This window comes from Anopheles cruzii, chromosome 3 (assembly GCF_943734635.1).
Source record: "Anopheles cruzii chromosome 3, idAnoCruzAS_RS32_06, whole genome shotgun sequence".
Taxonomy (NCBI): domain Eukaryota; kingdom Metazoa; phylum Arthropoda; class Insecta; order Diptera; family Culicidae; genus Anopheles; species Anopheles cruzii.
In genome coordinates, this window is record NC_069145.1 from 68,469,844 (window position 1) to 68,538,655 (window position 68,812).

Sequence of the window (68,812 nt, forward strand, 5' to 3'; positions counted from 1 at the left end):
CCCGGCCGGCCGTTCCGTTGAGTGGGAACCACTAGTGGCTGCGGCGTCACAAAGATGCAACAACGGGCTGCGGCGGGGTCGAACTAAATGGGATCCGACCGTGTAAAATTATGACCGCTTCATTTTAACCAACTCCACCGTTTGCAGACAAATAGTCGCGTCGTTGTACTGGGCCTGAGATTGCCATAAAACTCACACAATCATTTTGCTGTCGTAAACAAAATGATTGTTGCTGTGGGACCAATTGGGCCTTTTTGTAAAAAGACGAATGCAAAGTACATGATGCAGCAATTACTTTTACTACGATCATATTGAACGATCGTAGTACAATGAGTACAATGTTGCTGTGTGCTCTTTTTGAAACAGAAGAACGTCACTTTCGCAAACCAAGGAGGAGAAATTTCGTCTAACGGTAACCGGTGGCCCGAAATCGGGGCCACGTACATCCACGATTCCTGTCACTGGCGACCGGCGGCCGAAAGCAAAAACACGTTGGGGTTTCTCTCTAAACGCCACATCCTTCACTTCTTAATGAAAGGGTACCAGCAGTGCTCCAAGGGATCAAATTAAAACAGGTCGTTTCGCGCAACACCACGCCTCACGATGCCCAACGGCGATCGCAACCGAACCAACGGAAGGGAAAAACAAAACCATTATCAAAGACTGTCTCACGAAACCTGTCCACCTTTTAAGCGCATTCTTTGCGAGGCGAAGTGGCGAATAAAATCCGAAGTCCGTACCGGTTCTTAGACCTCCGGTTCCAACCTGAGCACTTTTGAAGATCGGGAACAATATTGAGGGAAACTGAAAGAAATTAAAAAAACATTGGGGAGAAGAACACCGCACACATCTTTCTCTCTCTTTCTCGTTTTCTTCGACAGGAAGTACCGCTATGTCGTGTACCGATCTTTTTGATCCTCGTTCCACACGCACTTCTCACCGGTGTGTCTTAAGAATTGCACGCACACACGTGGCGATCGCCGGAGAAGTGAATTATGTAGTCGCAGCAGCTGAGAATTCTCTGTACCACGCGATCTACGCCGGGAGGGGGAGCAGCATAATGGTCCGATCGTCCGTGTGAGTGTGTTGCGGTGGATATAGTGTGCGTATGGCGTGTGAAGGTTCCAGAGAAGATTTTTTTCGGTTCCCTTTGACACAGCAGAACCTTCGCCCAGTCAATGGAATGATGTTGGGAAAATGGTGAGCGAAGCAAGTGAAGGCGAGAGAAAGAGCACCGGAGCCGCGTAAGCTGATGTTAGTGATGTGCGATCGCGATCGTGATGACGTTGATCGTTTTCCCCGCTCGCCGGTGGCCGGTGGTCGGTCGGTCAAGTCCAACCACCCGAAAACCGGTATTGGAGAGCCTGGCTGTAGGATGGGAAGATCCAGTTTTTCAGATCCAGGCTGACCAGCACGATGGTGGTGCCCGTGGGAGATGTGGAACGGGTGCTCCTCCGGGTGCTCCTGATCGGCAAAGACAAACACTGCACATGACGGTCGCCTAGCGTGACATGAGAAAGCGGTGCAAAAAGCGGTCAACTCCTTGCCCACCCTGACATAAGGAAGAACGGCTCTTACGGCGGCGAATACGGGACGGTCTACTTGTGACTTGGCGGCGACGATCGAGCAGAAGCGATGCTCAAGACGATCAACTAATGGATCTAATTAGCACTTAAAAACTACGGCTAAACAGCGTGTAGTGTTAGTTAACAGCAATAGTAGTGTTTGTCGCTTGGAAGTTTGCTTCACTTTTGTAGCTCTCTACAACTCAAAGGAAACTAGATATTATCTGTTGTGACTTTGGCCCATTCGCCACACAAAAATAGTCACTTCGAGTCGATTTTTAGAAAGATGTAAGTTAAGTTAAGTTAATTTAACGACTTAAAAATATATCCATATTTTTAAAATTAAAAATATATCCATCCATACGCGGAAAATGTTTAACAACAAAAGGGAAAACCACAAAAGTTCTTCACGAAACTTTTATAACTTTTTGGTTGAATATGGAAAATATTATAAATTGCTCAAGATATCAATGTGTCTTAGGCTTGCTGTATTCCAATATGTCCATTTAATATGTTTTTACATAATTTTCAAGCCGATAAAGCGCCAACAGATCATAAAAAGAGAGTGTCAGGCTAAACAAAGATAATTCGTAACGTATTCTGTAAATGATTCAAACTACAAAATGGATATACTGTCCAAAGATCCACCGATACAAGTGTTTTGTTTGATAAGAGAATAACGCAACACAGTAACGTTGTGGTTCATTTTTTGCCGAGTGCCAAGGCTCACGTCGCCAACTCGAAACCAAACAAACAGAAAAAGTGGCCAGATTGGTTTACAGTTTCTCATTATCTTTGATAGCAGGAACCTCAGTGCCGACTCTCTGCCCTGCCGTTCGTTGCAAGATGCAACGAATGACAAAAAACCGGTAGCGAACGAGTGCGTACATGTGTTTCCGTATGAAGTAACATTTTCCACTTACTCGGGAGGGTCTGCTGGTACCAGGGTTTACGCCTCACAGTAATCGGATTTTCGTGACCAACCCGCACACCACTACCACCAGAACTGGTTGGGCTAGAGGCGGTGATAATTAGCAATGTACTGCTATCTTCTCCTCGCACCGACCGACCTGGTGGAGATAACACACCGGCGGGCTGGGGGGCTGGCGGGCCATTTTTAGATTTTTCATTTCAATCTTCAGACGACAGCTGAATGCGTCTTGTTTCTCTGGCGGAGTAGCTCCCCTCGGCGGTTGGTTCCCGGGCCACCGCGTGTAAAACAATCCGCTTCCTGCTGATGTTTGCTTACAATGACACTCACGCAAGGTGTGTATGTATGGCGATCATTTTCATTGTTGCTGTTGCTGCACACACACACAACACGGTAGCAATTGGCCTAGGGGTCGTTCGTTGTTTTCTGTCGACTTTTTAACAGCACGAGAGTAAAGTATAGTTTTGGATTTTATTTATGTTATTGCAACAAAATTGTCTATTGTTTTTTTTTGTCCATATTGACTTATTTGGATACAGTTGGATCCTTCTTCCTAATTGTAGAAGTTCCTAATCCTTCTTACGTGATTTTTCAAACATATAATTAGGCAAATGAATTAATATTCGGATTCGCCAGTAGTCCATTTTCAACTCAGCATCAGCATCAGCTTATCAGCTCAGCAATTCGATATGCGCATACGATGGCGATAAACTTTCCCGAGATAAATCGCTAACAACTAGCGGGCCCCACACCACCGATCCAGTTCTAATCACTGCGCATTACGACATTATTGGCGACCATCGACGTTGTCTCGAAACCGCGGCGAGATTTATGAGGATGACAAACTGCCGACGGTGGAATCTATTCCAAAAAGATTTACGGGTGGTAGTGTTTTATGATTCAAATTAGACAAAGAGATTGTAAAAAGGAAAGAGAGAAATACAAAACTGCGGTTTTGGACTATTGTACGAAGAAACATAACTGCACGGAGCACGGTCGCAATGCTAAGCGTTGCCATTTAATTACACTGAATTAAATTCTTATCAGTGAAAACATGTGTCTGGCTAAAAAAAATCAGAGACACCGGAGAGTCGCCAGCTACACACATTCGACCAAGGCCACACAGCGTAAGACCGCCGGAGATAAGACAGCTATTTTTATTCGGATAGAGAGAGAGAGAGAGAGAGGGAGAGCAAGATAGACAGAGAGATAAAGGGAAGAATTTCGTCCCGTGTGTGTGCGTTACCTTGCGCAAGGTCGTCACGATCCGCGCTCCGGACTCCGGAGCTGACGTTGGCCGCCAGACGCTGGCCACAACATACAGGCAACAACGCCTCCGTTATCGGTGACGTTCCGCTTATCAGTGCGCGGGCGACGACTGCTTCAACCAATCCCCCCGCGGGTTAATTACACGAGGCGCGGGCAGCAAACATAGCACCTGTCCCGCTGGCTCAGAGAGCAGAGATCATCGAGGGACCCCTAGTACCGTGGTGTCAAAGTTATCGCTGTCGACTGTCGCTTGGCGAATGAAAAGTAATTGCTGGAGCTCGCCATCGCCGCGAACATTACATCGTGCAAAATGAAGGATGTACCGCCGCTCTGGGGTAATTGCATAAATTACTTATCTCGTCCATCATCTGGGGTGCGACAGCTACGGGCCCGTTGTCGTGTAGTCGTCTGCCGGCGGACCACTTACGCAATGCCACGACAAAAGTCTGCGCTGTCGTGTCGTTCCGTGTCACGCACCAAAATGATGCCACGTGGTGTAGCGTTATGATGGCGATAACATAACTAGCGAGCCGCAAAGAGAGTGGATCCACTTTTTTCCACTGTTCACTGCAAAATGAGCCTCTTACGATCCCGCTCCATTGCCCCGTCGGTTTTGCTTTCCTTTTATTTTCCACCCACAACTCGTGGAGGGAAAACAATGAAGAAATCAGGCTGGAAACTCAGGCTAGCGTTAGCGTTCCCCTTTTTTCCAACCCAAACGAACCCGGTTCGACAGAATATAGTTCTCACCTTTCAACCCCTAGACAGGGGCAATTTTCTCACACACACACAGCCAGAGATGGACGGCGGGCGACACACAATGGCGAGCGGGTTGCCGATGAGTTTTCCCGGCGTGCCGCGCGAAAGTGAAACCACCGTCGTGCCGCGTCACTTGCGGTGCGTGGAAATTTCGAGCTGCGTACGCGCGTGAAAGCGAAAGCGAACGAAACGACGCTGGAAAGGGGTTGCGGGGGGGTGGGGGATCATTTTCAATCGTGGCGATCATCGCGGCCATTCCCACGCGATCCCTATCCCTCCGAGTCGCCGTCCGAGATTCCGGCGAGGAACTATTAATCCGTTTCCGTTCGTCAACGACCCGGGCGGGATAAATGATGGCCCACCCGCCGGTGGGATGGGGATCGGCGGGCACAGATTGTCCATTAAACTCCAACATGTCGCGGGTTGATGGACGACTTGAACGATCAACGGCGATTAGTGGCCGCGAAGTGGAAGCGCGCTCTGTCTGGTGTCCGGCATTGGAGTGTAGGTTACGTCTAAGGCTTAAAACATGAATTTAACGAAAAGCTTTAAAACGTTACTGGTTCCTCTTCGATTACGAGAGAAAATTGAATTTAATATCCAAAAAACACACAGAAACACACGGAGTAAGCACAAATAATGATCCTTAACCGGTTGGGTGTACGATATTAAAAAACAGCACAACAAATGTTGCTGCTCTCGAAAACCTCCACCGGCCAGTGGTGTGTAAAGTTTAATTGGTTCACACTCTCCGCTCGGCTTCGCTGTTTGGCAGTTTTCGTTGTTATTTTCCAACTCTACCACACGGGCACCAGTTGCTCTCGGGGGCAGCACAGTTTAGCGCAAATTGGCGCTCCTCTAAACGCACATGTAACGCGATGATGCCTAATGAGCGATGGAGAACGGACCAGATGGACAGGAAAGTTAATGACGGTCGACGTTCGTCGATGCTTCGGCTGGCGATCAATCGTCGTGAGGTGACTAGGTCAATGTTTTATTGCAATCCTGAGCTATCGTCCACGTTTTCCTGAGGAAAGTTTCCGTCAACATGATCACCTACCGAAAGCAATCGGAGTAAAACTATTTCTAAGGATCAGCAAACTGTCACGTTCTGTGACGAAGATTAATTTCTCTCCCACCAACACACCGGAGCCTCTGGACAGATTAGCTTTCAGTCACATCCTGGCCTAGTATTTCGATTTTATGCTAATTTCGATCATCGCCGAGCGCGGCGTCACGAAAATCGATTCACAGTTCAATCACAAGCTCACGGAATGCGCGGGTTAGTAAAATCGGGTTTTGCTCGTTGGCTCGTTGACTTTCTCGCCAAAACTTTCGCTCCATTGCACCAGAAGCGTGTGCCGAAGGGGTCACGTTTTTTTTTTGAAAAAAAAAGAAAGGAGACGGCTTATTGAAGGATTTTGATTGGTTGGATTCGGTTGTTGGCATCGGTCGCACAATAATTGGTCCATTTGGATGCGTCGAGTGCGGTGAAAAAGCGACCCCGGTGGGAGCCGTTACTTGCACAGTATTCCCCGCTTTGTCATGAAGGGTGGAAGCTAGATGAAGAGCTCCGTCTTAACAGACAGCTTGAGACGGATCATCTCATTCTCATTAAGTCATTGCTTTTTTGGATTAAATTAATAAACAAAAAGCTGCTTGAAATTCTAAAAGTAAATATAGAAATAACTGCCACACCATTAGCGGTCGGTTCTGGAACACATAAACGATATGTAAACTCCATTGCCAGTTTAAGAAATTGTCTTTTATCGCGCCTTATTCCGTCGCTTTGCCTAACAAGGAAGGCTCAGATGGCATATATCCTCGAGAAACCCTGGTCTCTGGGTGTTTGGCTTCTAGGCCCTTCAAGGAAGCAGAGTGTACAGTTCATGACCCACGACACTCTACATCGCGCCAGCCCAGTGCGCTAATTCACTTTTGTTTATTGTATGATAATGCCCTTCTCGGCGGCGCGTGGGAAGGTTGTGGAAGAGGCGACCTATTGTTTCCATTCCGTCCATCACCGTTCCGTCATCTTCCGCGTTGCTTTCTTTCCGTAGCAGCAGCCGGCACTTTTGACAGTTCTTCCGATCTCCGGAATGGGTGGTGGGCAACAAAAAAAATACAGCGAAGGCAAACAACATAATTTGAAGAAAAGTGAGAATATCCTCGCTGGGAAGTGGAAGAAAAGTGTGAAGTAAGACTCCGAGGCCGATCATTTCCCTTTTCCAACCCCCGGATTGGGGGCTGTATTTAGTGTTTCAATAAAATTAGGTAAACAAACAGCTGGTGAGCGAAAGCTTTTCTCAGGCTGCCGTGTATCTTCGCTGCCGGTCCGGGACGACGATGCTGGCTGGTGCTGGTGGCTGCCGTATACGGGCCCCACAATAGGATAATTTACCGCGACGCGGACGTAGGGTGCGATAAGGTACGAAAAAAACGGTGCCTCTTTAGGAGGATTATCAAATATATTGAGTAACTGATGTACGCCTTGCGTAATGGCAAATTATGGTTGATGCAAGGGGAAATTAAAATCACCCGTGAATTGCGCGTTGCGGTCCCGGTTTATTGGGTCGCACACTATGATGGGAATACAACACCTCTCAAACAATGTCATAGGAGAGCAACTCTTTCTAAAGGTATCATAAACCTACCCTACATTGCAGAACATCAACGCAAACAGTGCGGCACCGTTGGAGCTTAAATTGAGCGTATAAACATCGTAACGTAGCTGCAATGACCACCAAATTAATTATCCCACTTCCAGCAAACAGTGACAGTACACTGTAAAAGTGACGCCTCGATGTGAGCCCGCTAATCGGCCAAACATTGTTCGAGCTTTCTCGTACGATCGTGCCACAAATGACAACATCGGTTCCGACGATGGTAAACATTTAAAGTAGGCTGAAGAAACAGCCCGAACAGAACAGCCTGAACTATTTGCAGCCCGCGAAGGCATCGTTCAAAAAACGGTGCGCTCCGCTCCGAGGTTTCGAAAACCGGCTCCAGCAAATGGGAGGTCGTCGCGGCCGGCAAGTTTTAAATGTCGGTCCCCTAACGGTTTGCCGGATTCCTCGGACGCTCCTCGGTGTGCGGCGTGCTAAGAATAGAGGACCCCTCTGGTATTCGGTGTGTGTTTTCATCGATGCATTCATACGGAAGACGTAATCGACGAACGTACGCCATTATCGGTTGGACAAGGTGTTTTCACCAAGAAGCTACCATGTCTGTGCTTTCCTGTGCGTTGATTGGATGGTTGGGTCAGGTTGATTGGTCGAAAAAAATCGTCCAAAAAGTTGAAGCACGCAAGATGAACGAAAGACTTCAACGGGTGTTTAAGAATGGAACCCGATTAAACATTTGGGGTCAACAAACAAACACAGAAACACATTCCACACATCATTCCGGAGTGTTAAATAATCCTTTTCATTAGCATTCCTTCCGACAACCCTTGGGTCCGGTTTTTTGGAGTTTTCGTTGGACCGTGAGATCGTAGCTTTCACCTGTGCCCAGGGTGTGGTCTTCTCTGATCGATTGACGCTAAAAGGGGTTCATTGAGTTTGTTTTTTTCAACAATTATTGTAGACATAATCATTTCATACATATTTTCCATCCATTTTTTTGTAAGGCAGACACACTCGGTTTCGATCAATTACCCTTGGCTGCGGCTGGAATGTCGTTCAAATGAGTCACACTTTGTTGGGCTCCATACAATCGGTGGCTAGTCATAATCAATCATAGGTCCGTTTTGCGCTGTTATCGGTAGTTTCGCAACAAACTTGCATTGAGCTAAGAGCGATGTGCCATTGAACCGGGGAGTCCAGAGGATTGCGGTCTTGTGATTGATTGCAATACAAAACAAAGTTGAACTTTAATCAACAAACTCTTGCCTCAAGAGTGACTTTACCACAGAACGACACACGAACTTGATCCGATGCCATGGCAAGCATACAACATTAACAAAGTGGCACACTTTCATAATCCCTGAATATGGCGGATTATGTGTCCATTCATCTATGTCCATCCAAAATACAATCAATAAAATATGAAGTATGCCGAAGCACGTCGCCTAAAGCGGTGATATCACATATCAGATAACGTATACCGGACAGAGTGACGAAGAGAAACCTGACAACTCGGCAACATAACTAGAATGGAGCCCCGAGGAATGTTGATCCGGGGTGTGTAGGCAGCCCAAGCTAAGCCCTATCAGTCCCCAGTCATAGACCACACCAGATGGCCAACAGTAATCGTAAACACACATACAAACGCCGTTGGAACCCTTTACCGATCGTATCGCTTTACACTCTCTCCTCCACGCGAAACGGAGCGCTAGAACCGAACCCAAAACTAAAACGAGGAAAACCATCAATTTGTGTGGCTTAAAAAATGCTAATCATTTCCCGGGCCTCTGCCGCTCGTTTCCTACATTCCGCTATGTGTTGGGGGTTGCGGGTTTGAATGTACGTGTGCTCAGTGTGTGGTCAGTGTGCGCGAGGGTTGTAAAAACGAATTCTGGGTAAAAATAATAGAACGTTGCCCACAAAAAGACCGCGAGTGTACGGGTTCGCGTTCGGCGCGGTCAATTTGACTCGACAATTTTGTGGAACATTCAACATGCTCTCCACTCTAGCGTAGCGGGAAGTAAATCGCTATCCGAAATGCTGCTGCTTCCCGAAGCCCGGTGACTCATTCTACGATGCAGTGCGAAATACTCCATCTTGTTTTCACTCCCCATCACGGCCACACAGTTTTCGCTAACTGCGCCCTACGATTATCTTCATCCGTTTGGTGGTTTCCCGGTTTTATCGAACCATTTTTCTTTGCCAAACGAAACAGAATCGGCCATGCTCCGTCAACGCACGGAGTCAGCACTTTTCAAAAATGGGGCTCAGATCCAGTTTTTTCGGGTTTTTGTGGACATTTTCACTACACACCACACACCGGAGTGGCGCGTTTTGTTCATCGCCAAATATCGGTGTATTTGTTTTGATTTTTGTGATCGTTTTACTTTCCGTCGATCGAGGGCGAGGGCTGCACCATCATCGCCATCGGTTCGGATCGGTTTTCCATGTTCCATGTTGTTTTTGCCACACGGACGAGGCTTGGCTTTTCGCCACCATTTTTCCCCTCGGCAGCAGCAGCAGCAGCAGCAGAACCAGAGCTGTGGAGTGCGACCTCACCTGGGGGCCTTAGTTTTATGCTGTGCCCGCGCGCCGTATGGGGGGCCCCACCGGGTGCCGTATTGTTGTTTTATTCATGAACCCTCTCTAGCGTGACCGTCCGCGGCCGTGTCCACGGAATTTGGGGTTCGGGCTTGTGCGTGGTGTGGCGCGGCGTGCTGGAACCGATCGCCCGGTCGTCCACTTCCGTTCGACGCAGGTTGTGTTGGCATTCGCTCCCTATTGCCAAAGCCAGAAAAACTGGCCGGGCCAGAATTTCGGAGCGAAGACCGAAACAACGGGTGACAAACGGGTGGCCGTTGCGTGCGTGCGGGATTTCAAAATTGTTATTCCCTTTGAGGACATTTCGTTTCTGTTTCTTTTTTTTACGGCAACGAAAATAACGATCGACTACGCATTTCTACGTGCTTGGCGGTGTATCTCTAACGTCGAAAAAAAAAAACAGTTTAATTATTTCAACCGGTGCTGGTGACGCACACTTGTCCCGAGCTTCGGTTGAGTGTCACGAATTTGTGATCGCGAAACAATCGCACGTTTTTGTTTGCTTCTGGTGCCACGAAGCAGGCAGGGTGCGATCGGTTTTTGTCGGCTGTCGCAGTTGAAATGATTCGCGAAAAGTGTAGCCGCGGTGCGAAAATGTTACCGAGTTAACCCCTGTCTCGGTGGGAAGTGAAACGAAAGGAGCTTTCGTGAAACATTGTCCACTGAAAAGGAACGCGCGAGTTGAAGAAGAATTGGAGAGGATTCGCGGGTTTCAAAACGGTGGCCATCTCCGTTGCTTTCTTCGTTCGCCTTACTTCATTGCTGGATTGCTGATAATGAAACACAGAGCGGAATGATTTATTGGCAAGGAGCTATAAAGCGCTAGCTTTTGAAAAAGAAAACGGCAAACGATAACAATCGTAGTTTATCGTTTTTTTTTATCTGGTAGAGAAACGGCACGGTTGAGGGTCATCCGTTTGCAAACTTGTGGGCAAAAGTATAAAATGTTGCATCTGTGGAACCCCCGGAGGTTTCGTAGCCCATCGTTTCCAGCACAGTTGGAATTTTCTTACGAAACGAGACAAAACTACGAAGCTGCACAGTGACTGTTACACCATCGAAGTGCATATGCCCCCGCCGTCAGGCACGTCGGAAGTCGGCCGTGAGGGAAAAAGTAAATACGCTTAGCATCGTCGCGTCCATCACGTTTCGCGTGCTGATTTTCTCCTATTACCAGCCGCATTGTTCGCGTTGCAGTTGGGAAGTTGCGCTCCAGCCCGTGCAGCAGCACCAGAGTTCGTTAGAACGGGAGTTGAGGAGCCAGCCAGAGAAAAGGGCTTACCTGCAGCGCGAATCGAGTCCAGCGAGACGATGAGATGTGGCGCTATTGCAATCTTTGTTTTCCTCCCTGGTCCGGTTGTGCGCTTCCTGCCACTGATCCACACCCAGCGCTGATGTTGGGATCTTTTTAGTACTGGTATTGGCTGCGCGTACTCTACCAACGGTGCACCATTTGAGAGTGAAGACGAAGCACTTGCCCTTTGCTGGGATCACTGAAAGGCGATCGATGCTGATCGATCGAAGCGCGGCGCTAGAGAAGCATTCTCCTGCGACGGTACTGCTTTGAGGTTTGTTTTGTAGTATTACTTTAAAAAATCACTTCTTAAACATCAGAACACATCGGTGATCGGTCAGTGGATCGATCGTGGAGCGAGCGGCCTGGTGGAGCATTGGATTCCACCAAGGAGGTTGATTTTGCTGCTGTTGCTATTTATTATTCCACCTTTTTCCGGCTCAACCGCACACACATTCACAACTCTTGAACAAACACTCACTCGCAGCTCTGGTGAATGGAAGAAACGACAATGAAGCGAATCACACACACATCACAGAATCGGATCGAAGATTCTTCTTCTGGGGCCGCTGGGGCTTTTCTAGGTCTGCGCACAGCATAGATCGGGAGAGCATGTGGGGCGTAGCGCTAGCTGAAAGAACGCACACTGGAGGTTTCTGTTTTCTCGCGATGTGGCCGTGATGTGGCCTGGGATCGCGTTCGATTCCCTCCGCCTTTTCCCGGTGCCCGTACGAGATAAAACTGCCGTTAATTACCCTTTCCGAGAGAGAGAGAGAGTGAACGAGAGAGAGGCAGGTGGCACAGGAGGTCTCTGCCACGGGCTTCTACCGGAACCGGTTGGTGTCCCGATCTTCTGCCTCTTCTGCGTCGTCTCCTGTGCAGTGAAATGTGAAGACGTCAAGAGACGATACCAGAGAAAGAACCACGAACCAAGAAAGGAAGTGGACGGAGAGCAAAAGCGCTTTGTGGACACGGCGTCTTCAAGAGTTCGTTGTTGCTGCTGTGGGTTATCCGCCGCGTATCTGCGAGTTCTCGCGACACATCCCCAACTCGGAACCCATCCGTGGCAGGGAACTAGTACGACGGACAGAGGCAATCTCGTGGAAGATGGTGTGAGGAAAAACCGGTGGAAGAAACGCACGCCAAGAGATACTTCTCTGACCCGTTTTCCATTCCCGTCCCGGTGTGTGTGTGTGTGCGTGATTGCCTAATTTGAATAAAATACTTCATTCCATTCCATTTGCATGTATTTCTATTTTTTCCCTCGATCATTCCGAGCAGCGGTGCGCGGGCTGCGGTGCTAAATTATGTTTCGCTATGCTGGATGAAGGTGACAGCGAGAGGTGCCAACTGATAAAGTGGGGATCGCAGGAATGTCGGGACACACTTCTTCGGAGAGTGCTTCTGGGGCGGAATAGTTTTGGGGAAGATGCACAGGAACGCGCGCACACGTACACAGTAAGCCCTCCGGTAACACACCGCCACATGTACGGGAGTGTAAACGGAACGGTAGGGAACACTGGGCAGAATGACGCAAGGAAGCAGACGATCATCGCCCGATGATCATCATGCCTTTTTTCCTCTCCTTCGCTCGTCTCGCACTGTGCAAACAACGGAAAGCCAGCACCACTAGACGATCACGCAAGAATGAATCTGACGAGGAGCACACGCGATCACACACACACACGAGCGCTAGTGTGCACAATTAGCACATCGAAATGATTAAACGCGGCGCTGATCATTCATTCGCAGCAAAAGATGATTAATTATTAATTTTCCTAACCCATCGCTCGCAACAAACAATGGTAACTCGTTTCATTCGGTGCAAACAGAAACCACAGGTGCGGCTGCTAGGGAGGAAAATGTACGGATCACGAATCGTGGCACAGGAAACGGATGGCGAGAAAGCACGGAGAAGGTTCGTCTCTTGCCGATCGTCACGATCACTGTCACTGTGCGCGATCTGCTGGCGATCACTGGTTGCTTCGCCGCGTACCTCAGTGCGTCACAAAATGGAGGACAGCGCCCAGCAGAACAGCGTTTTCCGTTTGACTAATTGTTTTCCCCGAGGTTTAGCTCGAACTGGGCACCGTTTGCCAGTTTCCAGCCGCTCCAATACAGGCTCAATCGTACACTGAACTCTCTCTCACGATCGCGTGAGTTTGCCGCGCCGCTCGCCTTTCACGTTCCTTTCTCGCGCACGCACATTTGACAGCTCGCGGCCATGGCATGGCTGTGTTGGTGCCGTGGAGCCGGTTGTTTTGTTGGCATCATCACGAGCCAGCGAGAGAGCTGCTCGCGCTTTGCGTTTCTTTGCGAGGGTTCACGTTCGCGCGAGGATTGAATTGCTGCGAGGATTTCTCTCAGAAACCACCCTTTGGAAAACTCTCTCTCTCACGGTGGAAAACCAAACCGTTCGCACAAGAATGCCGCACGAGTAATGTACCGTAGAGACCCTCTTTTTCACGTCGATCAACCTGTCGTTTTTCACGCTTGACACACTGCGCACACTGTCTGACACTGCACTGAGAACTGCACACACCCCAAACAAAAAAGCTACTCTTTTTCTCCATACTGAGTCGAAATATCTCACGGGGAACTCGACAAAGGACAGAAAGAGAGCGAGCAATGTACACGTTGCGACGCTTCGCACCAACACATCCCTAGATGCGTTTAGGGGTGTGCGAGGGATCAATAAAAGCTTAATTACATAAAAGCTCGGGCGCGCATGTTGCCAACACCCCCTGGCGGAGAGCTTTAGGAGGCTTCACACACAAAAATCAGTTTAAATAATGATTTCGAGTAACGGCAAATCAACATTATCAAATACGAGGATTATTGTAAGTTTTAGCTTGGATGGCAATAGCGTCGACCCAGGTTTCTGATTTTACGCTCTTTTATTCTTGTTTTAAGTTCGTTTTCTCCTTTGGCCAACACTTTTTATTCGTATTCCTTCTCTGGCTCTCAATTCGCTACTAAATCGGTCTTCCTTCCCGGTAAGTGAATCCTTCTCTCTCCTGCTTTCTCACGGCCTATTCCGTTTATACCTGTCTAATCGGGTTTATACCTGTCTAATCGTTAAGTTAAGTTAATTACAGTACACCTGCTCCACCGTCGATTTCTTGGTGTTCGGAATGTTTCCCGTGCAATTTTTGAATTGGTGAGTATCTACTTCTTTGGCCCTCTGCGCCGTGATTAATGATTCTTCTTCTTATCCGGTGATTACAAACGCCGATCGGTCTTGTCCTACAACAGAGACAATGTTAATCTATCTTCCTTACTGTAACGTTGTGATTTTACAGGCGAGGTTGTTGGTCATGCGCCAACCCATGCTGTCACGCTGGTCTAGGGAATCGAACCTGGCAACAACGACGACACCCGATTTAATTTGAAAGAGAGTTGTCGAGTTCTTCGACACTGTGCCAAAAGAATTGAGGCTCAAATGAAAATAAAACAAATGTAGATAAACAATTAACTTTTTCTGGTTTTAAATAATACACGTCTTTTGCTAATCTTCGTTAGAATGGACTTGCTTTTATGTTGGACATTGAACATTGCGTTTAGACTTTGGTCACACATTTCATATCTTCTATAAGCCTTTGTTCACGGGAGTTCACTCGAAACTGTACTGTATGTGTATTACGTTTCATTTTAAATGCCACACACCGATTTTTGTTTTTGTTTTTAATTCATATTCAAATGGTTAAGCTACCATCACGAAATTTGCAGCAAGTACTGCTTTTTACTTAGTAATTGGTTATAATACCGACGGTGTTTTATCAAATCTTGTTGATGAGTCACACCCATCGTCAAAAGGCCCTTCTTAGTCAGCACAAATAGCGATGGCGACCATGGCGGTATTTCAATGATAAGTTATTAATTTTTTTACCACAAAAGATCATCTTTCACACAGTTTTGATCGGTTTACTGCAACCGGACTTAAACATAATTCCAAGATGATCTCACCACGCTGGCCCAACTGGTGAGAAGGAACGTTGAACTCTCTTCCACCGATATCGTACGTCCATCGCCCGGGTGTTAAAACAAAGCTTTATTCAGTCATCCTAGTGGCTGATACTTTTTATGCTGAGTGGCCATTTACATAATGTCCTAGACACGCACGCCCTAAAAGCCGGTAGCAATTGACGCAAAACCAGACATGCAGTAGCCTCTTCTGGTTTTGCCGCAAGCCATTTACATAGTCGTTAAACTGTCCGCCAGAAAATCGTTGCTCATCCGTTACGATATCGCGTGGTAATCGATACGGTTGATGCCGAAAATGCGAGCTCGAATGGATTTTTTGTCTACTTTCTGATCTTTCTAAAAGTAAGCCGAAAAAAGAACTAAAACACGCATGGTAGAAGACGAGATGATTCAGCTTCATATTAGCCCAACACCTAGAAGGGCCAAAATGATCAGAAATGACACAGAAGCGTCAAGACACGAAGTTAGAAGTGTGAAACGGAAAAGTGAAGAATATTAATTATGCAAAATAATCCTCCAACCATTTACGAATACATGGCTGCACGGCTTGCAGCGAGACTTAGGAATGGTCAGGTTTCCAGTGACCCGAAGCCGGTGCGCCTCAAAGATCTACACGCAGTGCTAATGCCGATTAGCCAGGAGTGAAGACGATGGTGTTTTGTTGCGATTTCGCACCACGAAAACAAGATAAACCGGAATTTGGCGCGACGGGGCCGTTCAAAACCAACCCAACTCCAACCCATTGAAAACAAGCGCGTCAATGGAGGCGCATGATCGGTTTCAGACGGAGAGCCAGAAGCCAACACGTAAGGACAGAGACTACGCGACGCCTCGTGCTCCGTTTCCGACGGCTTTAGCTTGTTCTTGGTTCTGTCCGCCATCTCCATGGCGGTCTTTTATTTTTGGGTTTTTGCAGACAAGCACCATGAGTTTGCGGATCAGTTCAAGCGTATTAGGTTTCAGCCGTTGGGCTGGCAACAAACAATCCACCACGAGGGGCGATATTAGTGAGTGTTAGTTTGAATTTTCGGATAAAACCACCACGGATACTCGTGATCTTAAAAAAACTTATGACTTATAATGTATCAACAATAATTTTTCAGATGAATTTCAGAAATTAGAAAGGTATTTAAAAATCTTATGAAAAATATGAGGTAATGGTTTCATAAAAATGTAATGTCATTCGCGCCGATTTCAAAGCTTATCTGAAGCCTTCAGTGCCTCAATGATTTCCGCCGACGAAGCTCACAGCCAATAAAAACCATAAATTGAACGCGAAACAAGAGAACATCCTGAAGTTGTGCAAATTAGTATACCCCCCGCGGAGAGGCCACGCTTCGGCCATCACTAACTTTCTCATGCGTGGCTGTGACTGCCTCCTTCAGCGGAGCCTGTACGGAGCCACTCGACAATCCGGCGGAGACATGGTGTCTTCCAAAACAGGTTGCAGGTCCGTCTCCGTCATCTCTGCCCCATGCAAAAACCACCCCATTCTGCCCGCGCAACATCATCACCCCCAAGAACATTCTCATCGATCTCTCTCTCTCTCTCGTCCTGTGTTCAGCTAGTTCTCTATCATTATTTGATCTTTTCGCTCAGATTTTCCACTCCGTATAAATGAGAGACTCGCTGACGACTCGGGCTCCATTCATCGGTGGCCGGCTGATCGGACGTCGTCGTCGTTGCCTTGGCCGTAACCTTTTTCTCTACACGATCAAACACGATGCTACGGCTAATCGTGCTGCGTTCATGTCGTGCCTAAGCTTTGTGCCAACATCATCGTGCGTCCTTCGTCGAACAGCTGTTTAGTTGGACCCGCCAAAAGTGTCCTGCGTTCGATGGTGCTGAGTGTTTCGTTTGTTTAACAAGAAAGACACGAGCAGCCTTCTGAGGGGTTTACCACCCAATAAGCTGAGCATTAAGCAAACGGATTCGCTCGTAAGAAGAACCGCCTCCAAAGTAGTACGTGCGTCCGAAAATACCGATCTAATGACAGACCACAGAAACGCGCATCAAGCGGAAATCTCCAATCAACAGTGAGGCGTGTGTTAGTTCCGGGCGGCGTCGTTATTGACTAATTTGTTACCAGTGATTACTATTGCTTCCCAAAAAGGTGAGAGAATTTGCCAAGGCGCGTTCGTGTGTGGTTCTACGTCCCTGCAAGGTTTAATGTTTCTACCACGCGGTAGCTTACAAAGTGATTGGCGAAAGACACTTCTTTAAAATAACATCCCTTTTTTTCTCCCAAACGAAATCTAACTCCGGGAGTGTGTGCGGAATCATATTTAAAAAGTCGTAAAGCTCGTTTTTTCCTGCCAATGCGAGCTCACCACATTCGAACAAACATGTTCTGTTTATTTTCGTAAATTACGCAGCATCTTGTTTGGGTCGAAAACGTGCGGCCCGACAGACAAAAAAGATCAACGCCGCCGCAGCCAACGAACCCCAATTTCTAAGTTTCTTGACCCACTGACCAAATCGTTAGTTCCGGCAGTTAATTGCCGAGCGGAGGAGTGCTCATCACGATCACTGGACGTCCTTCGACCTTCCAATTAGCGTGTACACGTGTGTGTGTGTGTGTGTGTGACGTGTGCCGATGCCAATAATCGAAACCTTGACATATTAAAAAAGAGAAGCGAAGCAATAAAATCCCCACACGCCGGTGTTGCTCTGTTTGCTGTGGAGTTGTGCAATACAACTGCTCCTACCCACTGGGATGAAGATCGAAAGCGATCTTCAATGATCGGGAGAGTAAAAAGAGTTGCTTCCCAGGCCTTCGGCAGGGAGTAGCCTCTCATTAGCGTGTTGATCGGTCGATCGTAAAAATGATGAGCCTTTATTAGCCGCCTGCTTTTATCGGTGACAGCTCGTTAAAATCGTTAAGTCGCATAAAGTTTGCCTCAAAAGAAGGACAAAGAGAGAGAGGTTAGCGAAATATTATTCAATGTGCAAATCCGATATCTAGATCCGCCTCGGAGATCGCCGACGCCGACCAACGCCAGGGTTTTCTGTCAATCCGTGGTTCTTTCGGGGGGATCGCACAGGGAGAACAGATTGCACACACAAACACACGCGCGATGTTTTAAAGAACGAGTAGAACGAGACAGTAGCCAAACAAAAGTGGAAGCAGGATTCGCGATACGCCAATAAACGAGTCAATCACCGGCACCCCCAGACACGTGCCAAGGTGCACCGTAATCTGCATCACCGCATCAGACGCGCGCCTTGCCGCGGGCGGCTTCCAGAGGTCTATTGATACGTTTTTCATACATTTTTGCGGTTGTTTTGCTTCCAATTACAGAGCGCATTCTCACGACTCGACAGCGGTGCGTCTGGCGTGTCGTGTCCCAGTCTAATTTATCAGACCTCGCCTAGTGCGGGGCAAGCAACGTAACGCAACGCAGCCACTAGCATCGCCTGCGCGCAAATTGAGTCGTAATCAATCTTTACACCAAAAAGGGCTCGGATCCGATCCAGAATCATAACAACACTTGGAGCCGACACAGGCACGCCACGATACGAAAACCGTTAGCGGAAGCACCGCACCGGGTTAAGTAACCGCGCCCCGGACATCGTTATTGGACGAACATCTCAATCGCCACACCAGCAGCAGCACCATCACCGTCAAGATCGCGCGGGCGCCATGGGGCACCGTGGAACCGGCAGGCAGCCGTGCTTCGCGAAGAGAGCAAATTTATGCAAACTCATAGCCATCGCCGGTGCGATAGCAACGACCGTCCTTGCCACAGGTGAGCCACTGATGGGACGGACCGCCGTCTTCTCGATGCGAGGGAGTGAAAGAGAGAATCGGATAGGAACAGATGGGTGGGCTATGTTTATTTTTATCTCGCACACACGGATCCGGAGTGCGACATGGCACACCGCAAATGCCGTATCCGTGACGGGCCCGCCATCGTCAGGAAAAAAATCAGTTTCCAAATTCTGATTCTGTTTACCGCCATTGGACTGTCGTTAAAGTTTTGTCACAATACAGAAGAAGGTGGGTGATGTTGGGTGTTTAACCGCAACGTTGAGCGCTTTTTCTGATCTGGACGAACTTTTGGGCGCACCCAAAACCGTGAACCCCAACGAAAATCCACCGAAGACCTGCCTCACATACATAATTAATCCCACCGGGCTCGAGAACCAAAGTGTGGCGAGAAAGCCAAGCGAAGGAATAGCAATAAAAGGAAAATGCATCGAGTGGTAAGAAAATGTGAAAACGAAAACCAATTCTGAGCGGCTGATTTATCGTTTTATTCGCTCGCCACGGGGTTCGCGCGATGACACGCGCGCAACTCTCCGCGGCGGGCGGAGCTCTATGATCATTCATAAAACTAAACGACCTGTTAGAGAATCCGGGATAGTGGAATAAATGTATGGAAACGGCGCATTAACTCGACAGGCCCTCGCGCCACGAAACAGAGTGTCAGATACAAAGGGAGAGAGAGAGACCCGCGAATCCAGAGGTCGCCGCACGGGTGTGATAACGCCGTGGGTCGTTAAAAAGCGAAAGAATTTGTGACTCGAAATCTCGACGGTGGCAGGCGGAACTTGATGGAGCCACTGTTTGGTGTCGATGTCATCGCAGAGAACAAATGTGATCAGAGCGAATCACAAATTTTGTTACACGCGTTTGATCTTGGTTGCTGTGAGGTCGCCTTCCGTTAGATTGTTGGACGCCTCGGTAATATTTTATTATCATTAATTTGATTTGTACAGCAGATTACATTGCCTCAATCTGCAGCCCAGCGAATAGGTCCTCACTGCTGACCACTGGAGGTGGTGGCAAGGTGATATTTGGATCCATTCCCTTGTCCTTATCGTCCTGTTCAAGATTCAAGTCGTCTTCGAGCCCATCCTCTTCCCACGATACTTCTTGTAGCACCTCGCCGATCCAACGTTTTGCGCGAGAAAGATTCACCAGCGTGAGTCTACCAAATGTGCGTTCACATCCACTCGGTGCTGTGGTCTGCATCCCAACGAGCGATTGTCCACACACCAGCGCGTAGTCTCGGATGTCCGCGGAAGAAACGCGGGTTCGCAGACAGATGTGAGCATCCTGGCACGGTCCTTTTGCAACCTTGAACGGCAACGGTCGGCTGTCCCAAAAGAATCGCTTTTGAGGGATGATAGTGTCGAGAAAAATGGAAATGAGTTTTCTTTGACTACGGTCTAACTGAAAAAAACTCACCTCTAGGAAGGTGCAATCATCGCGCAGAACGTACAACAGGCATGCTTCGATCAGTTGCCCATCCAAAAGTGCGCTGAGCTCTTCTACGTTTACCAGGTGAATATGCCTGTCTTCCGCAGCATCCTGTTTCGATTTTAGCCGCAAAATATTCAGATTGTGTTCGTGGTTGAGGTAAATTTCCGACACCGAATGGTCAATATTCATTCTACCGGATAAGTTACCGTGAGCATTAGAACATTGCGCTACGTACTGCAAAGGTGTTAACTTACCGCGTATTGTCTGGCCAACAGTCACTGCGGACCAGTACCAAATCCTTGCGAAGCCAGAACCCGGGGCAGAGAAACTCCAGACCAAATTCGTCCTCCTGGTAGAATAGGGCCGAGTACACGCTGCGTTCAATTTTCAGATTAGAAATGGGTGGCTCCTCGAATAACCATCCCTCATGCGGGTCGCTGGTGGCCAAGGGTTGCTCTATCGGTTGCTCGGTCGTGGTTTTATTATCTTCCGAGGGATACTCTGCAGCATCGGGCCCGGGAGTGTATTCCAAAGAAGCTTGCAAACCTCTACCAAGCAAAAGAAGGACCGAAACGGACAAGTAGTTCTTCAGAAGCTTCATCTTGTGCCAATTGCAGCTGCCGAACACGAATGAATGATTTCTGTAAGCTCGACAAAGTATATCACCAGCTCTGTAACTTAGCAATGCGTGCTTTGATCGATTGCAGCATTGCAGTGTGCAGCTGCTTGCCTGGCTCCAAGCAAACTCGAGAGTAGCCAAAAGCGTAATATTATAACAAAATAAGAATCGTAAGATCTAATTGGAGTGCCCCGTGGAACTAGAAGATAAAGCAAATTAATTTGCAGACTCATACGCGCTCATGGGGTATTCCCAAAACAACGAACCCCAAAACGACGCCTATTGACGTCAATGCCCCGATGGCTATGGCTGCTAGAACCGGCTTTCTATGAGGCGACAGGTCATTGCTACGAGTCACTCTCGTTCTAAACTAGTCTCCCGGGGGTTTTACGAAATAAGGATTCGAGAAGTCCTCTGACGATCGTTGCTAATTCATATCCACCTCAAACAGCCGTTTCGTCGCTGGAGTTGCTGTGTTCGCATCCCGATGACTTCTTCTACACGGTTCCTGGGACACGGTGCAGCTCCTATTATCGCTGCTACGACAATCAGGCGATCCGTTTCGGTTGTGCCGATGGGGCAAAGTTTGACTTCCACCAGCAGCGGTGTATCCGCACCGAAGGTAAGCTTCCGAATTGAAAGCCGGAGGACAATGTACGATGCTTAACGATTCGCCTCTGTCTGCAGGAACCTGCTACGAACCGGTGTGCACCGGTAAGACGAACGGTGCATATGCTGACGCATCGCAGGCCTGCCAACGATCGTACCAATGTCAGGGCGGTTCGCTCATCGCGATGGATAACTGTCCGGCGGGGTTGGTGTTCGACGGTACCCGTTGCAGTCCACGGCGAGAGGTTGTTTGTGAAAACCCGGCCATGTCCAGCAGTGCCCTCCACTACGAAACCGATTCGCGATGTTACGGACTGTCCGATGGGCAGCATGTGCTGCAGGATGGAACCGACTGTCGGCGGTATCTGGTATGTGCTGATGGTGAAGTTCAGGACGTCCTTGAGTGCCCACCCGGATATGGGTTCGATGAACGAACTAGGCGCTGTACGATGCATAGCGAACGACCGGCGCGCGACAAGTGCAATCCCTCGGGCGCAGATCACGGGTCGCTTCAGACTCTCGATAATTCGTGCAGCTTTCTGCCCGATGGACTGCATCTGGCGGTAACTTCACGTGACTGCCGAACGTATGTGAGGTGCCTGGGACGCCGGCAAATCAGCCGTTCGGACTGTCCACCGATGACGGTGTTCAATGGCCAGCAGTGCGTGCCTAGCTTCCTGTATCACTGTCCTCGGTTGGACCCTCCGGGAGACATCTGTCAGCATCGACACGACGGTTACTACGTGGACCCGCGCCGGGGATGTGGCTTTTACGTGCGGTGTCAGGGCGAGCGCACCGTCGAGCAACTCTCCTGCCCACGAGGGCTCTACTTTGACGAGACCAGCAACGAGTGCCGGGAGAATGAGGACACCAACGCTACCTGCCACCGGACACCGTACTCGGTCGATTGTGCCCACCGTGCGGCCGGATACTATCAGGACTTTATGGTCACGCCCAGTGCACCGATCGCTTGCAGTGCCTACTTTCACTGCCACAACGGTGCCAAAACGAGTCTGCGGTGTGCTGACAGGTACGTTTTCGATGGCGAAAACTGTGTACCGGAGGCGAGCTATCAGTGCCCGGTGGCGGACGCAGACTCTTGCCGAAGCAAACCGAACGGGTACCACAAGGACACGAAAGCTGGCTGCCGGGCGTATCACCTGTGCACGGACGGCCACAAAATATCGTACCTCTGTGGCCCGGGGCAGATCTACGCGGACGGACGTTGTACTGGACGAGGGCAAGGGCAGGCTACGGAGTGCGACGATGATTCGGTTTGTGCCGGTCGGCCCGACGGCTTTTACCCGGACCGGGGCTCCCAGTGCCGAGAGTACTATTACTGCCAACGGGGCGAGAAACTTCAAACGCTTACGTGCCGTGGAAGCAAGGTGTTCGATGGCCGGAGCTGTGTGGCGCAGGGTGAATTCTCGTGCCCGGCGCTGGACGATGTCGATGCGGCCGCCAGCGAGAACTGCATCACGCGAAACTGCCACAAACCGATGTGCGCCCGTGGAGGCTTCTTTGCCGACTACGACACGAGGTGCGAACGGTACTTCTTCTGCATCGATGGCAAGCAGAGTACGCTCGCCTGTTCCGCCGACTATGTGTTCAACGGGGAGATCTGTGTGCCGAGGGGCAGCTACTACTGCCCTCGATATTGCAGTCCACCAGAGGCTTGCTAACAAGCATCCGAACGATGGAGTTCTTACTATCGCTCTTATCGTGCATTTACACCGAATCAATACTCTTCTGGCAGGTTCGCTGCTTTCTTCTCGTTCGCTCGCTCGCTACTGCCAGTGGTCCGTATCGAAAAAACTTCATTCGGGAAGGGCTAGAATTGGGTTTAGGAAATAGAAAACTTCCATCATCACAATGAGCAACGAATCTACCCCAGGCATCTGGAGGTTCGAGGCTCGTTGGCATTACGTACGTTTGAATTCAAACAATATTGTACTGCAGCTTCTGTGGACTGTACCTCCTATTTATAGACGAATTCTTACTGTGTGAAATAAAAATTGAATTACGTTTACGTTTTAATCGTTGACGCGTTACTCAGATAACTCTTGCTAACTGACCAACCAAAGCTTACTATTGGGTCGTTCGGCCAAACAGTTCTCACATATTGAACATTATTGTAAAGCCATTATGTAGAAATGTACCTCAAATTGCCAGTCCAGCGATGGTTGGATGTTGTATACATCCGCAGCTTCACATTTAACTTTATTTTCTATTGCCCTACGAATCCGAATCGTTTACCTTTAAGAAAAGAACCCTTGGCATGAAGGGAATTTGCTTTCTGCTGGGTTCAGAATTAGTTGGTTTCTCTACCCCATCTCAACGGTGACGGCGATCTGGGTAAACAGACTGTCGTTTAATAGGATGATAGCCAGCCACTCTGAGGGTAAGCGAAAATGCTTCGAAACAGCCATCGGAACAAACTACAAAAGGCGGTCAAATATCGAACGAATCTGTTAGTCTCTCACGATCGCTTCAGGAATATAGTTTACTTCTGTGGTGTTTCGTGTTACAAAAACATCAGCAACGATGTTTGGCGGTCTCCGCGTTTTAACAATTTTAGTTTGTGGCTATGGAGTCTCGCTAATAGAAGGAGGTAAGTTTTGTAAGGAATGGTAGCCAATGTTTTCTACGAGTCTTACTTATCACTCTTATTGGTCACTCGTTCAGGAAATTTCGGCTATCAGTACCCACCGCCAGCGGTAGAAGCTCCAGTGCCGCCACCGTCGAACTACTATGCACCGGTTGACTACCAACCGGTCGTCAATCCTAATCCTGAGCCAACGTATTCGTACTATCCGCCTGGGCCCCCATCGTGGGACAACGTGCAGTGGCAGCCGGTAGAAAGCCTTCCTTCGTGGAGTTATGATGACAGTTCGGAACGGGTGAAGCCGTACTATCCGAGCTACCAGTATGTCGGTTCGACAACGCCGTGCCCTAAGAAGAATCCACCTACCACCACCACCACCACCAAGCGAACTACTGTAATACCGATAACCACCACCACCGTGCCGCCCAAGGTCCACGGAATTCATTCGCTGTTGCTTACGAAAGGAGTGCATGGCGTTTTGCCTGTCACCCCCGCGCCAACAACCCTGGCGCCTACAACCCTGGCGCCTACAACCCCGGTGCCTGTACCCCCAAGACCTGTAGGTCATGGTCATCTCCGATATCACGATCACCACAAACATCACAACAATCCGGATCACTATCACAAACACCACTACCATCATCATCACCAAGGATCCACGGGTTCTGCAACGGTTGTGCAGAATACTGCGGTCGCTCCTCGCATCAATGCAGTAATCCGGGATCTGGAGGAAAAGGTGCGTGAACTTAAGCTGTCTTTCTTCAACTATGGACGACTAGAAGATGTGAACGGCCGTGTGGATACCGTGAGCCCTTTCGCGGAAAAGAAAGACGACCCGCAAGAGAAGGAAGGGGAAACCGCGACCGATGAAGGTGCGAAGGACAGCGGGCGGATTGGAGATTTAACAACGCTGGCAGAGCATGCTGAGCAACAACCCGAAACGAAAGTCACGGAGGAGCTCGATCCAGATAACGAAGAATCCGATATGCATCCCGTGGATCAGAACGAGGGACGATTGGAAGCGAATGTTCATCTGCAACCGGAACACCGCAAAGTAGGCGCACCGCACGGAGTTGTACCATGGTTCAATGGAGTGGATATTGACCTTCCCAGAGATCTGCCGCTGGAGAACGACTACGGCTACGGCAATAGGGCAAACTACGGAAGCTCATTGTAAACCGCATTGGGACGTTAAGTACTGATGAGAGAACAAATAACGCAATGATGAGAGAACAAATAAAAAATACTTCATGTAAATAAAATGATCACAATCCTGATGACAAAGGGAAAGTTATAGGGATTCTAAATTTGTTGTGCGTTGAAATAGTGCACGCTCCAATGCGGGTTTTGGGTTGGTATCTGACGTGATTTCTCCTTTCCCTCTTTGCTGTTGTTGTTCGCTGGATCAATTACTGCATCAAACTCCGGAAAGGCAGTCGCAGTGAAGAGTTGTTCCTTGTTTTTGTTCTTGTTTCCGCACTGATGGCAAGATCGATTGGACGATCGTTTAAGAAACCTCAAGAACACAACATTTTCCAAGCATTACTCGAGGCGGTTCATTTTCGTGATTAATTTGTATTATTAAATTTAACAATATATCTTTCCCCCACGGTGAACTATTTTTATGATTACAATTTACAATTTTCATATCGCTCCTCTCTCTCATTCTCTTAGCTTATCTGTTCGCCGTTCCCGACACGCTAATGCTATTCATTTTTTGAATGATTTTACTTCTTTTAGTCTCGAAGATGCAAAGTGTTTCTTCGTAGTTTCGCTCTGTGGCATGGAATTTTGATCGTTGCTTTTGCCGCAGACATTGTTTTTTTCTTCTCTGTCAACAAAGTTGCCGCACGGAACAATGAACCGAAATTAAGGCGCTGAGAATACAGGGAAACATTAAAAGCACCGACAACAGTGATTCGTTTGTTAGTTTTTTTTTTGAAGCACAGATCTAATTCCCCTCTGAAGCGGCGTCTCAAGTCGTCAACTCGAATTGTTTGCGTCGATTGGTCTACCAAAAACGCAAAGCGTAGACACCGCGATTAGGCCTCGGACTTTCGTGTCCCTTCAGTAGCCCTTAGGTACTATTCAACGAAATGGGACGAAACCTAAATCTTCTGCACATTAATCCTCTCGCGTGGTATCAGAGAGTGTATTTTTGCGATTTGGCCTCCGGGATATTTCGAATGCGATTTGGCTTGGGGTGGTGATCGACAACACCGGTACATGTAGATCGGAAAGACGGTATCGTCAAAGAAAAGGGAGCTGCAAGAAAAGATTGCAGAACATTTTTCTGTGTTGTGTGATGATGGAGGAATAAGGAGAGTGAATCGCCCGAATAACAATCAGTGGTGTTACAAGTAACTCTCTAGCTAAGGGACCCCAACCCGGCCGCCTTACGCATTTTCATGTTGGTTTCTATCGCCTGTCGGTCTATCGGTCTAGCCACCACGGGTTCCGTAGATCCTTCTTTCCTTTTTGTTTTGGTTTTACACTTACGGTTTACGGGTTTACCTTACGCCATGCATTCCAGTTGCGGCTGTTCCGTCACTACTAACCCCAGATGGAGGACAGGTCCCAGATTTTGATTATACGATCTTGGCCAACGGTGAGCAATCTTTTCCGCGGTTCGTCCAGATCCATGGCAACGATACTGTGTTTGGCATCGTGGAATGTTGCCAACGAGGGTCGCCTACGAAACAAGGAAAGAGAAGTAGAAGCGAAGCGCAAGAATGCTGGATCACTGTTTGAGGCACTCACTCTTCGCTCTTCAACCGCTGATGACAGTGCTCGCAAACGCGCACGTCAAACTCGAACCCCATGATCGGTATGTTAATCCGGTTGGTTGAACACTTGTCGCACACTGCTTTGCCGCAGTAACGGCAATGGTGCTGCCGAATACCGATCTGTTTCTGGTCGATCATGGCTCGCAAATTCCAGAAGAACGCCCGCGTACACAGCTGGCAGGTGTCGGATTCGACCCAGTCCGGTGTTACCTTGCGCATTGCGTTCATCTCCCAGAACACGATCACCGAGTCTTCGCCAGCCGATATAAGCTGCTGGGTGTTCGAACCGTACGAAAGTGCCGAAACCTTGTTGCTGTTGAAAACGGGAAACGAAAGAGAAGCCGGTTCGAAATGAGCACAATCCGAAGATGATCGGCGTTCAAACGTACTTGTGTCCGTGCAGCTCATAGGTCGTGCCGCGCTTGCCACCAACATCCCAAACAATGACCGATTGATCCTGCGAACCGCTGAACAACAGCTGTGGTCCTTCGGCCCAGTACAACGAACGCACCGAGCCCGAGTGGCCTTTCATCGTCGTTACCATCGTTGCACCAGTACCACTCAGTTTGAGCATCGTTATTTGCCCACTGTAGTCCCCGACGAACACGTACTTCGATAAGGCATCATACCTTCGAGGGACGGTAAGAGACGTTAGTTAAGAGTTTAGCCAAACATTACAACCTTGCCAATTTAAGATGCTGCGACAAGCAACTTACTGCATAGCGGTACACATCGCCTCGAACGTGTAGCAGCCGATCCGTTCCCCTGTCTCGGTGCTGTGATAAGCGAAGAACTTATCCCTGCCGGCGGACAGGATCCAGCCGGTGTGCTTGGCGAATGTGACATTCGTGATGCGCGCCTGGTGGGCCAAGTACTCCCGGATCGGCGTTAACCGGTTGCAATCGTCGGACAGCGTAAACTGCGAGATGGTCCCATTCTCTTGCCCAATAAATAGCGTGCGCGTTTCCGGTGTGTAGCAGAGCGAGGTACAGCCGGACGGCATGTACTGGCAGATCGAGGGCCAGTATTGACCCGAGTCGCGCTTCTGCCAAACTCGTATCGTTCTGGAAGTGGAGGGAAACGGTAAATCGATCGCAAACCTCGTGTGGGAGGGGGAAGGTGCGCAACAGATTGCGAAGAATCAATCAATAGATTCCGCGGCCTATGGTGGTATTACGTCTGCGTCTGCATGTACAGGAAACACAATTCAATTAGAACACTTACTTGCCATCACAAACACTGATAACACCGTCTTCACCCGGAATAAGCAGCGCCGCGTTCACGTCATCATTGCAGCCTTCGAGTTTGCTGAGCAGTTCGGGCTTTTTGGTGGTGCTGAAGCGGTCGTTCGCACTTCTCGGCGCTGGCTTTATCTCGGCCGCCATCTGATATGCTCTCGGCGGTTATGTTGACGACGAAATGCGAAATGCCCAATGCGAAATGCACCCTAATTACGCGGCGAGTAAGCGTGTCACTGACACCGGAAGAACGAGCAAACAACAAAGAGTACGAAGAAAACAGAAGAGAATTGTAATCTTTGTTCGCGGTGCTGCCCCTGATGGCCTTTATCTTTATCGCGGGCACCGGTCACTGGGAAAGGGCCTTGATGCTGTTTTGTATTCCGTTTTGTTGCAAACCCACTGCCAATGAATCATCGAACCAAGCATAACAATAGACACTGGAAAAACTGGAACAAACACTTACACAGGAGTGGGAATCCGCCCTTGGGGTCCTGTTTTGTCGTGTCGACAGGCAACGGGTGAAACAACTCGTTGGAGGGTTGGGCACGACGATGGACAACCGGCCACGCAGCTTCCCGAAACAATCTGTTGCAGCCGAAATGCAGCGTCGCTAATGGGCAATCGCAATCGCTGATAGTACTCGCGAAAATTGACGCGATGCGTTTCCCGTCTACGCACCTCCGAATATTTTACAACATGAACTTGCTTCGCTCACTCTGACAGCAATTGACATCGCTGTACGTTCCGGAAGGGTTCAAATAGCTGACAATCGTTTGTCAAAATAACTTGTTGAATTCAGTTTGCCCATGCAAAATTCTGTAAAAATGGCTAATTCTGCGAAAATGGCTAATTTAGCTCATGCAAAAAATTGCTCTTTCTGCTTATGCAAAATATGGCTTTTCTTGTGTTGTGTTTTTCTTCTCCCTGCAGCAACGGAATGCGGCTTAAACACCGAGTAGCGGAAAAGGGAATTTCACGTTGTAATTGCCGCGCGAAATTCCTCCTTTAAGGGAATTTCCGTTAGCTTTGGGTGCGTTCGCGAACGCGCGTTGGTTTCACTTTAAAACATGATAAAATTTAAACAAAAGAATGTTACATTGATGGAACAACGAGTTCTGCTCGAAAAAATGGACAGGCAGTTGTTGAGAAGGAAGTTTACTACGAATGGTCATTTCCCAAATTGCTAATGAAGTTGCTCTAAGTTGTTCTCAACTATTTACGTCTCTAGTAATTCTACGTGTTTCAAATGCATGTTCTTATTTTAGCAAAATAATTGTTATCAAACGCACGTCGTGCAATCCACGTGTTATTGGCGCATCATAGCGCTGTCGTACAGGTCCTAAGATGTAAGTGTTTGTACTGTAAACAGTAAGTAGTTGGAATGGTTTCGATTCAGTTTGAAGTACCAGCTGCTTTATGAGTTCATCTTCTACCTAAAGGAAATGACTCTCACACATCATGAACAACCAAACGGTGTATTTTGCTCTTTGCCTTTTTGACATGCTTATTATCAGTAAAGTTTAAACGTAGTATCTTGCTTTCCGATTCATTCATGGGGCTCTGAAAATCAGCCGCTATCCCCGTGAAAGCGTGGTCGTTTGCGGCTCTGTGTTCAAGCACCTGGCATGCGCTATTACTTTGGGGGTGACTGAGGACACTGAATCATTATGGCATTTCCAACAGTCATTTCGGAAGTGATTCCTTTCCTCACGCACCATAGGCTCCAGGAACGTTCGCTTTTCTACGATTTCACAGTTCATACAATCACATTTACTGATCCTCCTCGATCAAAGAATTGATCGATAGTGAGGAAAAGATGTCTAAAAATGTGTTAATAAAAAAATGCTTTACAATGGACACCAAATTGTGATAGCCTTCCGTGCAACTATTAGATAAGCAACATACTGTGCGACACTTGCAGGAGAAAGAGATGTGGCATAATTCAAAGCATCCGCGTTTGGCCATAACCCGACGACCGCTTCATTGCCAGTGAGCCAATCTAATTAATATTCACTTTAAAATCATCGTCGAACACTTCGCGCTGAATATATGGCTACTCACGTGCCGCCGTGCGGACGGCTGCGCCTATGTGTCGAAGTTGACTGCCTGATGTAACTGGACGTACTTGAGAATCGGATTGACATTAAACAGCACATTTATGGAGCGCCACCGCGTTTCCTTAATTCTGACCCATCCCATACTAAACTGTCATTATTATTGCCCAGCGGTGTGTCTAAGGCACACGGAATCCTGCTAGTAACTCGGAACAGCCCAGTGGAAGAGCCTTTCTCATCCGGCTTTCCCACAGCTTTTGTGTTCTACGCGGTTGCTCGAGGCGGGACTAATAGGCTGAGAAACTTTCTCACGTGGCGAGCAACGCAACGGCCAGCGCTGCGGAAACGATTAAACGAATCAACCGCAATTGCGAGCGGATCATGCACTCCTGGAGTGATCACTTCCGCTTTCCTTTCTGTTTGCTTTTCTCTCCTGAACCAAAATGCTGCGGGAAGTCCACCAGGACACTCGATCGCTGACGTCAGAACCGTTACGCGGCTGAGCGGAGCAGGCAGAATGTACGTGTTCGAACCGGTAGGACCCATTGATAAGCTTCCCTCTCGCCCTGGCCCAGATAACGGCGACCGATGCACCGTCCTATGTCCTAGGCGGCCGGTGCATAAGAAACGCAGAAGGGGTCGATCGATAAGCTCGCCGGTAGGCCCTCGAACGACCTGATTGAACGAAAGTGGTTCCCTCGCGCTAGTATACTAGCTAAGTGGCCTCCCCCCTCTCTCCCCGGTAAACAATGGCGCCTCACCAATAACATGGTTCGGTTTCGCTCGGTTCGAAAACCGAACGCTCTCGGTAGTCAATAGCAGCTGATCTAGGCGCGCAAGCATACGCAACAGTGTCGACGCGTGTGTGCGCGAAAGAGCGCGTAGCAGCGAGCGGCATGGAGGAGATCATGTGTCCGGTGGGGTCCGCCATTTCACGCTTTATCAGGCACTAACGATCGATTGTTTCTGCATTCTATCGGGTGCCTCCATACAGTGCTGAGGTGCTAAAGTTGGGCGTCAAGTGCACGGTTCGAAGTTCCCGAAGTGTTCCCACCGAGACGATCCGGTTTCGGATCCGTGATCCTCCGCGTAGCGCAAGCAACTAATAGAAACTATGCGCTGTAGTGTATAATGGTGCAAACAACCTAGAATCACACGGTAGCCGCCATCATCACGCGCTTATAGTGTTATTTCCAACTTTAAAACTCTTGCGCTTCAAACACGCACGAAACGAAGCAATGGGCTCAGACAACAACGCCACGGGAGACGGGAAACCGTCGGAGGTGTCCAACGGCGCGACCAAGGATTTGGAGCAGATGAAATCGTACAGTGGCGAAGGCAAATCTCGTAAGTAGGGAAACTCGTCCATGTGCGTCGTAGTAAGGTCGATAACAGCGCCCAGCGTGGACGTGTGCTCAGTAATTCAGGAAATTTAATCGAAGGGTCGCCTGTGTCACAAGCGCAGGGTAAACATTGGTAACTTTTGAAGTGCACCCCGATGGTTCACGCGGCCACAGCTTATTTCCGAAGCCATCAAGAGCTCGATTGCTGATTACTGCGAGTCACACTTCACCCCAATCCAGCGCCGTTGGTGTTTAACAAAATTTCCAATTTCATACTCATTTAATGAAGTTATCAAAACGCGTGTAATTACTATTACCAACAAAGTGGATAATCAGGTGTGGAATGGAAATTAGGTGTCCACTTGAGGTCGTGCAAAATGAGTGTTCTTTCGGGCACAAGTCCTACATTCCCGTACTTGACCTTCTCGCGCCAGTCACCCCAACGGAACGTGTCCGACGGTGTTTTACGCTACGAAGCGACAAGTTATTGCACTTCTGGAGTTCTGCACAAATTTTGCTTCGTGATCCATGCTTCCGCATGTTTTGTTATCTTGCCCTCGGTACTTCGGCGTATTTTTTCCTTACGCTTCCGCCGCGCGCTGGCGCAGCGCAAAAATCCTTTCCAAAACCTTGACCGTCCTTGGGAGCTGGACAGCAGGTGTTAACGCACTCCGGTGGGTTCGAAGCGGGCGCCCTCATCTCGCTCTCTATCGCCGCAGGAAGGACAAAATCACCGACAGGACCGAAACCAAACCACAGCCTCGAATCGAACTCCGTCTCAACCCCTACGCAAAAGGCGCCCGGAGATCGGGGGCACAAGAACGGCGGACCGCAAATGGCGAGCAAAAAATGCACGAACTCACGCTCGACTCGCCAGCAACTTTCGCCCCTCTGGCTGAAAAGGTGAAGGCAATCCAACGGCACACGACAAGGAATTCCGTCGATTGGTTCCGAATTTGCTTATTCCGCCAACTGGCACCGGGAAACGGCGTCAGGTGTAGTTGTTTGTAAACAAAACGAGTTTGTGTGGCTATGCTACGATGGTGTTTTGTGCTTTTATTTTTGTGCCGCCAGCTTCCGAAGGCTGCGGAGATGCGTGGCGGAGAACAGCTCCTAGACAGCTCCTAGATCTTCGGCCGCTCGTGCGCACGACCCCATCAAGGCGGTTCGAGTGTGTGTGTCTGTGTGTGGTACATCCTTTCCGAGCGCTGGTGCCCGTGCCCCTTGTGCAAATTGATCACTTTGGCCAGGGCAGTGCTTCCTCGAAACGACAGCGTAACCCTGGCCTCCACGACATCATGTCCGATTCTGACCGGTTACCGGTTTACTTGAACGTCCGATTGGGAGGGCATCGCGACAGCGTAAAGCTGCGCTGATCGGTCGTGTGATGCTCCACGGAAGGAAGTTCTCGTGACCAGCGCAAGTATAGCTGTTGAAAGACGAGAATAAAACAGCTCACAGCCGTCGTCTGGCGGAACGGACATCTTGGATGGGCTAGCGTGAGCTTCAACGTCGTGTTACGGCTCACGATCTTCCCCACGATCTCCACTGCACCGCAATGTGTCAGATCAGGAAGATCTTCATTAACTTGATCGACCACGGCCCCCTTTCATCCCATCCGCCGCTGGTTGTTCTGAGCAGTTCCGGTGAGCTAAACGGTACCCGGTCTCTGATTGATGATCCGCCTAAGCCGTCGGCGAAAAATGTCGCGGTGTAGACCCCCCGCAGAAGCTATCCGCCGTGATTGATTTGAGGTTTATTTTGTCTCCTATCTTTCGTACACGTGCGCCATTCAGCTAATAACGACCGTAGAGCCCACATTCCATCGTATAATAGAACCCGATCGGTCGATTTTCAACCGGCGAAGGATTAAGACAGCTCAAATGGCAAAGTATTAATTTTAACCATGTCACCACAGGCTTGTAGTAACAAAAGTTCAATCGGTGCTGGGATTTGAAAGTGAAGCGCAATTGGTGTGATTAGAGCGCAGGTGAGGAGAAAACCCGTTTGCAAGGGGATGACTGGACAATCTTAGTTTAGTGTTCATTATCGGTCGAATATTTTTAGATTTTTAGTTACAAATAGAAACGACGTTATCAAATTGACCCGAACGGAGTCTCGGTTCGCTCGATCTAGATTGCTAACATTGATCAACAGAACTATAACACGTTGACCTGGCCCGCGATTGCCACTGATAACCTCCTTTCGTACATCCTGCTGGCGTTTCCAGTCGGCGATCGTACGTGCGAATTCTAGCTATGCGTTCAATCGCGGTCAATATGGTGGGCATCATAAAGATAAACGGCTCACGGTCGCGGCCGAGATAATCAATTAGTTGTACATCCCAGGCCTCGTACCGTAAGCCGGCGCACAGTTATCAGCAGGGCGATCATCGCTATCAGCCCATCAGGCTAGAGTTTAGCTATCGGACGACAACCACGACAACACCAGCGGACAGACCCTATAACAGGAGGTTCACTATGGCGTGCCGATAAGCCGAACGATGTTCTTTAGCTTCCGTTTGTTCCGTATTTCCGAATCATTGCCCTCACGTGGAGGGCAACTCGTCACGTCCCTGAGGGGCTACGTGCTACTGCGGCCACCGTTGAAGAATTTATTTCCCTACGTCACTAAGCATTTCTATATGCAAATGGAATGCTCGTCTTCGACGCCACCACATCGAGTCACCGCATCGCTGAGGTGATCGATCGACACTGATTGTCCCAAAAGTCTGACAAACAGCGTGTCACGTTCCGGGGCCCAATCGAATGAAGGTTCGCGAGCGGTCTGTACTTCCGGCCATCGGCAGCCATCGTGACCGATCAGATACCCATTCATGTCACTAATGTCCGTGAGGCATACATTTACAAAGCATTGAACCGCAGAACCGATGCGAGTGTCGAAAACCCGTATATCTACATGGTGCCAGGCTTAGGTGCAGGTGCTTAGAATCTTGGAGTACTCGTAGGTGACCGTTGATTAATTCGTCAAATTCGGGATCCTTCGCATAAGTTTGTTCTAAATTTTCAGCACATTTCCTATTGTCCGAATTGACCTTCCCGGTGGACAGAAAATCCTTGAGTGTGGCCGTTTTGTCCTACGATTCGCTGAGGTCACTAATTGAAGCGTAGCCAGCGGTTCGATAGTTTGTTTACTCTAGCCCCCAGGGGGGAAGTTATAGCGCGCTGGCCCCCCTCGGTTATCAGTCCGGGCATCGAGAGGGCAGAAAAGAAATGGCACCGTGTTGGTCGGTCACGTTTCACAAACAGACCCAAAAAACACTCAACTATACGAGCACCGATGACCAGCTTGATTTTTTACTAACCTACCATCGAACCGCCATCGACGGAAGTTCCAGAGTGGTACAAGTTCACTATCTTTGGGTGCACTATTGCGCTATTGAGACCATGCGAAGCTGGTCCGAGGGTTTCTGGGCGCTTATCGGAGGGCCGTTTACGATCCAGAGCGGTCAATTTGTTTGCAGTTTGATTTTGGTGGTAAATAGAAGTGACCAACTGACGCGCGCAGGTACTCCAGCGCTCTAGGTCTTATAAAGTGTAGATCTTTTCTCCACTCACTGGTTGGTTATCTCCATCGAACGGTGGTGGTGATAGGTGAGGTAATACTAGCTAGGTGATTGATGGAAGTCTACGTTCAGTCGGGGTTGGAAAACGGGTCAGCGAAGCAGCATTGTCAGTGTGGCCGGTGCATCTTGGTGTGACAGGTTCCAGACACGTTTTACTATGGCCAAGAATCGTAGAGATGAAGGTAAATGAGTACACTTGTAGGCACAATAGAACCAAGCAGTGGTAGGAAAGTCTTGGCCAAAGTATACTGGACAAGTGTTTGATAAAATAGCATTTGTGTAGAATAGAAAAAACCGATCCGAAAAACCTCCGATTCACTTCGCGATAGTAAAGCCGCCCAGTAAAAAAATTACACAAAATCACGCTCCATTGTTGTTTCTGTTGTTTTTCATCTCGAACGGGAAAATATGTGAGTTATGCACCCATTCGACAGGGCGGGATGATGAAATCCGGAAGCCTTGCAATCGGATGCGGGGTGCAGGTGGAAAATAGTGTATTCATCGCGATTAATCGTACCGTGGTAGTGGCAAATAAGCCACGGAATAGGTACGGAGAAAGAGAGAGAGCGAGAAAAAAACACGTATGAATGAAACGGGTCAAAGCATAGCGTGGCGTGGCGTTCAATGTTTCCGATTCCGGTGCCAGATGGGCCACGTGCTTTAGTGCATAAAGGCGTTAAACTACGACACTTTTTCAATTGTTGTCTCACCATCGGCAGCCTCCACTGGATGGTGTTTGATGGAAAATTGTTATAATTTATCCACCCAACGGAGGTGCATAGGGTGAAGGGTATTTAAAAAAATGATCGGTCAAACGAGTTCGCACAGATAAGCATCGGATGCAATATATGCAAAGTGCAAGACCGGGCACCGAATGCGAGAGAGCAAGCCAGAGACACGTTTGCATTGAACACGCTGTGGTGCGAAATTTTTGTTTAAATCTAAGCCATTTAGAAAATGCTCACAGTTCGTGGGTTCTCTCGTGGTGGTTGATCGTGCGTGATCGACTGTGCAGCGCAGAACCTTCGGTGCCGGGGTTCTGCGGCGCTATGTTCCGATCTTGCATGCGTGAATTATGTGATTAGATTCGGTGGCCCTTCGCCATTATCTGTTGGCTAATTCACGCACCGGCGACCCGCCTGAAATCGTTCAAATTAATGTAAGAATTAGTTTAAGCACGCAAAAGCTAACGCCTTCAGGGTGACCATGAACAAATTCAGGTGACAAAGAAAGCAATGATAATGGAACAAATGTAGCGAAGCAATTAGCTTAATTGTTGCAATTAAGTCATTTGAAAGGAAGTGATAATAAGATTAGCAGCAGCAACCACAGTTATGACCATTAGATGTCTTTGCTTGGCGAGTTATCCAAGAAGAGATAATTACGATCAATACTCGTATGCTCTACTTCCCACGATGATAATATCAAATCGAGAATTAGCTTTGGGTCGGGAATTAGCACATTCTCGGCGTTGCACTGTCGCGGCCAACAAGCCACGTTCCGCGGCGTCAAGCGCAAACCGCGTGCGTGTGCGATGTTTACATTTTTTTCAACCCATGCGCCGAGAGAGAAGGGAGAAGGAACTGGCCTCTCTCGCGTTTGTTGCGCCACGATTTCTCTTTTCTGGCGAAGCCTCAGTAATTCTGCTGGTCAGTCAAAGAGCGCGTTTCTCGGTGGTTTGTTCAGTTCAGTGAATGGGCTTTTCTGTGGCGAATTCACAATTTAATCGTGCAAACATTAGAAATATGGGAAACGAAAGGAGGCTCGTTGCTATCGCGTTTTCATGACCAGCAAGAGATAAAAGTGTGTATCGGAGCGATACTCCGGCAACGTCAGCAATTCGTGCGCTGTTTCTTTGTTCGCGATTCGGGGTTGATCGTTTGCTTGATCTGTCTCTCACCGATGGAAACGTTGAACCGTATGGGGCGGATGCAATGATACGGGTTTGACCACTTGCAAGCCCGTTTAACGCACAGCTGTGAAGAACGAGATGCGCTTTAGCCGTTATCATCACAACACAACCACCGTAACGCCTTGTAACGGCAACAAACGCGACGCGCCGTGCAAAATCCGTTGCTTTCTGATTGAATCTCGTACCAACAGAAAGTATGCCTCTCGAATGGTGCTGTTGCTGGGAAACGAGGCACCACCAGTACCGCCCGATTGGTTCTCCTCAACAACGTATGGGTTCATGGTTCGATTGTTAAATTCTAAAACATAAATTTTAACATCTTCCATAATTTATTTTCCTTTCTAGCGAGTGGGTTCGGTGCGCGTCATGTACAAACGTTGCTACTCTTCTTCGGGCTCACGGTGGCGTACGCGTTGCGCGTTAATCTTTCGGTCGCGATCGTGGCAATGGTTGATCGGCACGCCGCCAACAAGGACTTTGAAGAGTTCGACTGGGACGAGCGCACAAAGTCGCTGATCCTGAGCAGCTTTTTCTGGGGCTACGTGGTCACGCAGATCCCGGCCGGTCAGCTGGCTCAGCGTTTCGGGCCAAAGATGCTGCTTCTGCTGTCGGTGGGTATCTGCTCAGCGCTAGCTGTCCTAACACCGGTTTGTGCCAACGCTGGCGACGCGAAGGTGAGTTCGTGGTTAGCCGAAAGCCGTTCACACAAATTGATCTTCTATCTCGTCCGATCCATTGCAGGCCGTCATTGCACTGCGTGTGATTCAGGGGCTTTCTCAGGGTTTCATTTTCCCCTCGACTCACACCATGCTGTCACGCTGGGCACCGGCCTCGGAACGAGGTCGGCTCGGGACACTGAGCTACGCGGGCGCACAATTCGGTACAGTGTTGATGCTTGCCATTAGCGGTGTTCTCGCATCGTCCTCTCTCGGGTGGCCTGGCATTTTCTACATTTCCGGCGCCGTTGGACTGATTTGGTCGGTGGCGTGGTTCTTTTACGGTTGCAACTCTCCGTCCGAGTACCGAGGCATCGCTCCCGAGGAGCGCGAGTTTATCGAGAGTTCGCTCGGATCGCAGGATCACAACCGACGCATTGTGACGCCATGGTTGGCGATCTTAACATCGGCACCGATGATTGCACTGACGATCGCACACAGTGCCCACAACTGGGGCTTCTGGACTTTGCTCACCGAAATGCCAACCTACATGAAGGAGGTGCTAGAGAAAGACATTAAGAAGAACGCTTTGCTTTCTGCCCTACCTTACTTTGTGATGTGGATGTTGAGCTTCGTGTTCAGTCCGATATCTGATTTCCTCATCAATCGCAACTATCTGACGCGAGTAGCTGGTCGAAAGCTGTTCAATACGATCGGGCTTTGGATACCGATGGCGGCTCTGCTAGGTCTGGCATTCGTTCCGAAAGGAAGCTCAGACTTGGCGGTGGTTCTGCTGACGCTAGCGGTCGGAATCAATTCGGCCACCTATTTGGGCTTCCAGGTAAATCACATCGATCTGGCACCGAATCACGCCGGCACTATGATGGGAATAACGAACTGTGCGGCCAACGTTATGTCCATAATTGCGCCACTCATCGTCGGCGAGGTGATAACGGACGCGGTAAGGATCGTTGGCAAGCTGGTTGTGTTCAAGTCAAGTGTCGAGATTTATGAATTTATCCTCTTAACTTCTCAACAGAGCGATCCGATACAGTGGCGTTGGGTGTTTTATATTGCGGCCGGTATATACTTTTTCGGTAATCTGATGTTCCTCATCTTCGGCAAGGCGGACATTCAGTCGTGGAACGAACCCGAATCGCCCATCCCTCATTCGCAAACGAACGCAAACGGTAAGTTGCGATCGTGAATCCCGAGTTTGATGATGTTCTCATTTGCTCTCATTCTTTGCCAGACTCTGATGCCACGCGAAGAGCCAGCAATACAAATCACAGTGATTAGGTGTTATTTCTGTTTATGTGTGCGTGGGTGATCCTGTCTAGTCCCGTCGGAAACGGTACGGAAACGCTGGATAGTTGGAATGTTCGTTGTTTTCTTATGATCATGGAGAGCTTTAAGGAGTTGAAAAGGCAGACACGCTAACCGTCAATTCATAACCGATACAGGAAAACTGGGCCTACTACGCTATGGAGCGTAACGATGTGAAATAGTAGCTGAAACTAAACAAAAAGTAACTTACCACGCTGCATGCGTGTTTTTAGCACAGAGTGGCATTTATTGTTTTTCCTTCTGCTTTCACCAGCCGTTGGTGAAAAAAGTCGTAGGAAAAAGAACCGTGGCCTATATTTATGGATCGTTAATAATAAAAACTACAGTAAAAAAGCGCCCCTGGTTTTGTTTGTGCAAAAAGAAGCAAAGCAGCGAGTTGAGATCGTCGTTTCGTTGATCGTTGGTCGTTTTCTTCCTGAGGTTGTCTTCAGAGTAACTTTTTGTTCACCTTTCGGCCCATTTTGAGGATCACGTAGATCAGGTACATGCTGCCGATCCAGCTGACAATAATCGTTGCCGGTAGGACGAAACGATACGAGCGGCTATTCCCAATCGGTATCAGCACACTGATCACTGTTGGTAGATTCTGACAAAAAGGAAATGCGTTTTTAAAGTACACCCGATCCTTCGCCAGTGTCACTTACATTAAACTCCAACTCCTCCCAGTCGCACAGGGCCGCGTGTGCCAGTTTATCGTAGTCCTCGATATCGGAGCTACTTGCGCAAGGCAGCCTCGCCGTGCCCAACGTCCGTGGTGGATATTTGCTCGATTGTACGTTACGGCACTGCACGTAGACCGTGGGGCTCTCCACTTGAATGCGTTCGAATCTAGGGAAAAAGGGTGATTGTTATTTCAAGTGTCGATAAGGAACCTGGCCTCCGTCGTCGCATACTTTCGCTCTGATGGATCGTGATAGCGGAAATGAATCGGCAAGGTAATGTTGACTTCGCGGCGTAGCGTTTCATAGAGGTACACGGCGAACGGCTCCGACTTGCCGGTGGGTTTCTCCACATCCACGTACAGCGGCACGTAGCTGCTGATCTTATTGAAGCGCTTTAAATCGATCAGCTGATCGGTGTTGACGTAGATCGAGGCGGGCAGGTATTGCACGATCAGCATATCACAAGACATTCGCCCGATGCCGCCGAACCGAAGGCTATAATTTATGTCACTGTGCGCGAGGGATAAGAACGAAACGTTGTATCGAGATTAACGATCATTCTTTAATCGATCCTTACTTACCGATGGAAGCCACTGTTGTGGATGGCGACGGAAAGAAACGCACTTAACGCGACCGTAGAATGAGGTATCGTCACGAACAGCAATGCGCTTAGGACGGCCGAGTGAATGATGGAATACATTTTTCTCGAAGTGTAGCGTACCTATTTTTCTATCAATAAATGTTACCCGAAATGTTTAAGCACTACGAATCACTCGTTTGGAGCTGGTCTGAAAAGACTGAGGAATGTTCTGTGATACTTCATTCGAAATTTGCCGAACTCTTCGATAGCGGTTTGTTATTGTTTACCTACTACGAAGTTTGACAGCCGGTGAGTATTCGACGCTAGTTGTCTCATTCGTTACGTTCTTCTCACTCTCACATGTCATAGGGTGGGTCAACCTTTTGAGAATTTGAATGAACTTGTGAATATTCTTTTCAATAATATACCATTTTCCTTCTTTATGCTATCACAGTTCACGAAGAGATACAAACATATACTGTCTTCGGTTGTGTTTTACGAAGAAACTTTATTTCATCTCTCTATCCAATATTGTGTAGCATGGTTCGGATGAAGAACAATAATTTACGGGTTTCGAAAAATAATAGAGCAATAATATTCCATCACTTCGCAGCAGTTAAGTGGACATGGGAAGTATTCCTCTGGCAAAGAACGTTTGCTGATATATTATAGGATGTTTATGGGCGACTTTTAGGCTTCCTTCGGCTGGTGGAGAATAGTACCGAGACTCTGCGGCTGAGCAGGACGTTTAGAACTGATCTTCGGCGAGGACGTATTCGTCACGAAGCTTCGTAAGCTTGCTCACCAGCACATCAACCGTGACCTCACCGTGAACCTTATTGTCACGCGTGCGAACATTAACCGTTTCCGAGCTGCGTTCCTTATCACCCACGACTGCAATACGGAAGAAACGGTCGAAAATAAGTCAAAAGAAATTCATTAAATTGCCATCGACTTACCTAAAATAAAGTTAAACTGCGCAAGTTGGGCATTTCGAATCTTCTTGTTCATCGTATCGCCGGCGTCGAGATCTGCTTCGACCATAAAACCAGCGTCATGTAACCTCTGGCGAACCTTGTCAGCGTACTCGTCGTACGCCGGACCCACCGGGACCACCATCACTTGCCGTGGCGATAGCCAGAATGGCCACTTGCCGGCATAATTCTCCGTCAGGATTGCGATCATCCGTTCAACAGACCCGAGTATCGCACGGTGAATGATGACCGGGCGCTTCTTCTCGCCGCTATCGTCCACATAGTTCAGATTGAATCGAATCGGTAACTGAAAGTCGAGCTGAATCGTGGCGCACTGATGGTGACGCTTGAGCGCATCCATGATCGTAATGTCGATCTTCGGTCCGTAGAACGCCCCATCACCCAGATTCTCTTTCCATGGTTCGCCAAACTTATTCAACGACTCGGCCAGTGCTTTTTCCGCTTCGTTCCAAACCTCAACCTCACCGAGGTACTTTTCTGGACGCGTTGAAAGCACCAAATTGAAGGTGAATCCGAACACGGTGTAAACGTAGTGCAGAAACTCCAAACAGCCCGTAATCTCTTCCCGGATCTGCTCGGGCATGCAGAAGATGTGCGCATCATCCTGTTGGAAGCGACGGACACGTGTCAATCCAGTCAGCGCACCGGAAAGTTCGTTTCGATGCAGCACACCAAAGTCCGCCATCCGCAGAGGCAATTCGCGCCACGAGCGGTTCCGATGGTCGAAGATTAAACAGTGGCCGGGACAGTTCATCGGTTTCAGTGCGAACGTTTCTTTTTCGCTCTCGAACGAAAACATATTCTCGGCGTAGTGCTGCCAATGGCCCGATGTCTGCCACAACTTGGCGTTGTACATGTTGGGCGAGATAACCTCCTGGAAACCCCGTTTGCGGTACTCGGCGCGAATAAAGTTCATCAGCGTGTTGTAGATGAAGGCTCCCTTCGGCTGAAAGAAGCACGATCCCGGAGACAGCTCGTGAAAGAAGAACAGTTCCTGCTCCTTGCCCAGCTTCCGGTGATCCCGTTTGGCGGCCTCTTCCTGAATGCGTTCCCATTCTTTCAGTTGCTTCGGATCCGGGAACGAAATGCCGTAAAGGCGCTGCAGTGTTTCAGCGTCCGCTTTACCCTCCCAGTAAGTGGACGAGTTTTTGACCACTTTCAGGGCCTTTACCTTGCCCGTGTTGCGCACGTGGGGACCACGGCACAGATCGATCAGCGATCCACACCGGTAAACGGTCGTTGTATCCGTTGTTACCTTCTCGTTGAGAATGCGCACCTTGAACTGGTTGTACTCGAACATGCGCAGCAGATCCGACTTTTTCATCTCGAGCCGCTCGAACGGTTGCTTCTCCTTCACGATTCGTTTCACTTCCGACTCGAGCGGACCGTAGTCCTGGTTCGAGATGCCACTACCCTCGAGAAACATGTCGTAGTAGAACCCATTCTCGATCGGCGGCCCATAGCACAGGTGGCCACCGAAACGGTTTTCCATCGCCTCGCCCAGAATGTGTGCCGAACTGTGCCAGAAGACGGCCTGCGCCTCGGGATCGTCGAACTTGAGCAGCTGCAGTTTACAGTCACCCTCGAGCGGGCGGTCCAGATCCCACAGCTGGTTGTTGACGCGCGAAATTACCGTGTTATCGGCTAACCCCTGGCTAATGCCTCGGGCTACATCGTACGGTGTCGTCTGCCAACTCTGTCCCTCCACCACCTTGCCGTCCGGGAGTGTTACCTTTATCGGGGTTTTCGGTTTCTTTTCCAATTCCTCTCGGTACTGGGCCATCACCTCGTCGTAGATCTTGATACGATGCTCGATAAATTCCGGACTGTCTTTCACCTCCTTTGCCGCTTTTGCTGATGCTTCTCCAGCAGCTAGAATTAGAAAAACAATTGATGATTTAAATTCGTGGTTAACACTTTATCGTGCAATGTTGCATCAGACCATTTTATGAATCATCAAGCAACTTCCAGCATTACCTTTCTCCACGGCAACATTCTTCTGTTTCTCCTTCTTTGCCTTGCTGGCCTGCGAATAGAGACAACCAAAAAATGGTTTACGTGTTAATAACAGCCCAAAACGTTCCTGTATTATCAAAAGCAAACGAAAACAACAACAAAAACAATCGATCGTATTGTCCGCACTCTGCTCAATTCGGTTTCGCATCCAGTCGCCAACCGGATCGCGCGACCCGTGAGCGAGAGAGAGGTTATGTCATCGCGCGGGTTGGGAAAGGGAAAGGAACACTTTGCATGTAACTGCAGGCCAACATAAAACAAATCATAAGAACGTAACGCGATTTAGAAGCCGAACGAACCAAGGTGGCAAAAAGGCGACGATGCTGCTGCTCGTGACCGATAGTCCGCCACGCCAACCGTAACCATTGCCTGCTACCGTCGCCCACAAGGCTACAATCACCCAATTTCTGGACCACGTTTCGGCCCACCACCGCCGTCCACACTGCCTTCTGTCGTAGAAGCGCACCGGCAGTCGGTTGCATTTTGTCCACCGTGCTTGGTGCTTTCCGGAAGGAAGAGCCCTATTCACATCACAACACGCGGATACGCGCACATCCGAACGACAGATGCACCGTGTCACACAGAGCCGGTCGTGCCCCGTGCCCCCGTTCACTCTGCTGAAGCTGTAAGTTGGATGAGGAAAAATAGTGCGACGTGTTTTCATGCCTTTTGCGGTTTTAAATCCATCTTTTCCATCTCGGCAACTGGCGTTGTTTCGGGCATTTTCTTTCCGTCACTCAAGTCACACACCACGCGAAAAGAAATGTTCTTTTTCTGCTAAATTGTTGGCAAATTGATTCCACTCGCGCTTTTAGCGACTTGCTGTCGTGGGACTTCGGCGAACTTATGACAGCTCACAGCCATGGCGAGGGGGGCAACGTACGTCATCTGGATCTTTTTTCACGCACACAAAAGGCGAAAGGCTGATGCAAGAGCGAAGCAATAACGTGGTACGAAATTGCATTTCTTCAGGCGTTTTTCTGCTCCACAGCGCAGAAGGATTTTAAATTGATTGTGACACGACGAGCAGGATAAATGCTTATTGCACGCCAAAGGATACATTGATTCACACCTGACCATGCCGGCAGCTAGCGCGGAGTACCGATTTCGAGAGCCATGCGGCACACGGGCATACCTTGTTATTTTTCCCCATTTCAACTGCGATTATCGAAGGATAAATGGAGTGTTGTTCTTCGAGGACACTTTGCGGAACCGAAATATGAAACACCGGGACTGTAACACCACGTTCGTGCGGTATGTTTGGCCACTAGAAGGGTATAATATTTTGGTCTGCTAGTCTAGTGAATTTACTCTGCTCAAAGTGACGCACTGCGCCGAATCCACGAAAAATGAAATAAAAGAAAAAAACATGCGTTGACAGACTCTTGAGTTTGCTATAAATATATTTCCGAACAGTCCTACGAAATATCGCAGTTTAGCTTTTTTGTACGACTCAAAGAGTTTCACATAAATTAATCTTATGCCCGACGCTCTTTCTGCTTTTTAAAAGAAGAAACATGCTGATTCAGTTCTGGTCTGAGATTCAGACTTAAGCGGATTCTAAGTTCCGTTAATCACCGTTTTGCAGCACAGGATTCCAGTTCCAAAAGGAAGGGTTTTTAATGACGTATTGTCGATACACAGTATCGGCTGGATCCATACTGGTTAATTTTCCTTTTTTCCCATAGGTCGCATACTTTTCAATCATTGTCCTGAATAAGAATAGGCTCGGATGGTTCCTCTACACGCCGCTCGCCATTCTTTCTATGTCGTTTTAGATCGTTTAACTTCAGTTTTGAACGATGGGTGGTTTTCTTCTTTTCTCGGTTGTTGTGATTGACCATCGATATTACGGTGCGGTTTAGGAACCGTATGTTGGTCTTTCTCAGCGGGCATTTTCGCAACGCAGTTGACCCCTGCTGTTCAGCCCGTGTCTTTCCTTGCGTTGTTTCTCGGAGAATCTCTGCGACGGCTTGTCTGTCATAAAACAGGGCAAAATGTTGTGTAAGTTATCTTTTCCGCGAGCGTACGGTTCAAATGCTACCTGGTCAGTTCATCACACTTTGCATCCTTTAGATGGCTTCCGGAGGGACGTTTACTTGAGTTTTCTGGCAAATGCTTTTTGGGGACACTATGGCAGACGCGAACAACGCCGGGAATGATTGCGTTAGGTGGATGGATAGCTTTATTTTGTTGACTCGCATGATAAAGCGTGGCACTTTGAGATGATGCGGTTGCCGCTCTACGTACGATACCAGGAATGAGCTGCGATTGATCGTTCATGTTGCAAACTTCCAATGCCCAATTACTTTTAACATTATCATTGCACTAAGATGTGGACGATCTACTCGGAAGAACAACTTCAATCGTCGCGTTTATTGCACTCGATTGTAAACACCAAAAACGTAAACATAAACCCTTCAACAGCTGTCAATTGAGTAACAAAATCTGACACCTGTCACATGCGTTTTACGTGGACGTTTCAAATTGACCGTTGAAGAAGCGCACTTTGAGCATGGAGCTTCTGTAATCGCTTTGCCTTTTTTAATTGTTGTTATTAATCGGCTTTGCGCGGTTAAGCCACCTCTCGAAAGTACCGACTCTGAAAGAGTTAGCAACTTTGGTTAATGCTGGTCTTGAAAAGGGCTGGTGGACCCCGGAAGAAGTATTTGAAGGCACCGACTCTGGTTGGCCGGAATTCGCGGGACTACACTGTCTCATCCAGAGAAGAATCTGAACGTATTGGCCCTGATTGAAGTAACTGGAAATACCGACTCAGGTTAATGGGCCAAAAAAGGAATGAGGTCGGGCGCGAACTAGCGACGAGTATGTTCAACGGCCAGGTTAGTTCTTGTACACGATCTTCATTTCGTTTTTTATTAATAAATTACGAATCAATCTTTACATACGCTTGCACCGGTGGTACTTTTGCACGTTTGCTCGTCTGTCATCGGTGATACACATGGTTTTGGTTTATGAGATTAAAAATCATAAGTTGTCTGGTGTCGTACCTCAACACGCGATACGGCGAAGTTGCTCTAAGATCTACATCAATAAACGGTAAAAGTGCAACCACACAATTGACACCGTAACGTGTTCGATCATGTGCAGTATGTGTTCCGGTGCAGGGTTACGGAAGAACACAAATTTCCTGGAGGTTGAACTACATAAAACACGAAATGTAGCTCCGTTTGCTGCTTTTTGCCTAGCATTCGGTAATCATCGTCATGTGGTGACCATATCGTTCCCTATTATGTCTTATAAACCGTTTCTTTCTAGTTATCCTATCCTATTTATGTCTTGTAAATCCCGTGAACGATCCGTGGATGAGTGTGAAAACATTCGTGAATATGATTAGTTTCGACTTCGTTACAATGATGAGGTGCAGTTGACAAAACAAAACCACAACGCCTCTGTTCTTGGTGAGAATATTAGTTCGATGTGACCGATAGAAAGTCTATCTTCTTTTCTCACGTTGCACGAAAACTTACATTCCAACAACGCCACACGCCATTCCCCTTCGATTGGATTGCACTATTTAGAGATCTGATCTTTCCTGTTTTTATGGTGGGATTGGTCCCCAGTTCTTCGCACCCAGCATGGGACCGTGCGACTGTAAAGTGCACGCCTTTTTAAAGCCTTTGCGGGCCAAATGAAGCGAAAACAACAAAAACGATTAAATGTTGAAGGCTTGTCTTTAACAATTCCCAATAGGCAACAAAACATCGACAACAAGTTAACATATCTGCATCCTGCTGTTCAAATTAGCCTCAACTTTGCGATCAACGAAATAAATTATCTATGCCGTGAGGCCGAAGCTCTGTTTTGAATTAACTTCGACGTGCACGGCTTGTGCTCGTTGCTCAATTTCTTTAAACTACAAATTGTTCAAACTGTCTGTATGACTCCCACGCGGCCATATCCGCACTCCGCAACTAAGCTTGGCAGCACTTGACAGAAGGATAACAAAAACAAAATTGAATTCTGCCCGTAATGCTTCTGCCCTCAGTTTTCGCACAACAAATGCATTATCCTACCTCGTTTCCTAACCGATACCAGCGACTTCCGTGTGACTGGCAACACATTATCTCCCGATACGATGCCGATCCGAAGTCACGGAAATTAACAAATTTTCTAACAAAATCGACCAAAACACCCGCAGACGTGGCGTGGAGTGTGATTCAATATATACACAATGGTGTGATGAATGAGGTGCAACCCTTTCTGCGTTCGAGCGTGTGTCGTTGCGGTGGCCATTTTGATTGCCTCAATGGGGGCCGCCAGAGATCGACGGACCTAGAACTAAGGTTTACGTCTGAACACACAGCTGGTGAGCGGTTGGCCAATCTCATACATTGTCTAACATCCTGTTCCTGCTCCCGCTACTGGAGTGACAAATGGGCATATAACTACATGAAATATCCTACAATGTTTTCCTAAAGTCAGCCTCCTCCATCCGGTGGCGTGTGGTGCCACCGTCCGAGCAGCTAACAGAACCAATAAAACGCCACCCGGCTTACGGTGGCCCCTTTCTTCCAACGAGCTGCGCTGAGAGGCTTCGACAAGCCTCTACGGAGTACGATGGAGAATTACAATTACAAAATCCGTTCCTAACGTGGCACATTCCAATTCAGCTAACCGTCGGCTCCCGCGGACCTATCGTGCGCCCTCGTCAATGGGACGAGGTCATGATGATGACGTCCGGGGCAGACTTCCGGATGTCGGCCCCCATTGGCCTCACCGATTCGAGCACGATTTTCTGCCCGTGCGGATGCTGATGGCCGTGACCACCGTGCGTGTGTGTGTGGGAATGCGAGTGACCACCGTGCAGCTGATGATGATCCTCGTCGTGCCGGTCGTCGAACCCGGGCTCGTGGACGCCCGGCGAGTGGTCCTCCAGCTCGAGTCGGTTCAGCTTGATGCTTTTACCCTCGAGCGTTCCACCGCCGTGATGGTGGTGATGATGGTGATGATGGTGTTTCACCCGCGGCGGTGGCGGTGTGACCGCTGGAAGCTGCTGAGGCTGGTGCTCCTGCGGTGGCTGCTGCTGTTGACTCTCGTACCCGAAGGTGGAAAATCGTATGCTGTTCGGTAGCTGGTTGGGCGCTTGGTTAACTTTATTCTTAAAAACTGGCTGAAACAGTGACTCCCTGCGGAAGAACGGAGCAGAACAAAACCATCAGTGACATACGGAATAAGAGATTTGCGGCGCCAGCCGGACTCGTACCTTGTCTGACAGGCCATATCACACATCCCGCCACTACCGTCACGCCCCAGCGTCCCGGACCGCGACAGGGGGTCCTCGAGGTAGCTGCCACCTCGCAGGATGTCCTGCGGCTCAGCCTTGATGTCTATCCTACTGCTAAACATGGGTCCTCCGCTACCGGCGCTACCTCCGCCACTCATCTCGCGGTAGTAACCGCCGGAGACGTTCGTGTTACCAGCTCCCATTCCGCCACCACCACCACCTCCGCTCCCGTTGAGGCTCGTTTCGAGGATATTGATCGGTTCCTTGTCGAAGGCGGGCGGTGGCAGCTTGGTGATGTCCAGGTCGACCAGCTTTTTCGTCGAGTGGCGGCCGAGTTCGTTCAGTTTGCTTTCGCGCGACTGCCGTATGTGCTCGCGGATGATCTTGTGATCGCGGATGATCTTCCGGCTGCAGTTGAACAGGAACAGCAGTATCATACCGCCCAGGATTAGCCCGAACACGATCACGATGATGATGACGTGTTCCGACTGGGCAGCGGCCGCTTTCTGTCCAACCAAAAGCAGAGCGCCTGTTAGAGGTAGCCATTCGGCCCGGTAGCCCGATCACCACACGCTCACCTGACACTCATCCTCGTCCCAGCGAAACCGACAGTTGATGCGCCCGTTGCAGCGCAAGTCGCCCGAGATGCACGTCGCATCCTCGCAGTCGTACTCGGTGTCTTCGCAAGCTGTGGCAGAGGAAAAACCGGATGGCAAAGTGTAAGTGATACCCAAATTGGTGTGGCCGCAGCGGGACCCATCGCTTGACTTACTCTCGCCGGCTGCCTTCTCGCGGAAGGCGGTGAACAGAATGGAGAACGTGGAGTTGACGGCGGCCGCTTCGGCGAAGAACCGGATGTGAACTACGTTCGAGCGCGAAACGACCGAATCCGCAATGGAACCGCAAAAGTTTTTCAGTCTACTCGAGAGGGCGAGAGGAGAGGCGAGAAAAAGTGGAGCCGTTATTGGGTTTCCGAAAGTTTCGGGCGCGAACCGAAGTTCCGTCTCGGGGCGTACCTCGAGGGTAGATCTGTGCGCTCGGTGAACACGTCGACGAAGTTGCTTTCGCAATCGTTCGGTCGCTCGAGCTTAAACTTCAGGAACGACAATTGAATCTGCAACGGAACGCAAGTTTCGGATCAGGACGGGCAGGGTTTTCGGGGGTTAGCGCTGGGCTTGGGCTTACCTTCCAGCCATCGGCCACCGTGACAACCCACATGCAGTCGAGCGAGAGGCCGTGCTCGATCACGGTTAGCTGCTTTTCGCGGGGTACATCGGACCGATTGACGAAGCCCTCCATGCCGGACACTTCCATGCGGCAACTTTCGTCATCGTAGATGGCTGCAAACGGGAAGGGAACCGGTTAAGTGGTCAATCATTTAACCGACGACGGGATGTGCCGTGCCGGAGCGATCACATACATGACGTCGGCCGTGGGACGTAATCGTACACCACGACGAACCCGTTGTACTCGATGTTTTCGTCCGAGTGGAAGTGGAGCCACAGGAAGCGTTCCCTGGAGGTGATCATCGGTGGGTACGTTTGGCCACAGTACTTGCCGATGAGCGTCGAGAATCCGTGCGCTCCGTCGCGAACCTGGAACGAAGATACGGTCAGTTTATCCGGTCGGCGGTGCTCCGACCTCTGGGGCTGCCGTCAGTCCTTACCTCCAGAAAGTCGTACTTGCACTCCTCGGACGGTTCGACGTAGAAGTGGTCCCGAAAGTCCAACCGGACCAGGAATCCGATCGGTGCCTCCAGCACCACCACGCAGTCACTGTTGTTCGGGTAGTTGCCCGGCCACCCCGGGTTGTAGAGCGTTTTGGAGTCGGGATCGCCCATCGTGAACGTTTCGCAGTGCGGCAGGGCGGACGCCCCGGCATACTCCGGCGGAACCGCCCGCTGGTAGCGTATGTCGCGGCGCGGGATGAAGCTGACGGCCCCTTCCCGGTCGAGGTTAATGATGTCGGCCGCCACGAACGCGTTCACGTCGGCCACTTCCGCCCGGGATGCTCGGTTCTGGTGGCTCGGTGGTCCCAAACCGAAACCACCGCCGCCGGAAGCTTCTCGGTAGGCCGGTGTGGCGACCGTCGGAAGCGATACAAACGCCGGCGGCGGTAACTTGCTGCTGTGGAGCCCTTCCGTGCCGCCGCCGCCCTCGGTGCCGTGTCCGGTTTCGGCCGCTGACGTCAGCAGAATACCTAGAACACCGGCCGGCCGTGCGTCGAGCGTGTTGGGTTGGCAAGCGGAATGGATGGAATTAAATTAAAATCTTCACCGTCCCGCCCCCCGACGAGCTCACCTGCCAATACGTTGGCACCGAACAGGAACAGGCGCAGGCAGCCATGGGCACTCATCGTTGCGCTCTTTCTTGCACGCGCCGCGCCGCTTCTTTTCGAACATAAAACGGAACTCCGAAAGAAATCACCTCCTTGCGCTCCTTACCGCGGCGGTCAATCTGTTTTCGCTTCCTTCTTCATGAAGGTTCCTTCGCTGCCGCTTTCCGGTGGCCGTTTTATTCTCTTCTGCCGTCCGCTCCCCCGCCACTAACACACACACACACACAGAGTTTGTGTTCCGCTCAGCTTGAGCCCGCGCCACTAAATTAGCTTCGATAATTTGGTAAAGCTAAATTCTATCGAACCACCGCGCACCGCGGCCCGCACCGGAAGTGGCGCTTTTTCGCACTTCGGCGCTAATCCCTAAAGAACAGGAAATTGTTCTCCGTTCATTCTGCCCCCGCTGGTTGCGCAGAAGGTGATGGTGGCGGCGGCCGGAGGTGCGCCTAGAACATCCAGCGGGTAAATCTATTTATTTGCTCGCACAGCTGGGGCGGGCTTCGGGTGCGCCAATTGAGGTTAGGGTCTTTGGGCTGGGCTTTTTGTTCGCTGTTTTCCCGTAGGCACACGCGCACCGGGGCAGGAAACACGGGCAAAGTGAACTTGGCGATGGTGGAAAAGCGCCACTCGCTGGCGGCCCCGACACGGATGTCCCCGATGGTGTGTGCCGGTCCTTTAACGATTTTGTTTCGAGTTTCTGAAAAATGCGAAAAGGAGAACACCGACACCAATGTTAGCGTTTGTTGCAACTGGCAAACATAATGTGACACACTCAAAGTTTTGTGCCCAAACTCGATTAAGTTATGCGGTCGGGAGCGGGGGGGTGTTCTTTTCAACTGTCCGCGGGACACTTTGTCACCCGGCGCCCTGTCATTTCCAACTACCACCACGGAACGGCTTTTCTATGGTGAAAAGGACTGAAGCGACGGGTTTTATTTATTTTGGTCAATCGTTGTCAATTCTATTAATTCTTGTAACGTTGTAACTTGTATTGTAGCTAATTGTCATTATTCAGTGGCGCTCTTAAAGGTTGAAGCAACACATTTGTAGAGGGGCAAACATCGGTTAGGATTCGAACCAAGTGTTTGATGAAACTATTCAGGTCGGTTCGTGATAAGTAACGCTAGTTAATACTCATAATCATCGAACCGTCAGCATGCAATCATTTAGAAGACGATCACACTCAAATATGACATGTTTTCATTAGAACTTTAAATTGGAACACCGCAAACGCCATCGTTTGTCGATGGACCTGGTATTATTGGAAAGATTATTTATTGGCATTCGTATTACAACAAATGTCTCTGAGGACGTAACCTCTACGGCGCACATTACGTGCTCTGTAGGGGATTGTGGAATTCCGACGTATTGCTGGGCGGTTAGTTTAGTGAAGCGCATTTGCGGTTAAAGGGACACCGTATTAAACGGAATTGTCGTGGTCTCTGAACACCATAACAACCGGAAGCTAGTTCCGGTGGTTGTTCTTTATTAGACGGTGCAAACCTTTGGCTAATGTATCTTTTGAAAAAAGATTGCGGGTCGTTATGGCAATTTGTAGTCAAACTCAGAATCCTACTCCATCAAAAACGGTCTCGACCAAAACCGCTTCATTTCTTTTTGAGAGCTTTTCCAGTTCTATTGAGTTGAATGTCGTGTTTCGATGCCCAATGAATTTTCCCAACAGCATTTTCTCCAATTAATTAATAATTGCTCAACTTTGTTACATGGTTCCAATTCCAGGTCATAATTGGAACCGTCATTGGCCGAATATTTTCCGTCCCGGGTGCAGATGGTCGGCGTAAAAGTGTCACCAAAAAAGCGAAGCTACCCAGCGGTTCTCGAAAGTGAATAAGGCACGCGAACTGACAGTCGAACGGCCATCCAGAATCCGCGCTCCACTGATCGATGGCCACCGCCGCGGCCGATGGAAAATGATAAATGGCCGTAGAACGCAAAGATGAAGCGCCCCAGCATTGGCAGTAAATTGGAATAACGGCGAAACCGTGGTCGGCCGTCACCCGGCCCGGCGGTCGCAAACACGGACGCCACCAGCCGTTCACGGCGACATGTGACACCGTGGCGCGTCGTGCTTTTGCGTGTCGTGCCGAGCCCGCTAACGAATCCTTCCACCGGCCGACGCTGCGCTATCCTTCCCGGGCGGCATAGGGTAGCGGAAAAAAGGCGCACCCGACATCACCGACGACGACGGTGTCCGGTGAAGCGCGTTTTTCGTGGAAGGACCCAAAACGCGGTACGAAAATTAGTGCGATAAATCAATTTTACGCCGTTCGGTCCCCGGTCATCGGGTTGGCACCGCTGCGTTCGGTCGGCCCGGGGTTCGCGTGGAATCTGGAAGCTGCTCGCTGTGTACTTTGTCGATTGTCGACAGTTCTTGGAGTGTTTCCGATTATACGACATCCGGCTTGCGTCGGTTCCTCGGGGTGCGCCGCTACCACCCGGGGGCGGGGGGGCAAAGTACAAACAGGATAAAGCTCGCCGGTTCGCCGATAGGCTGTGCGAGACGAGAACTCTTTTCCAGCGCCGGGGAAGGTGAAAAAAAAGAAAAAACATGTTCCACAATTTCACGCCAAACCGAGTCGCAGGCAACCGTCTGTCCATCGGCCACCGGCAGCACCGTTCGCCATCGAAAGGGCCGAAACCGGAGAATGGTCTTTGCTTGTTTTTTTTTTTGTGTGTGTCTATTTGGACCTGGATCGTCTAAGCCGATTTGATGATGGGCCTTCATCGGCTACCGGAAATGGGGAAGCACGTAGGAACACGCGGAAACACAAGCGGGCTGGAGACGGGGGCTGACCGAGAAACCGAATCCTGCGCCGTTCGACGTGTAATAAAATTAGAACATCGATTTCCTGCCCGATGGTGCCCGATGGCTACCGAGCCGGGCTGGCCCAACTCCTGTCCCAACTTTGCCGCCCCGGTGGCGGATCGCCCGTTGATGTGGTCGATGTTTTGTGTCGTCGAAGTGCTTTGTGCCGTTCCGGGCCCAGTTGTGGTGCCGGCCAGTGTGGTCGACTTTTGAAATATCGTTACAGGGGAGTTACGGCCGCAGAACCCGAGCAGCTTTTGTGGCAAGGGTGCAAGCTAATCCTTTCCGGGGCTGTTTGCTGAACCAACAGCTTCGATAGAGTGCCGTATTGATACGGTGGATAAGGTTCTCCTTGGGTTTCGGGAGCAGGACCAACTCGGTCCGAACTGCCAGCTGGCTGACGGCGCCCAGGTCGGGAAGCGGCATCACCGAAGGGGCTAACCTCTGATGGACTGACCGTACGAGCGTACGGAGAAGCACCAACACCACGGGGTGCTGCATTGACCGAGGCCAATCATTAGCTGCCAGCTTCTTCTTCGACTCCGTAACGACTCCGGAACGACTCCAGCGCGCAGTACGCCCGCACAACGGACGAAGATTTAGAGCAGACGATAAAAATGTCAAAAGCGTGATTGCTTTTCAAATAAATTTCCATAAAAAAGATATTATTAATTTTCTTCCCACGCCCGGCGGCCAGCCAGTGCAAACACTTCCGGCCGGGGGTTCGGCTCGGAACGGGTACGAAGATGCAAACCGAAACGATACCACTCACGGGACCAGGTCGGAATTTATTGTTGAGGCAATCGGGACGGAAAATTATGTAAAACTATCACCCGAAGCCCGGTCTAGTGGCTCTGTTTCGGCGAGGATGCTTTTCCCCAAAGCGGGACACACATGATCCGTGCTCCCCGAACCATTCACGAGCGCCCGGGTCCGACCGCAACCCGGATCGCTCGATTGGAAAATTGAATAAATATTAATCGGAATGTATTATTCGGTTCCCAAATCTGCACCGTCAAGAAGGCACTCACCATCCCTCCCCAGGTCCCGAAGGGGCCACCACCACGCGCCGGGACAGAACCCGAGATCGAGAACCTTTCGGGACCGGTGTCCCGGTGGCGGGTAATGATGTTTGCCGAGGTTTTCCGGGTCCCGCAACGGAGTCCGGATTGGGCCCCAAAATTCTTGGAAAGATTTCTGACCCCTCAGCCTCAGCCACGGTCGGTCGGTCGGCCGGTTCCGGTTTAAAGATAATAACTCACCCATCGACGCATACTCGGTTGAGCTGGCTTCAAGCACCCGTGTCATCGACGGCTACCAGACGGGTCCGAGGTAGCCGGCCAGAAGGTGCGAATAAGCTCTTTGACAGCTTCGGCCAACCGGTGGGTTTTCCGGTGGGCACCCGGCGGGCTCGCGTCAGCTCGCCCGCAGCAGGCGGCCGTAATTATACAAATGAATCACACATCGTTCGTCCTGAAACGGGACGGATATCCTAGGCGCCACGGGGTGGTTTGCGAGAGCATCAAATTAATTTAGCTCCATCGCTTCGGGCGGCGTTCGAACGAAGCAGCCGAAGCAGTCGTTCGGAACCGGCCAGCCAGGCAGAAAGGGTGTGGTGCTCTTTTAGCGGGCATGATGGGCTTTGATTGAAACGGCAAACGAGCTTCAATTAGGCATTCGGACCCATTCGTTACAGCGTCGGCCGGCCGGCGCTAAGTGGCCAATGGAGCAGCCAATGGGCTCCGTTGTTCCTTCGGTTGATTTCATAAACTCACCACGGGCCAACGCACGGCTAGCCCTGAACCTCGTGGGTGCCAAGCTAAACAAAGGACCAATTAGGGGTTGACCCATGTGTGTGTGTGTGTGTGTGTGTGTGGAGAGTCTCTTCTTTTCGAAGCTGTTGATGGCTTCAATTATAAAAAACATGCTGACTTATTAGATTCGCACAAACCGTTGCCCGAAAGTAACCAAAACTGGATTAATGTGTGTATTTAAAAAAAATTGGAACTTTCCTGCTGTTTGACGCAAAAGGTGGTTGGTTGAAGTTTGATGAAATGAATTAATTTCAATGAAGATGCCATCGTTGGACCAGAAATGTAAATGTCAACAACAATCAACTCAAGAAGCGAAGAGCTAGGGAACTCGGAGCGTGCTGCATAATTTGCTGGACATCATTAATTCAATAAGGTTTTCTCGCTCATTGATTAATGTCCTGATTGATGGGCGTCTAGAGACGTCGAATATCTTGTGCCTTAAACACTGTTCGGAGCCTGAAACGGTCGAACGCCGGTCTTTAACAGCACGATTCACTTGGTGGCTGTTTCTTATTCCACAAACCGATTATTCTCAAAAAACAGTCATTAACCAAAGTGCTGTGATATAATAAGATTGGAAGGATGCCGCTGCCCGGCAATGGCATGCAATAGTTGGTGCCATTCTTGTAATTTTGGGCCCATTCTTGTGTGGCGGCATGCCACAGGCTGCTTACTTCGAGCCTTAGATGTAACTTCAATGTCCCAAGCAGTAAATCATTAGAAAGCAATGCAACTTTGTTTTAAATAGTCCAACTTTCGAGATTAATTTGATTACGAATTTTATTTGGTTTTATAAGAATGAAAGAAAAATCTGTTCAGCAGCTGCGGGACGACGCGATGAGTGCGCAATAAATACGAACTTTTTGAGCGGCAACTCCTTGTTGCTGCACATTCCGGGGATAAAGTTTATTGTCGCGTGTTGTGGGTCTAAATGAACCGCTGTTGGGTGGGTCGTTTCAAAATACATTTAGGGTTCGATCGCCGATACCGCCACTGTATGTGTGTGTGTGTGCACCGGATTACGACGGCTTTACGAAACCATCGTTCATTTCAAGATCAGCCCGTTATCCTTTAGCGGCCTTTTACGCCGAAGGATCCGCACCAAATCCCGGTTTAACGGCCACGTAAGCACACCAAAGCTGGCCGCGCGCGAGAAACCACCGGCCCCGAGTTTGCAGCGCGCAAATTTCCTTTCACCGGTTCCCGGGCTCAACGTTAGTGCAACGAAAGTTGCTCGTTATGCGGACAATTTGAAACTAAAGTGTTTTGGGACAAGGCCTGTATCCTGCCAGTAATTTAGCGCGAGCGCAAATGAAAGAGAAACAATTCAATGAGGGGGTAGAAAATGGCGGGGTGACCAAAAGCGAAGCACCGTGGCGGCAGGAAACCACGACGACGAGAAAATAAGCCACGCAGTACACGCGATGGAATTGTATCTTCCGACGAAAATCAATCCGCGCGGTACGGGGGTTTCTCGGGAGCGCCCACACACGACGGAGCCGTGTCGCCATTTCCGCCATCCGCAGCGCTCGTTACATGAAAATAAATCGCCAGAAAGGCTGCTCTGATCGATGATTTTCCGCTAGAGCGTACGCTTTTCTTCCGCGCCAGCGCCGGTCACACCGAGCGACGGAGGGAGAGAGGGGCTTTAATGCCCATTTTTGTGCGGGGGGTCCGGGTTGTCGATTGCGAATCAATGGCGTTCGGTTGGGGTTGAGGGTGAAAAACTGACGATATCATCATCGTGCGCCCACATTCCGGGCGTACTTTCCGGTCCTCCGGTTCACCGCCCCCCCGGGGGGGACCTCTACCCGGGGCTTTGTTTCTCCCGAGAATGGCTTCTCCCGTTCTGCGTTGGCAACGGTAGGGAATTTTCCCGCTCGTCTCCCGTTTTATACCGGCGGCCATCCCATCCCGACCTCTTTTCATCTCGGTATCGGGCAAAATTCGGTGGAAATCTCGGGGCGAGAGGCGACAGAAAAACGCCCTCCCTTTTTACCGTACCGATCGGTCACAACATTCGACGGTCAGGTTGTGGTGAGAACTTTTCCCGCACACTGGACAGCGTCCCCGGGCAACGGGAGCCGTCCCCAGACGAGTGACTTCCGTTCGGGGGCACGATTCGTAAACTTTGATCGAAAAGAATTCCAAGAAGTGTTCCACTTGAGGCCCGTGTATTGTTTGAATCTATTGATCGCTAGCGACCGACAGCGCTTACGTAGTGTTTTGTGGTGCAACAAACCGTTTGATTTCGGGGAAAGTAGGCCGTGCTTTTCCAAACGCATTCAAACCATCGAGTGTTTGGGTTTTTGAGTATCCGCCGTCGTCGTCAAAAGAGAGTTTCCGCGAACACTTTCCGGGTGCGTAGGAGTGTGAGAACATTTCGCGTAATAAAGTTACTAGCCTCTGCTCATTTTAGTTTTGTGACTTGTCCGTTGACAGAGGTATCTTCAAAGCCAAGCGATCAATTAACGGAATAAGGAACGAAAATGTACTTCAACACCCTTCCAGTTGAGGATGACAGGACGGACGGCTTTATTTAGGAAGCTTTGACAACGGACCCTTACTTTTGGGGGGGGCCCTAACTCTTATCTCGTTAATATGACCATCCGCCGGCACTAACTGAAACGTAATGTTTCATCCTCTTTTAACAAGCCCCGGCATCGGAGAGGAAAGTTTTACCGTTTACCGTGCGGAGCAGCGGACCGTTTTTTTGGTGCCCCATTCTTATTGCGCTTGAAATAAGATGTTTCCAAAGATAAAAAGGCCTTAGGAGGGTTGTTGGAAATAAATTTACTCCATCCAATGATAGTACAACGGCCACATTCTGGAGAGTACGAGTCGGTTGGGAATCGAAGACACGGCCACAGTCACTTCATCAGAGCACAAGGGGTAGTGTGATAAACGGGTGCAACTGTTACCGTTAGCTACCGACAGCCTTGAAGCGAGCTGAACTTTGCTTTTCTTGTTACATTGGCTAACTTAAGGGTTGTAAAGAATTTGTACACATTTTAAATGGGAGATTAAATACATATACAATAAAAGGGTTTCAACGAAAATTGCTCAATCGAGGCATATCATAATGGACTCCATGATGTGATAATTAAAAAATCTAATGACTAACAATCGTTATCATCACCTCTTTCCAGGACCATCCACAACCGAAAGCCGTTTCTGTGTTCGCCTCGAGTTAGGAGGACTCGAAGTTTTGTCGGAAAAGGAGCACTTCAAGCGAAAGCAACTCACTGCACTGCACAGCCCGTGCCATCTGTGTACTTTCTGCTGTAATTATGAGCGTTCAAGTGGCCTTTTGAGATTGAAGTACCGGCATAGGCGAGCCCTTAGACTGTGGCAAGACTCGTCGAGCTTTTTCTGTTTTGCACAGTGCTGTGTCGTAGTTATCAGAAACATTTGTTTCGAATCACTGTTTGACACTTTGACTGCACGTTAATGCTTCAAAAAACAATATAAGCTAGTAGCTGTTGTGTTGACTGTTTTTTGTTGTGCTCGGAGATGATTCCATGTTTCCAGAATGAAGCGTTCCCGTTGGCGAAACTTGTTCATAATATTTCTAGGAAAAGCTCGTACAACAACACAATGAGCTCAGCAAAGTTCACGAGTTGAATTTGACAAGTCAGACCAGTTATTACTTGGCGAGTGAAGTGAAGTTTCAATCGTTTCAGTAGTTTGTAACCGATATACCGTGCTTCAAAGGCGTATTGGTTGCGAATTGGCAGCAAAAGCGGAAGCTATGTACCTTTAAAGGTCCGAGCACTGCAAGCCAATCCGAGTTCCGATCGCTGCGTCCGTAGCGAACTCATTTCCTTTGCAAACAAACAAAACTTGGTGCCAAATAGCTTCTCGGTTCTTGGAAATTAAAACCCAACCGGAGGCCGACCGGCTCATTTTACGGCCCTCGAGTGCGCTCGCAAACAACCTTCAGCGTTTCGCTCTGCACAGGAAAAAGACACAACAAAACGTTAATACATTTTGAATGCGGCACCGTACGCAATTTTCATCGCAATCCGCGAACCGGACCCGGAACCCGAAGCCTCGAAACCTCGGAGTGTGTGTGTGGGTGCCCGGTTTTGCTGAAAAGTGGTAGCAAAAAATCGTGCGAAAAATATGAATTGCGTGGGGTAATAAAATGTCCGTTTAATAACGAAAAAAACGCGAAGAAAAAGCGAAAGAAGAAAAATGGGCAAAACCGGAAGCATTATTTATTGGAACGCGCATAAACAGCAGCGTGCGAGCCAGTGGCACGAAGAAGCCCGTCTCTAGTCGGACCCTTGGCCGGGGCCGCCGCACACAAGGACTTCTGACCGGTCGGGGCCGTGAGCTTCAAACTGTGGATCATTTTCCGTTGGCCGCTTCCAAATTCAGTCACGTGCAGTCAGTGCGAACGTTTATGCGCTCCCCGTACCGTGGTCTGGCCGCGGGCCCCGTGTCTGTGCGCCTTTATGCCCCATGTGTCTGTGTGTTTGTGTGGTGTATGTGCGCGTATGGTGCTTGCCAGAGGCTACCCGAGCACTGGCTGGCCCACACACGCTGACCAGGAAGTAGTAATTTTCTGCCTTCTGGCGAGTGAGAGGAACGAATTTTCCGCAAGCCTCAGAAAGTCGGGGAGGAACGTGCCCCGGAGGTGGATGATGTCAGCAAAACGGATCTTCTCTGCTCTTCTCGGACGCACACACACACGCACACACATGAACACACGGACACATGAGTCTCGCAGAATGTCGCCTGTAGCGTCGTCTCCTCTCCTAAAATGACAGTTCCTTCGCTTACGCTGGCGTTCGTTTACTTTGGTCAACCTCTTGGTGGCCGTCGGAGGCAGTGCCTTACGGTGACCGGAAATCACTGGGCCGGCGGTCGGTGCAAAAACACACGGCCATGCACGGGGCCGCCCTGACAGCCAACGAGGAGCCCTGACGTCAGCAGAGTGCTAGTGGCAGGCGGCTTTAGCGCCATCGAGTCAAGCCGACCGAAACGGAGTGGAACGAAAATGCAATCAAACCGAATGGGTTGTGTGTGGCTGTGTGTGTCGGCCACGGGAGCGCGAGCAGGAAACACATTCCACCTCGAACGCCGCCATTCGCACGGCCACGGAGCCGGAGTTGGCACAAATGGCGAAAGTTCTTCGGAGTGTCTCTCCGTCCACGGCCCAGCAATCCGAACCGGAAGTCAAATCGAAAGCGAATGCCACCGGATGATGATGTCCCCGGGAGTGGCGGTGAACACAACAGAGATAGAGAGGGCGAGCGAGCGAGCGAGCGAGCGAGCGAGAGGTGCAATGGGAAAGTTCAGAAAACTTGTTATCGGTGGCATAATTATGAGTGAAAACTATTTTCATCCGACCGGCGGCTTGGATGAGGCCTCCACCGATCGCTGGCGAGGCACAATGTAAGGCATGCCTTAGTTGGTTGGTTTTTTCTTCGTCTTCTTCTTCTGCATTCCAGGACCAACCGGCTTGCCAGCAGGATTCGGGGTGGCTCGGGAAACTCCCCGAATTCCAGTTGACCGCGACACGCCAAATGACTCCATTTTGTCCACCGTAGTCGCAGTGCGAAATATTGGACAAGTTCCCAAGTGGAAATGAGAAGGCAAAAAGCACTCACCAACACAGCGACGTGCACTCGTGCACATTCGGATGCGATCATCTAATCGAAGTAGACACGGCCGCAAGAAATGCTTCATTTCCTATCTGCTAGACAAACTGTGTGCTCTCTCGGTCCTGCCCACGGCCAGAATGTGGCCCATCTCACTCGCTCGGTCTCTCTCCGTCTCACACACTCACACACGTTGACCCTTACTACCATTGTTTTCTTTCGGCCCATCATCAGCTATCTATTACTCTTGATTATTCCACCGCTCGGAGGTTCCGGACACCGATGGAGGCGCCTGGTCGGCCGGCGCAGCGCGTGCCGATGGAGACGCCGGGTGCCCCGTGCAATGGCATCCGCGCCGTCGATAGAGCGACAATTCATTTTTACGGGACACGATGATTTAGCGGTCCCAGCTAACGACACTAAGGGCCTTCCGGAAACGGGAGGCAAGCAACAAACCTTCTTCGATAAGCCGAGAATGCGAGCCCGGCGGATAAAACAAAAACACCAAACGATAGAAATCACTCCTTTTATGAGAATAAATAAGGCTGATAGAGCGTGAAGAGCGTAGCGCTACGCTTGGCCTTGGCTTGGATAAATCAGCTCGATCAACAAAACCTGCAATCGGGCTGGAGTCGGCAGAATTTGGCGGCGTGCTGGTGTTGACGGCCACAGTTAAGCGGCAATTTTTGTCAATTTCCCAATCCAATCGCGAGAAAATGGAAATGTCCCAAAACTGGTTACTTCTACAATGGTGGTGACCCGTCCTGGGCTGTCCGGGGGCCGGAAAGTGTTCATCAAAACTTTTGCAGGTTTCGACAGGGAAACAGAACCGAAACACGAGCCCGATAATGATATCAAATTGCAAACAGTGCGCGCACGTGGAAAGCAATTTCCTACTTTTTCCAAACGGTGATGGCTGGATATTGTTGCCAGTACTGGTGCCATTTTTTATCCTCAATCTATTATTGTTATTATTATCATTGCACGGTCCGTGTCGGCCCGTGATCGTCACCCGCCGCTATCTACCCGGTTGGCAATTTCGACACTGTTCCCTGGAAACCCCGGGCTGGAGAAAGTTATCGCCGGGGAAAGTGCCGCGACTGCCACGTTGCCAACTTTCTCGATTAAATTTATGAAATGAAATAAAGGGCCCTCGGGGGAGGGCGGCGGCGAGCGTATCACAATGTAGGACTCGTTCGACGAAACCCCGGGATCGCCGGGGTTCCCGGGAGAAAGATAGTGAGCATGGTCCCTAAACTGCGTTTCACTCCGTTTCGGCAGAACTAATTTCAACTAAACACACCCAGCACACCGCCGACAGCGGCCTCTTCGCCGAGCGTTACGAGTTGCTGCGGATTGTATACGTTGAGTGAATGTTGTTTTTGGTGTTGCTGCCAGGCAGACGGGTAGGCAGGCAGGGGCGGCAAGGTGCTGCTTAACCACTTTCGGAGGATGTTTACGTACGTAAGGCTCTACTGTTGGTGCGTCGGGAAGAAAAAAGCAACACCGAAAGAAACCCTCACCAGCCGAGGCGAAGATCATGAAGATCTTGCACGTTTTGATGTAAACATTAACTGGCCCAGCGAATGGTGGAAAAACACAAACGTACAGACGCCACCGCCGGATGTTGGGGGCCACCGGAGGAGGATCTCAATCAACGGGCGCACACCGGCAGACAGTGGCCGGAAGTGCGGCTGTTTGTACCGTTTGTGCGCTTTGTTGTTATCCCTCCGCTGGAAGGGGCCACCGAGGGAGGCAGGCGTGCGTGCCAGGAGAGTGGTCTGGCCCGGATCTTCGGTGGGGTGCGATTTGGTAGTGTAAACAATACGGCTTATCGACAAATTGGCAGCGGGAAGCGGTCGGTCCCAGGGAGCCTATCGCCGGGCGCGTGTTGGTTCCGATAGCGCAGATAACATGCATTTCCACAAGAGGCTAAAGCCGCCACAGAGGGAGGCGGGCGGCTTTTCCGCGAACCCATTTCCCACCCGTACCATTCGCCGGAACACGCGACTGCGAAATTGCGGTAATAACAGGAATGGATAAATAAGTGTATGTTTGTGAGAAAAGGGAGACAGAGAGCGAAGCCGAGAGGACGAGTGGTATATCGTAAAAGTGTTAGCAAAACGAGGATCAGATAAAAAAGCTCCAAATTTTGCGACTTCCGCGCGAAAAGCGAGAGGGTGCTGCATTGGCAGGCAGGTTCGAGGTTTTAGTAGTATTTACTTTGCCAACAATTTTATGACCACAAGCGTGCGCGTGTGCGACGCACGCTTTGCTTGTTTTAATTTTTAGTTGTGCAGTAATGTGAGCGAAAAGAAGAAAATAAAGGAAAACGAAGCGGAAGTGTCGAGATATCAACCCTTATAGGCTTGAGCTGGGTTGAGATCGTTTCTTTTATCGGCACCAAAAAGTACATTCGAAATTCAAGTGAATTCTTTTACGATAAATATATGAGCTATCAACCCCATAGAATTACCTCGCCAATCGGTTTTTTTGTGACGATACGATAATGATTCATTGATGTGCTTTTACTAACTTCCTTGCATTTTTACTTACTTTATGTTACACTAGCAGGCCCGGCGAACTCTGTTTCGCCCCAGAGGCAATGGGCCCCCGGTGATAGGAGCAGTCGGTAACGCTCGTCCCTGTATCGCAGCTGGCCATGGGTTCGATTCCCGATTCCGGCGTTCCAGGGGGGTTGGCGCGGGACTAACAACCCGGCCCATAAAACGAACGTTTAGAAAGAGTATCAGAGATTAACATTGTCGCTGGTTGGTGCAGGCTAAAACCGTTCAGCGGTCGTTGTCCAATAAGAAGAGAAGCACTTCATTTCGTCAGCTGATCTTGGAATTACTGGCAGTGTTTGGCGGAAATTTCAGGACAGTAAAATCATTGCCCCTCCAAAACATCTCGCAACATGCGCCAAACATCTCGATTATATACGTCATTCAGTTCACGATTTGGCGCTGGCATTCCTAATTGTTAGCTGGTATCTCCTTATTCACCTGAAGATCAGGATTGCTGGAATTGACACGAATCTTCACATTTTTTCCCAAACAAAACACGGTACGGTACAATTTCACTATTTTTCAGTAAATACTTACTGGGGAATGCTTCCCTACGATTAAAATTATTTCCCGAAAAAGCAAGTGTTTAAAATGAAGTATTCAATATTATTCCCACGCACGATAATTTTTTTACGACGCGAATGATGAAATGAGATGTGAATAGTCGAACTGCTCGCGAGAGCGGGGCGGAAGCTTGAAAGAGAAGTAAACAATTGTTTGCTATTGCGCTCTCTGTCTATCGTTTGTCGATGCCGCCTCAGTGGGAGAGATCGCGACGACCTTTTTTGTTGGAAGGGGGAAAGGGGGGTGGGGGAACGTTGCATTAGTGAGAAAGAGAAGCCAACAATTGTTTTCTGTTGCTCGCTCTGTCTGTCCCGTTGCAGTATATGAAAAAAAAACACATTGTGCGTATTGTGGCTTCATTGTGACGCGATCGGATTATAAAAAGTATCCTATCTGGGGCCCTTGGATCTAAGCTACCTCCACACCAATTTTCAGCCAAATCGGTTCAGCCGTTCTTGGGTTATAAAGGGAATAACAATAACGCGGTACTCTTTTATATATATAGATTTGATGAAGCTTCACAACCGGAAAGCAAAGAGTTGACGTTTAAATTTGGCAGCCCAAAGTCAAGTCTAGCCCAAAGTTTCACAGTGGTAAATGATGAGACAGAGTCCCCAATCCATCTCTTCTTTGATTTGCAAAGGCGCATTGTCCTCGATAAACAAACATTTAAGACTCCCCGATACTCGGTTCAATCCGTTATCACAAAAACACGGCCTCACACGATTGTTACACAGAAACTGTACCTCCAAATTAGTAAGATAGCATAAAAGCCTTGTAAAAAACCATAAAATGTCTGGCCTCAAGGTACCTTATGCCGTAATCGTAGAATCTTGTCTCGTTCCTTCTTCTCATGAGTATTGCTCCTCTGGATTCCACCTAATTTAGCACAAATCCAAAGAAGGTTAATGAGTTACTGTTGGTAGTTTTGGAAAAAGTACATCAAAGTCATCCTAGTGATGACCATGGCAGCGTTTTAACTTCATTCATCCTACACCCGCAGCGTGATCAGGCTAGCGATGCTAGCTTGGCCAACATAAATACAGCTTTCCGAACCCAGCTTTCTGATTGCGAGGACATAAAAACTGGTCAAGAATTGCACCCAGTTGTGTCCACCACCTGGCTCTGTTAAATTGCTCTGAGGCACCAGAAACGGGAGGGTAAACGGCCGGAAAACAAGTGGTTTCGGGCGTAAGATAATCGTTGCTAACCGTGTCAACGTCACCTTGCCATCAGAGTCGTGATTTCGTTTGCAATTGGCTGTCGCTGTCTGGCTAAGTTGAAACTAAACCGCTCGGCATCCAAGGGTTTAGGTCGCAGGACTTCCGCGGATCGCGGAATGCAACCCCCGGGAGGAGCCGAACGGAGGGAAACGGGTCTGCGTGCGGAGGTAGTGCTGTCAGAGAAGCGACACACCTCGCCCCGGGGCCGATCAGAACGAAACGCAATTTTGCGAACGAAGGAAGCAACGCACACCAGTGGCGCGCGCGCCGGCGACACAGAGGAGGACAAACAGAACAGCAAGGTGTGCGTGTTTGGCGAGGGCACTCGCTCGTGCAGGGGTCGGAGGCCCCCCCGAGGGGGTACAGGGGGTTTCGTTGTCGCTTATGGTTTGCCCGCCCGCCCCTCGTTACAGAACGCGGCAGCGGCAGCGGGCAACTGGCTGGTGCAGTGACGACGCCGTCGGTGACGACGGTGAGTGAGAGAATGATGCTTTTGAAAATTTAATTTCGCAATTTAATGGGCCCCAACACGGCGCTGCGGTGGCGGTGCGGTGACTCTGCGTCACTAGCTCATGCCGCTCCCCGGACCGCCATCCCGGAACATCCCGTGTTAGCCCTGAATGTGCGAAAAAATGCAAACAAAATATGACGATGGCTCGCTCGCCATCGCCACGCCAACCATCGCATCGCGGGTGGTTGTCCGTCGCGGGTCCACCCGGACCCGGGTTCCGGTTCCGCCCAGTACGCGCGTGACCATACGTTTTACAATTTTAATACCCGCGCGCTGGTCCTGCTCCAAATTATGCTGAGGTTTTTCTTCCGCGTGGGTGCGACGGAGTGACCGAGGAGCGGGTGGACAATATTGTCAGCAGTACACCAGTAGCAGCGCGGCATGCGCCACCTGGGTCCTGGGAACTAGGTTTGGGGAACTGGACCCACTGGCCGGCGGGCATGATTTCCACTATTCATAGCTTCCGGTTCCGCGTGTGTTCGATTTGGAAGAAAGCGACGTCTTCACCATTAAAAGGATTAAGCATTCGACGGCTGGCGCTCGGTGGGCGGGTGTTGTGCGGTCCGATTAACACGAAATGGTGCGAATTAATTAGATGCCCGTATTGCGGGGCCCCGGGCCCGAGCCGGAACGCAACATAATCCGTTCCACCGTGCCGTTCTCGTGGCCGCCCCGGGCGACAATCGGTGCCGTGTGAAATAATAATAACATCTTGGAAATCGTGCACCCCGCCTTCCGCCAACGCGCGGCCAGCAGGCAGTTTTCTATTATTCATTCCACGCCTGGTTCGGCGAGGCCGGAGCGAAGGCGCGTCCTTAAACGCTAACCCCGGCGGCGGCGGCCCTAGTATCCGAGGTGGCCGAAGATTAAGGGTGTGAGTCGAATGATTAAGTGAAACAATTCACAAACACTCGTCCCATCACCGCAGCGGCGCCTCGAGCGCCGTTGGCCGATGGAGCTGCGCTTTGATCTCCGCCGAAAAGCTCGCGCCGCGCTCTTCATTAAGGTGTGTGTGTGTGAGCGTGGCTTGGTGTGAATAGCGGCAGCTAATCGAAAACCGGAGCGAGATAGAGTGGTGAGGCGACTGGAGCCAGCCCGCCACCGCTGCCGCCGGCTCGAGGTTTAAAATATCCATCGAGCAATCCTGCCACCGACTGATACCGATCCCACTCCGGAGGAGTTTGATGGCGCCATTTTGTTCCTCCCCTTCGCCTGCTTCGTGGCCGCCGAGAGGCCGAGTGCCGGTAGCGCAACAGGACCGAGGATTTAACAACGAAGCGGGTTATGATAATATGGCTCATGATGGTAATCTATATGCCTACCGAATGCCGTACGCCAGCATTTTGGCCCATTTCGGAGGGTTCCTTTTTTCCTTCTTCAAATATTATTTTGCACCAACCACGGGAACCGGGAACGGTGGCACGGTGCTACGAGCGGCCAGCGGCGACTTCTTGCGCCGGTGATGGGTGTTATAATTTTTCGACATAATTCCGCATCGCTGGCCCACTGGCGTGCGGTGGCGTTCCCTCTGCCGTACGGAATCCCAGGTTACGGTTCCCGAAGGTGTACCTGAGGCCAGTGGTGACCAAACTTGCGGTGAGTTCCGCAGGCGAGCAAGTTTTGGGTAAAATTTAAAACGAAGTCAGAACTCGGAAGTCTTCCGCTTTGTTTTTGTTCTGTTATTGAACATTCCTTTTGAAAGCAAAATGGGATCAAAGTTTCATTTGCTTCCCGTCAATGCTCATTATCTGGATTATCGCTGGCGCGACCTTCATCACGTTCGGTTGTCACGAGCCTTCCACCAAGAGTCGATCTGTTTGATCGTTTGCCGTCAACACTGATCAACTCTACGGTGGGCAATTAATGATTTTGTTTTGTAAGGCGCAGCGAGGTAAATTGGAATCCTGGACAGTTCCTAGAAGTGCACACAATCAACACAGGATTTTTCGATTCATTTCTGGTTCAATTTTTGGTAATCAATGTCTGCTTTATTGCACACTTGAAACGTCTTGATTGTGAGCGATAAGTAAGTAGTATTGGGATTATTTGCGGACTTCACTCAACAGCCGTACGGTGACTGATCAATGGTTCACTAAAAACGGACCCTCGGTGCACAGTAAACTGCGTTCCCGGAATAAGCTGTAGAGCAGAGCGGAATTCATGACGTGGAATTCACTGTAATGCGGATGTTTATTCGCGCAGACATAACGCGCGGTTGGTCAGCACATCCGAATGCCGATCACAAAAATCACATCGTCCACCCCGCCCGTGCCGAGTGATGTGAATTTTAATTTGCGCTCCTGCCGATTGGGCCTTCGGTAAGCCGCGGGCGAACAACAACGGCGCGAAACATGCTTAATTTTATTTTACTTTTAGCATATATCCTTGTACCAAACATACCACACGGGAGGCGCACTGCGGAGCGAAAAAAAGGGACAAACCGAACGTGAACGCCTGAGAACCGCTGTTTCCACGCATGCCAAGCGTTTATTGCCCTCGATGCCAACAACAGCACTCGGGAGGGGGCGGGCGAGGCATTAAAAAACGGAACGAAAAGATGGAGGGAGAAAATTAAACATCCCCCTTCGGAGCGAGCGCCAACCCAGCGGCCCAGCGGAGAAGGATGATGTGTTGACAACGAATTTTAAGTGGGCGCTTTTCGGGGCGGGAGCATTTTTAGCGCACTGCCGCTCGGACCGGAATTATTACGGGCAATGAAACATGGAACATGCTCGGGCGCAGAGCGCCAAGTGACAGTCTGTTTGCCGACTGCTAAGCTGCACTTGATATGCCGTCGCGCATAAGTGTCTGCCAAAAGATTAGATGATGGCGCACCCGGGCAGTCCTTTTGGGGCTCTTTACACC

General features: G+C 49.6%; 7 protein-coding genes across 8 annotated transcripts; 2 read left to right on the forward strand and 5 right to left on the reverse strand.

Moving 5' to 3' along the window:
* The first annotated feature begins 18,670 nt into the window (after window positions 1-18,670).
* On the forward strand, window positions 18,671-23,146 carry LOC128270851 (uncharacterized). Its single transcript, XM_053008277.1, has 3 exons — window positions 18,671-18,776; window positions 21,307-21,477; window positions 21,543-23,146. Exons 1-3 carry the CDS (start codon window positions 18,671-18,673, stop codon window positions 23,144-23,146), a joined length of 1,881 nt encoding a protein of 626 aa, XP_052864237.1.
* Window positions 23,147-25,642: 2,496 nt separating this feature from the next.
* Window positions 25,643-28,734, reverse strand: LOC128271975 (WD repeat and FYVE domain-containing protein 2). Its single transcript, XM_053009676.1, has 6 exons — window positions 28,560-28,734; window positions 28,080-28,329; window positions 27,572-27,919; window positions 27,245-27,484; window positions 26,830-27,168; window positions 25,643-26,761 (listed from the first exon to the last, which is right to left on the reverse strand). The coding sequence occupies exons 2-6, from the start codon at window positions 28,238-28,240 to the stop codon at window positions 26,623-26,625; spliced, it is 1,227 nt and encodes a 408-aa protein (XP_052865636.1). The 5' UTR covers window positions 28,241-28,329; window positions 28,560-28,734; the 3' UTR covers window positions 25,643-26,622.
* A 2,373-nt stretch (window positions 28,735-31,107) lies between these two features.
* On the forward strand, window positions 31,108-39,331 carry LOC128274827 (putative inorganic phosphate cotransporter). The gene is made up of 5 exons (XM_053013146.1): window positions 31,108-31,497; window positions 37,337-37,665; window positions 37,733-38,608; window positions 38,687-38,837; window positions 38,900-39,331. The coding sequence occupies exons 1-5, from the start codon at window positions 31,389-31,391 to the stop codon at window positions 38,944-38,946; spliced, it is 1,512 nt and encodes a 503-aa protein (XP_052869106.1). The 5' UTR covers window positions 31,108-31,388; the 3' UTR covers window positions 38,947-39,331.
* On the reverse strand, window positions 38,905-40,356 carry LOC128270852 (phosphatidylinositol-glycan biosynthesis class X protein). The gene is made up of 4 exons (XM_053008278.1): window positions 40,238-40,356; window positions 39,888-40,166; window positions 39,639-39,822; window positions 38,905-39,580 (listed from the first exon to the last, which is right to left on the reverse strand). The coding sequence occupies exons 1-4, from the start codon at window positions 40,354-40,356 to the stop codon at window positions 39,422-39,424; spliced, it is 741 nt and encodes a 246-aa protein (XP_052864238.1). The 3' UTR covers window positions 38,905-39,421.
* Window positions 40,357-40,735: 379 nt separating this feature from the next.
* LOC128271231 (threonine--tRNA ligase 1, cytoplasmic) lies at window positions 40,736-44,503 on the reverse strand. Of its 2 annotated transcripts, none has more exons than XM_053008675.1 (4): window positions 44,383-44,503; window positions 43,209-43,257; window positions 41,196-43,103; window positions 40,736-41,130 (listed from the first exon to the last, which is right to left on the reverse strand). In XM_053008675.1, exons 1-4 carry the CDS (start codon window positions 44,398-44,400, stop codon window positions 40,985-40,987), a joined length of 2,121 nt encoding a protein of 706 aa, XP_052864635.1. In that variant the 5' UTR covers window positions 44,401-44,503; the 3' UTR covers window positions 40,736-40,984. The 2 variants fall into 2 exon arrangements, with proteins under 2 accessions (XP_052864635.1, XP_052864634.1); XM_053008674.1 differs by lacking the exon at window positions 44,383-44,503 and adding an exon at window positions 43,547-44,034.
* Window positions 44,504-44,699: 196 nt separating this feature from the next.
* LOC128273827 (uncharacterized) lies at window positions 44,700-45,762 on the reverse strand. Its single transcript, XM_053011881.1, has 2 exons — window positions 45,292-45,762; window positions 44,700-45,224 (listed from the first exon to the last, which is right to left on the reverse strand). The coding sequence occupies exons 1-2, from the start codon at window positions 45,528-45,530 to the stop codon at window positions 44,948-44,950; spliced, it is 516 nt and encodes a 171-aa protein (XP_052867841.1). The 5' UTR covers window positions 45,531-45,762; the 3' UTR covers window positions 44,700-44,947.
* A 2,157-nt stretch (window positions 45,763-47,919) lies between these two features.
* On the reverse strand, window positions 47,920-50,850 carry LOC128270853 (uncharacterized). The gene is made up of 9 exons (XM_053008280.1): window positions 50,772-50,850; window positions 50,162-50,694; window positions 49,916-50,090; window positions 49,681-49,835; window positions 49,512-49,609; window positions 49,268-49,413; window positions 49,074-49,183; window positions 48,475-49,001; window positions 47,920-48,397 (listed from the first exon to the last, which is right to left on the reverse strand). The coding sequence occupies exons 1-9, from the start codon at window positions 50,848-50,850 to the stop codon at window positions 47,920-47,922; spliced, it is 2,301 nt and encodes a 766-aa protein (XP_052864240.1).
* Between the last annotated feature and the right edge of the window lie 17,962 nt (window positions 50,851-68,812).

Bases quoted from the DNA above. Each gene is read 5' to 3' on its own strand.
- LOC128271231 (XM_053008674.1), bottom strand. From the start codon at position 43,729: ATGCAACCGACTGCCGGTGCGCTTCTACGACAGAAGGCAGTGTGGACG. The intron at 43,258-43,546 runs GTTCGTTCGGCT...CTCTATTCGCAG, and splicing joins GTCGCCTTTTTGCCACCTTG to GCCAGCAAGGCAAAGAAGGA. The intron at 43,104-43,208 runs GTAATGCTGGAA...TTCTAATTCTAG, and splicing joins GAATGTTGCCGTGGAGAAAG to CTGCTGGAGAAGCATCAGCA.
- LOC128273827 (XM_053011881.1), bottom strand. From the start codon at position 45,530: ATGAACGATCAATCGCAGCTCATTCCTGGTATCGTACGTAGAGCGGCA. The intron at 45,225-45,291 runs GTAGCATTTGAA...GTTTTATGACAG, and splicing joins AAGTGTGATGAACTGACCAG to ACAAGCCGTCGCAGAGATTC.
- LOC128271975 (XM_053009676.1), bottom strand. From the start codon at position 28,240: ATGGCGGCCGAGATAAAGCCAGCGCCGAGAAGTGCGAACGACCGCTTC. The intron at 27,920-28,079 runs GTAAGTGTTCTA...CTCCACTTCCAG, and splicing joins ATCAGTGTTTGTGATGGCAA to AACGATACGAGTTTGGCAGA. The intron at 26,762-26,829 runs GTGAGTGCCTCA...CTTGTTTCGTAG, and splicing joins CAGCGGTTGAAGAGCGAAGA to GCGACCCTCGTTGGCAACAT.
- LOC128274827 (XM_053013146.1), top strand. From the start codon at position 31,389: ATGGGCTCAGACAACAACGCCACGGGAGACGGGAAACCGTCGGAGGTG. The intron at 37,666-37,732 runs GTGAGTTCGTGG...GATCCATTGCAG, and splicing joins CCAACGCTGGCGACGCGAAG to GCCGTCATTGCACTGCGTGT. The intron at 38,609-38,686 runs GTAAGGATCGTT...ACTTCTCAACAG, and splicing joins GCGAGGTGATAACGGACGCG to AGCGATCCGATACAGTGGCG.
- LOC128270851 (XM_053008277.1), top strand. From the start codon at position 18,671: ATGGGGCACCGTGGAACCGGCAGGCAGCCGTGCTTCGCGAAGAGAGCA. The intron at 18,777-21,306 runs GTGAGCCACTGA...CACCTCAAACAG, and splicing joins AACGACCGTCCTTGCCACAG to CCGTTTCGTCGCTGGAGTTG. The intron at 21,478-21,542 runs GTAAGCTTCCGA...CTCTGTCTGCAG, and splicing joins GCGGTGTATCCGCACCGAAG to GAACCTGCTACGAACCGGTG.
- LOC128270853 (XM_053008280.1), bottom strand. From the start codon at position 50,850: ATGAGTGCCCATGGCTGCCTGCGCCTGTTCCTGTTCGGTGCCAACGTA. The intron at 49,414-49,511 runs GTACGCCCCGAG...CCTCTCGAGTAG, and splicing joins CGCACAGATCTACCCTCGAG to ACTGAAAAACTTTTGCGGTT. The intron at 49,002-49,073 runs GTGAGCGTGTGG...TTGGTTGGACAG, and splicing joins GGGACGAGGATGAGTGTCAG to AAAGCGGCCGCTGCCCAGTC.
- LOC128270852 (XM_053008278.1), bottom strand. From the start codon at position 40,356: ATGTATTCCATCATTCACTCGGCCGTCCTAAGCGCATTGCTGTTCGTG. The intron at 40,167-40,237 runs GTAAGTAAGGAT...CCTCGCGCACAG, and splicing joins CACAACAGTGGCTTCCATCG to TGACATAAATTATAGCCTTC. The intron at 39,581-39,638 runs GTAAGTGACACT...CCTTTTTGTCAG, and splicing joins GGGAGGAGTTGGAGTTTAAT to AATCTACCAACAGTGATCAG.